A 51,597-nucleotide genomic window follows, 5' to 3' on the forward strand; every position below is an offset into this window, starting at 1 on the left:
CTGCTCCTTCCTGGGAGGGGACAGCATATACTTGCAGACTTTCTGGGAAGCAAATACTTACTCTCTGGGGATACTTGCTGGGAAGCAGCAGTGAAGAGCAGCTGCTCAGAAAAGCTGCTCCCTGGCTTTGAAGGCATTTCCAGCAGTGGCTGGGTGTCTGGCGGGGTGGGGGGACCCCTTCCTCGCCTTCCCGTGGCAGGTGGCAGTGGGTGACGGCGGGCAGGCCTGCGTGACTTTGCACATTGGCTGGTGCCCGTAGTGCGCAGACGCGAAACACTTCCTGGCCAAAAGTCAGTGGGATGGGACAGAAACGTCTAAACATTTCCTAGGGCAGCGAGCTTGCGGCTCTGCTGCTCAGCGGAGAAGGAGGAGGAAGCTACGCAGCCCCCGCCTTCCCCTCCCCAGGCTTCCGCCTTCCGCCTTGATGAGAGTGAGGAATTTGAGCCCCACCATGCCCAGGGGATGCTGTGCTGCTTTTCCAGCCAGGAAAGTAACATTTTCTTTTTTTTCATATGTGGCAAAAGGCATGTAAGTTACTGCAAGGAAATTAAATGCATCTAAATCAATGAAATAGGGTATTCATTTCTTGTTGGGCAGGGGGAGAAAATGGTCCTTGGCTTTCCTTAAGGTAAATTCATGTGTATTTATAATTTGGCTTTATACCTTAAGACTTCTCTGTCCCTTTTCTGACTTAATTAGATAATTTATTTCCAGTTCAGCTTGTCACATGGTGAGTCCTGAAAGCACTGGTCACTTGAATCAGCCTTTGCAGTCAGGAAAATGGGTATTGGAGTTCCAGCTTTTCTAGATACTAGATAGATATAGATGGATCAGGTCCTACCTGATTAACCTCTTAATGTTGTGAAAAGCTTAGGAAAGGCTTCTGGTCAGGTAGGGTCTCCTAATTGCCTATGGCAGGGGTTCTCAACCTTTCCTTCACCACGGACCCCCTTTAAATACCTTTTGTGTCCACGGACCACCAAGACTTAATTCAAGATTTAAAGCACTAGACTGCATCAAATATTCATTTCAATTTTCTCATGAAGGGTCTTCAAATTTGGACAGAAGAGCAAATAAGTTAATCTGTTGATGCACACACTCTTATTGTAATATCTTTATTGCAATGATTCCAGATGAATTTGAAATAATAGCATCAACACTCTTCTTGCTCAAATGGCCCATTTCATGCTATTTTAATGTGCTAATTCTGAATTTGATGCCAATTTTTACATTAAAATTTGATGAAAAGTGTTTATAATTCTCACCTCCCCCGTTGTTTCTCTGTGTCCAGTCACCATATATTGCTGTTTACAGGTCCAGGGCCACCACTTGGAGGAACAGACTTCAGGTCTGTTGTGGCCCTATCGAGGGCTGTTGGGTGGAGAAAATGTCTTTAAGAAAAAAACCACCTAGTTAAAGTGGGTCCCACCAACTATACCAGCACCAAATATACCAGTGTGTCAGGGCAGGCAGCGGCGGGGGGCTTGAGTATGAGGGGAGCATTGAGGGGAGGGGGATGTGGGAAAAGGAGGTGCAGTGCTTGCCACGGGCCAGACCAAATGTTTCTGGGCTGGACATTCCCCATCCCTGCTTTAAGCCTTCGTGGACCCCCTGTGACTACATCACGTCCCCCCAGGGGTCGGCAGACCACAGGTTGAGAACCACTGGCTTTCTGTCTCATTCCAGGTATCCGATCAGGGACTTTCCAGGACTCTGTGTGTGGCTGACATCCAAAACTGAAGGGGAATGCCCATCTCTGCCTGCCTGCTGAGTTCTCCAGCGGAAAACGTCACTGGGGCCTGGCTTATTAGGTAACATGTAATAAGTCTGAGATAACATTTACAGCAAGAACACCCTGGGTTCTCCCTCGTCCCCTCACCCAGGCACCCCAGGGGGATACCTGCCTGGGCTGCGATTAGTGCTATGCCCAGGCAAGCAAACATGAGATGTACATATGTCTGGGTACATGCTAAAGCTGTGCTTCTGGCCAGGCCTTAGCTCTCTCAGCTGGCACTGGCACTGCTGTCCTTAGTCGCCCCTCACATAGGCCTGCAGGACATCAAATGTAAACGGCGAGGTTTCACAGTCAAATAAAACAAGATTTTTTGTTTATTAACTAGGTGAAGACCATGAAGGCCTTAAAATAGCAGCTTATCATACCTAGCGTGTTTCCTCAGCCAAACCCAGAGCATCCCCCACAACAAAGGCACTGAGTATTGCACCTCTCCCATCCTCTGGTGGGATCCCTGGGCTCAGGTGAGGAACATCGGAGGTACGGAGCCCTCCCTCTGGCCATCATGGAGCCCACAGCTCACAGCCAGCAGAAGGCATCTACCCCTTCCAGCATGGAGACAGCAGAAGACCTTGCCTTCAAGTTAAATGCTGCTGTGAGGGACAATAGTATAACAGGTGTGCTGGAGCTGCTGGAGAGAGGGGCAGATGTGAACTCCAAAGCAGGAGGTGGCTGGACACCATTGCAGAGCGCCGTGCAAGCTAATAATGAGGACCTGGTCTGGCTTCTGCTGGACAAGGGTGCTTGTCCATATGCCAGGAAGGACAATGGTGGCACTGCGTTTACTGAGGCAGCGATAGTGGGAAATGTGAATATGCTGGAGCTCCTCCTTGATCGTGGGTTAAATATTAATGACCATGACAACAACGGCTTCACAGCTTTCATGGAGGCTGCATGGTACGGGAGGGAGGAAGCCTTGAAATTCCTGTATGGCAAAGGAGCAGATGTGAATTTGAGGAGGGAAGTTAGTGAGGAGAGAGCAAAACTGCATAAAGGAGGTGCAACAGCACTGATGGATGCTTGTAGGGAGGGCCACTTCTCGGCTGTAAAAACTCTTGTCCAAGAGATGGGGGCTGACGTGAACATTTGTGACAACCGAGGTAGAAATGCCTTGATCCATGCCCTCAAGAAGGGCTGTGCCAAGGAAAGCTATGACTCAGCTGTCTCCATAGGCCATTTCCTGCTGGACTGTGGTGTTGATGTGAACTGTAAAGATGAGTGTGGGAAAACTGCCCTCATCCTAGCTGTTGAAATGCAGAGCCCAGATTTGGTGGAAGCTTTATTGGAGAAGGGTGAAATAGATATTGATGATGCAGATGAGGAGGGCAACACAGCACTGATGGTGGCTGTAGAGAAAAATGACTGCAACATAGCAAAGTTGTTGTGTGAAAAAGGAGCAAGGACTGATGATGGGAACCTTATTGCTGTTGCGAATAGGAAACGTGCTCATAACATGGCATGTCTTCTTCGCCATTATAATGCCAAGTTTGTTCCAGAAAACCCCGAAGGCTGGGAGCCAAAGAGCAAACGCTGGAGGGACCAGCTGAAAAACCTTTATAAAATATATCGCCTTATGATTGGCAATCTGAAGATATTTCAGTGCATCGAGCAGAGAATTCAGAACACTTCCCAGGGTGGCATCTACCTGGGTCTCCACAGTGGGACGGAGGTAGCAGTAAGAATAAGCCTCAGTACAGAGGGTGACAAAGAGAAAAGGTTCTTTGAACAATGTGGTAGCTGTGAACATTTAATGAAGCTCTTTTCGTTTGAGAAGGCAAGAGGCTACATGTACTTGTGCTTCCCCCTCTGGGAGAAAAGCCTTGAAGAACATCTGCAGGAACCAGAAGACCAAATGGATTACAAAGATGCTCTGAGGATGATCTTCCAGGCACTGAGAGAGCTGCACTCCCTCGGATTTGCTCACCAGGATCTGCATCCCAGCAACTTTTTCATAGGTCATCTTTTGCTTTTTCAGTGTTTTCATTTTGCTTTCCTGTTGCCTGTAGCTTAGAGAAGATGCTTCATATATGTCTGTAAAAAAAACAGACATGAAACAGCAGTGCAGATGTCTTTATGCAGAATGAGGTGTCTGTGGCATTAGCTCTCCTCTGAATAAGTATAGATACGTTCACAGACAGCCACAGAGAAATGAACAGAACAACTTTATGTGTGTCATTAGATCTGCCCTCCTTTCCAGGGCTTTGCAGACAGATCAACCCACAGCAGATCTCTTCAGAGATTTGTTGTCTAAAGAAGGGGCCATCCAGAAGTCAGTGACAGACTGAATAATGGTTTACCACCATTATTTGTTAACAATTTCTCTTATTTCCTCAGATTTAGGTGGCAAAATTTACTTGGCGGACTTTGATAATAAAAGGACGTTGATTGAAGGCAAAAAAGAACTTGTAAACTCAGATTTAGAGGTAACTTCCCTGCAAATCAATGTATGGTTTAAAATTTCAGGCCCTTTCTGATATTTTCTGTTGCTGTGAATCCTAGGGGAAGCCTTTCTGCATCCTCAGCTAGAAAACACCCTGATTTTTGAGAAAGCCCATATAACAATAGAAGCTGCATAAGAATAATAGTGATTAGGATGCAAGGCTGTGGCTGGTACTGCGATATCCACAGATACCTTGCAAGCATGATTATGGTGCCGGTCTCCTCTGTCCTTGTGCACACAGCTTCAAAGTTTGTGTTTGTGTGTTTTTGTATACTTCTGCACATCTATAGGTCCATGTGTGTGTCCACATACACAGTCTGCTCATTTAGGAATACTAGTCCTCTTCCATTTGGTGAACAGTTTCATGCATCTGGCATGTGAGCAGTGATGTGTTTCTTTGCAGGCCCTCGGCAGGCTCATGCTGTATGTTTTAACACGGGGTAAGAAACCCCTTCAGCAAGTCAGTGTCGAGGATTTGGCAGCTGATTCCCCAGATTACAATGAGGCTCTGGACCTTGTAAATAGCCTGGTCTCTCATGATGAACGAGGCTTGGAAGGTTTGAGCAAACACCCCTATTTCTGGAGCAAACAGATGTAAGTCCTGGGAGTACAGAGGAAAAGCTTTCAGTACAGGATTTGCCTGTAGTGCTGGGAACAGTGATGTCCTGTTGCAGCTAACAAAGTCCTCATTCCACAGCAGGTTCAGGTTCCTGAAGGGCATATGGAATAAAATCAAAGTTCTCCGCAATGAAAAAGATGTCTTTCAAGCTCCTAATGTTGCTGAAAGTTTTCCTTATCCATGGTGGACCAAGGAGGTAATCCTCTTCTCTTTGGATTGATAGGAGGTTTGAGCTAGATGTTTAGGCGGAAGCTTTTCCTGAGTGTTTCACAGGTCCTGTTTAAAATCATAGCTGGAAAAAGTAGCCCCACACAAATACAGGTGACTGGGGGAAACAAATCTAAGCCACGCAGCCAAAATATACCAGACTAAAGACATTGATGCTAAAGGGAGCTCTGTTGACTGGGGTGGTAGTAGGGGATGGTCATTATAGAATTAGCTGGCAAACCTTCAGGGGTTAGTTGGTGACCCCTTAAGACAAGGATCTCTGGCCCTTGCTACCAGCAAATTTCTGGCACGTTTTGTTAGGTTGACTCAAAAACAGTGAGACCAGGCCTGCCTTTGCAGGTGGCATCCTGCAAAGATGTGCTGCATTGTTTGAGATCTGACAGTCTCGGTTCAGTACGGCAGCCCATGTGGTCCTCTCAGCAATGGCACAGTTGGATCAAGATTCCCCCAGTTCCTCCTGACCTCCAGGCATGCATGAAAATCTCCTGCGCCATGCTCACAGTCCTGATAGGAATGGCATGCCTTGGCAAGGCAGGAGAGGAAACACTTAGCACAATCAGAGGGTCTGTATGGTGCATGCCCTGCAAAGCGAACTTAATGCTCATGTTGGGAAATACACTTTTAAGGGTCACAAGACTTTATACATGCAAGATGATTGTCCCCACAGAAAGGCAGTGGCTGTGGTGAGTGGAGGTAGATGTGCTACATTCATAGTGTGTGAAAAGCAGAGAATAATCTACGTGGTTTTTTTCAGATTGACAAAATGGTTCTGCATATTATGCAAAAACATAGGAAAGCAAAGACATATACCAATGATGTCACTGACCTACTGAGGCTCATCAGAAACCTGGATGAACACCCAAATATCAGGTACACGTTCACATCCTTGCCCTGCCACAGTTGCATTGCAGGAAGCATCTGGGTATCTGCAAGTGTTAGTGAGTTTGAGAGCAAAATCTTCTTCAGATGGTTTTCCAGAAGGGCAAACACAACCAGGATGTGGGAGAAAGTCTGTTAAAGCTCATCTCATTAGAGGGGCTATCTCCTCTGGCAGCACAATACTGTGTGAAAGATTGTGTGTCATGGCAGCAAGCAGTTTGGAGTCAGACCTCAAAATCACCTTCCTGAGGGTAGAAAAAGGAACTTAGTTCACAGGATTAGACCTCAGATTTTGAAGTAAAGTCTGACTCTCAAATCAGCTCCTTCTGCACCTGTGCCTTTGCAGAGCCAGACTGTGAGGTGGAGAGGTGTCTGCAACAGCTACAGCAGGTCATGGCTCTGCAGCAGAGGACACCTTGAATGAACATGTGTTTCTGGGCGGTTATTTTTGCTGCAGGCTGGTGTTTGAGATAGGGATCAGGGAGCACCAGTCCTGTTAGAAGATCCTGTTAGGAGGTCTTGACTCCTAAGGAGCTGCCAGAGTCTCCAACCCTCTACAGTCATGGGCTACATGTGAGGTTAGAGGTGGTGTTAACTCCTAGGGATGGTTTTGCTGACACTGGTGCCCAGCACTGCTCTTTGGTGAAGATGCAGGTGGGATTAGGCAGATGAATGTGCTGGAGGAATAGCAAAAAAATGGATTGAGGATCTTAGGGAAAGTATAGAAAAGTTGCAGCTCAAGGATTTCTAGGAAACCTTCCTGTGTTATCAGAAACCCTCTGGAATGGCTTTTCTCTGCAAGGGAGGAACCAGGGCATCTTGAACACTTGACTTCTTGGGCAAGCTTTAAAAATAGATTTTGGTTTTGTTTTCTTTCAGGATCAGCAACAGAATAGGAGACCATGCTGAGTATTTCTTGAAGCTTTTTCCAGCACTTACCATTTATGTCTACAACAGTTTACGCCAGAATCCCAAATACAGTCACCTTGCAGACATTCAGGACCCTTCTCTGTAGGATGTCATTGCCTCCTGTCCCATGTCCGATCCCACCATCACCACCTCCTTTTACTCGCTATTTCTTCATCTGCAAAAGAGTTGAAGAAAGTGGGTAAGGAGATGGGAGCGAGCACATGCAGGGACAGAGCACGGAGGACTTAGACTAAAATGAAAGACGCTTTGGAAGTGTTTGATGTAACAACCATGGGCTTTGGAGAGGAACCAAGTTGAGTGCCAGCGCAGGTCCCCCTTTGACTACCTCTGTCCCTCTGGCTTTACCTGCCTCTGTGAGGTGGAGATCAAGGTCCTGATCCTTATGGAAAGCAGGGAGATGTGGGACAGCCCCCATATACCAAACGCAACTGGGAGGCAGGAGAAAAGCTCAGGCATTGACAGACAACACGGGATTCTCTGATGAAGGAGTCTGAGCTCCTTGCTAGGGCCAATATTTCCTACAGCTCGCACTGATGAGCTGCTCATCTACCCCTCGAAAGACATGGATTCTCTCTTCAATCTTTTTGAAACACAGCAGCCAGAAAATGAGATGCCTAGGCAATGGTCTGTCTGCAGAATTGCCCTTGGCGCGTTATCCCTCTGATCTGGTAGAGGCACACTGAGGCCAGCCTGTTGGGACCTGAAGGACTTCTTTTGGGGGACACAGGAGATGTTTCCACAAGGAATGGACATAAGGAGCACGATCCCACAAAACTCCGCTACCGTGAATAGTCCTGACTCACCTGAAAAAGGTCACTGACGTCAAAGGGACTGCAGGGACCAGTTTCTCCCAGGAAGGACAAGCTCTGCTGTGGCAGGCTGCATCTGCAAGGCAGGACTATGCACAAGCACTCCTGTCTCCAAAACGGTGCCACTGTTGGTGCATCACCATCCTCCTGCCTGACTTGGCTCCCTTGCACAGAGACAGTGCCCATACAGTTGTAGCACGCAGCCAGCTCAGAGCTTCGATACTGAAGGCTGGGTGTCACAAACCCATTTCTGAAATCCTGCAGCATGTAATGTGTGTCTGATTGTCCAAGGGCTTGCTTGTTTCTCAGCTAACGCTCTGATTTGCACCACGATTATATGTTGCTTATGGAAATATTTTGCAGCTGTTGAAAGGATTTTTATTTTTTTTCAAACTGAGATTGTTATTCTTTCAATTAGCCTATGGAGAACTAAACTTGCAATAAACTTGCCCGGAAAACTGACTCTACACTCATTTATGCATGAGGTTCCCCCCATCCCCTCTGAACAGAAAGAGATAGTGTGCAGCTCTATAAAATGTTCAAAAGGCTGGGATTTTTGGTCTCCTTGTGGAGGTGCCTCTTGGTTGTTTAGGTAAGGTGGTGGATGGTTTTGTCACTGTCCAGATGAATTGCTTCTGGCCCATATGGGTAATCTGATGGGAAAAGATGTTGGGAAGTACTGAAGGCTTCCTGTCCTTGGAAGCAAGCTGTCTCTTGTGAAATAATGGGCTGGATGGTGGGGTTTTTTGCATTGTTTTTGTGGAGTGAGAGTGAAGATTTTGTGGATGAGTTGCAGTGCAAAGATGAGCATCAATACTTGCATGTGTGCTTTTGCGTACATGTAAAACTCTGGGAATAGATGTGTTTGACCCATCTCCTCTACAAATGAAGGGTTGGACCAGATGATCCTTGAGGTCCCTTCCAACCTGGTATCCTATGATTTTATGAAATAGGTGGCTGCCAGAATGCATCATTGCACATCTGGTTAGCTGTGTGTGCTTATAGAGGTATGTACCTGCAAACCAACAGGCATTGCTGTACATGAGTTTGATTGCAGACTGCCATGCTTGTGCTCATGGCTCGTGATGTCCATCTGCCAGCCTGCATCAGTGGTCCTGGCTCAGAGCAAAGGTCCTTCTGATGGCCTTGGGAACCTTCAGAAATGCATAAATGTAACAACAAGAAAGCTTGACTATGCAACTGTTGGTGAGGTGCCATTAGAGAAAATGCAACCAGGAGAATGTTGACAACTCTTGTGTCAATATTTTTAATTTTTCTTTTCCTCCCTGCTCATTTTTTTCTTGCTTGTCGTGTCTTCCTCATGCCCAGAAAGCAGGAGGACACTCAGAGATGCGTGTCCAGGTCTCAGCAGTGTGGGGAGCAGGGGTGCTATGGGGAGCATGGTGGCTCCATGCCACAGCAGCACATTTCTGCTCTTGCACAAGGAGAGGTGAGTCCATGGGCTGGGCTCCTTGTAAAACACCATGTTTCCAGCTTGCTTTGACCTTTGTGTTCCCTTGCATTGCTCTGGTGTTTTGCTAAAGGGCTGTGACTTGGCAGACTTAAAAGGCTGTGGAAAGGCCTTTCTGGAAGCAGAGCGCACTCAAGGATGTCCAAACCAGAGCAATGATTAAACCTGTGGAGGCTGTGATTTGTCTCTCTGGGGCAATCAGGCTGCTGGGAAGAATTTCTAGGGAAGGCTTGTGTGGTCTGCAGGGCCATGTCCTGCTTTCCGAGAAGCCAGAGGTGCCAGCAGGCTGGTGTTAGAGGAGGAACTTGATCCGTGCACGGCATCTGCAAAAGTTATTATTCACAGAGCATCAGGCCACGGGAAGAGGGGGGGATGCAGGACTGGGACCAACAGTGGGAAAAACACCAGGCTTCCCCTCCTCCTCACACAGTCGGGGAGGATGGGTGAGCACTTAGCGAGAGGCCAGGCAGGATGGAAAACCAGTGGCAGAGACAGCTGGACAGTATTGCAACTGGGTAGTATGGTGGTGCCCGATGTCACAGCCTGGGAATAAAGGTGTCCTGGGGAGCCAGGGGCAGAGCCAGCTGCCATAGTTAGTACAGCTTGATGTGCTGATGGCTCCCAGCATCAGTGCAGACCATGCACGGTGCCCAAGGACATGCTGATTTGGCCCTACATGCTTCATTCCCCTGCTGTCATGCCTGTATATTGTGTATGTGCTGTGCCTCTGCCTTTTTCCCCTGATCCTGCGGGGTGACCCCAGCGGCAACTGGCTCAACCCACTGTGATGGGATCAGGTGCTCCCCATCCTGTCACTTGAGTGCTGAGGACATGCTGGTGTGCACAGGGATGGCACCAGGTCAACATGTCTTGTCTGCTGCACTGGAGAAAAAAGAAGTCTGCAGAAGCAGTGGAGTGAAGATCGCAATTAGCTGCAGTTTTGCTGTGTGGAGCTTCAGGAACATCCAGGGACTGGGTCAGCTGGGCTTAGGCTGCAGAGCCTGAAGTGTTAGTGCAAAGCACACAAAAACGCAGCTAGCTTTTGGGGCTGAAAGCTTTTGGGGCAAAATCAAGTGACAGCACAAGGGCAACTTTGAGGAGCCGGTCACAGTTCAGGTTGTAGGAGTGGCATCAGCTTCTTAAGTTCTTCATTTATAGAAATGTTCTTGGACTTCAGCTTTGTTTGGTTTTTTGATCCTCCAGAAGCAAAGTGTTGATAATCATAACTGACAAATATGAAACATATTGTCATCTGCCTTAAATGCACCTGTGTTATTCCCAGGATGCAGTCTTCCAGGATCTGAGGGTTAAAAAGTAGCTAAAAACAGCTCAAAATTACAAAGCTGAGAGCTTGCGAGGGAGCTGTCAGAGGCAAGGTGTGTCAAAGGCCATGGTCTTTTCTTCATGAGGTCCAAAGAACGTTTTGGATTTCTGCAGCTTCCTGGTGAGTCAGCAAAGCCAGTCTGACTCAGTTTCACCTGGGGAAAATGAAGGTCTTTGGTGATATGATTTGGTTAGTTCTTTGTAAACATATTGGCTTTTAAAAAAACATGCCAAGGCCCCCAGGTCAGGCATGAGCTGCTTTTGATTGGAAAATCAGAGAGGCTCTGGAAAGACAGGCACCATCTCACCACCTGGGGACAGCTGAGTAGTAAACCAGGTGGGCCCTCTTAGCCTGGCCACCCACAGAAGGTATTTAATTTGTGTGGAAAGCGTGGAGGAGGAGCTGAGACAAGGCTGTAGGCTATGCTGAGCAGAGAAAAGCAATCCCAGTTCTTGGTGAGAAGCATGGTTCCCTGTGCGGTGGGGCTGGAGCAGCTTCTAGGGTTGGGTGGTCTTCGAGGAGTCCCTTCCTAAGGCAAAGTATTTACTGTGACTGCTTTCTGGCTTTAAGCACCTTTCAAATTTCTTGGGAAAGACCTCAAAGGTGATGTTGTGCTGTGCACCCAGTGTGATTTATTTACACTATGGCTGGGTCCCAGCTGTGGGCAATGAAGTCTTTTACAGATACATGTGAGGAAGGAGCCTGTTGTGTTCAGGGGTGTCTCCTTGGGTGGAAACATGTGTTGTGACATGTCCCTGAAGTAGCTGCAGAGGTGCAAGCTGCTGTGCTATGTTACCAGGCAAGCTGGAGGATGCTGCGAGGTGCTTTATTTTTAGGTCTTACTGCTGATTAAGTGCAAGTGTGTCTGGGCTGTTCAGCTTCCTTGGAGCACACCCCTGTCCTGCTCAGTGTGGATGGTGTGTTGGGAGGTCTGGTCTTCCTTGGAGGTCTGTCATTCCCTAGGTGCCTGCAGGCAAGGGAGAGATGTTGCCTCAGTGACTGCTGCTGATGGAGACAGAGTGCAGGAGATTGGGGACAAACACCGTAGCTGCATGCTCCTGGGGTGGTGTTCAGGGCATGGACAGGTGCAGCAACTGGGGATTTTCTGTGTACTGGAGATGGTGGGGGTTACCAGCATCCTGCACAGACCCACCCACCTGGCCTTTGGGTTTTAAGGGGAGTCATAGCTCTGCTGCTCCAGGTGCTTGTGTTGGTGTGGGCTGGGGGGAGGTAGACTGCCTCTGTGACCACCTACCTGCTCTGCAGGACAGGAGGCAGACTTCCCAATTGAGAGCCTTTTCTCACAACTTTTGTATGAATCTGAGAAAAAGAACATGCACAAGCTTCCTATCATGGACTGATGCAGGGACCCCTAAAGCCCAGCTCCCATCCCAGCAGCTGGAGCTCCCCTTGAGAGCAGGAATGCTCTTTTCAGCACTGGCTCACCTTTTTGCTCCTCCAGTGGCTTTGTTTTCTTCTGGGGCTTTGGCAGCAGGATCTGGATGCCTTTCAGGAGTGTGAAGACAATGATGGTGTGATTGCCTGGTGAGGGAGAAGAGATGAAGCAGTATGGTGTGGCAAATGAGGGAGGACAGCAGGATGTGTTGTCCCCTTTGAATCCCAATGGGCTTGTACGGAGGTCAAGCAAGGGTGGTTGAGCAAGGACATGAGTTACCCACATCTCCTTGCCTGCAAAGCTGTTTGGGGGCTGCAGGGCAGGGGTGACATGTGCTGTCCTGGATAGTGGACAGGAGTGTTGCGAGAAAATGTCATTTTGAGAGATGGGGACAGGCGTGTGAACAGCTGCCCCCACGCATAGATGTGGCATGGGTGGCTTCTCCAGGAGGAGCACGGTGTTTGTGCGCATGAAGTGGGGTGCAGGCAATGTGTCCAGCCTCGGCAGGACCGGCCCCTCTGCTCGGTGTAAAGGCACAGACAGTGCCACAGTGACGCCTGGTGATGGGAGATGGATTCATGCCTCCCACCCTCCCGGCCGTGCGCGCACCGCGTCTGCGCAAAGCAGCAACCCTCAAAGAACAGAGAAGCAAGACGTGGGCAATAGGAGGTTTTCTCTGGAATTACAGGTATTTTTGCTAGCAATTTTAGTGCCTTTTAAAGACAACATAACCAATTTTTCCCAGCTGAAAAGCGAGTTTTTTATCTAGAGGTCAGAAAAGCAAGATCCTTAAATAAAGGCCATTGGTGAAAGTGTGATAAGGTACAGAAAAATGTCCTGATCAAAAGATGGCATGGCCATTAGTCAGAAACAGCAGCTATTTTGGGGTTTTACGCTGATTTGGTTTGCTCCTCTCTGATGGTCAGGGCTGCCTGCGGGCTGGCAGGCGATGTCGAGCAGGAGCCAGCCTGTGCTGCGCCCCGTGGGTAAGCTCTGCCCTGCCAAGGCATGATGGCATCTACCCTTCCTACTCAATCAGGCTGGGTATGCCAGCCACACAGGCTAGGGCAGGAGAAATGAGACAGGTCTGAGAGATCACACATCTCCTCCCAAGACATATCACCCCTGAGCTGAGGGATTTTATCTGTCCAGCTCTAGTTATTTGTCCCTGTGAGGTGCTACACGTTGCTGTGGCTTAGGGACAGTTGTCCCAGGGATGATCACTGCAGGATTAATGTCCATATGAGAAAGATCACAGTCTTTTCTACATGTCCCCAACCTTATCTCCAGAGCAGTATCTCAGTGTACTCACTCTCTGAGAGTCTGTGTAGTTAAATAGGGGCTGTGATGCTTGGGCAGTGGTGGGACTGTCCTAACCCTTGCAGCAGTTTGCACTGATTAAATGTCTCTCCCTTCCCACTGGTTTCCTTAAGACCTTGGCAAACATGTGTCTTTGTCCCAGGTAACACAGCAGGTAGCTCCTGTGTAACAGGATGCTTCTGGCTTGTTGCTAGCTGGGAATACGTGTGTATTGGGTTAGATTTTGTCTGTTTTTTCTGGTGGCAATAGGCTTGTGCATTAAAACCACTATGTTTGAGAAGGCTCTAGGTGTGCAGCGAGGTTCTGTGACAAGGTGGAGACTCAAGCTGAATTTTGTATGTTATCCAGGGGAATACCCAAGGTGTGGGGTGCTTTGACAGTTGTGGAGCACACAAGATGTGGCTTGGTAGTTGTGGAGCACACCAGCGCGGGGGGCTGTTACCCCAGATCATCTGCGGAGCAGTAGCTCAAGCAACTGCCTGTAGGTATCAAAATCCTGTAACTCTGCTGATTTTTAACCAGAGCTTGACAGTGATAAATGACAGGGAGCAGAACACTGGCTTACTGACACCCACTCAACCGTCAAAGCAAGTTTAGGATGTGCCTATTTTGGTTTCCCCTCTAATCAAAAATCAATTAGACAATTTCCAAATGCATATTCAGTCAAGGAGCTGGGTTGTCAGGCAGACTGACAGCACTTAGCACCACTTTCTTTGTGTTTTTCAGTTTAGAGTTATTCAGTGTATTGAAACTAAACAAGTGGATGAGGAAGGAAAAATATCTTTCTCTTTCCCCAGAGATGTCCCAGTGAGTGTCACCTCAAATACTGATGAAGCTTATTCTCCTTTTCAGATGTTCAAAACATCCTCCATGTAATGCCACTGAGCCTGATGTTTGGCTGCATGGTTCTTCTCTTTTTCCTGCTCCATCTGACTTGCAACCCAAAAGATTACTTGCTTTATTCCTGTTTTAGGGTGTGTGCGAGAGTATTTTTAACTTGGTTATTGAAGTAAACAAGAGTTATGCAACAGCTCTTTGCTCATGAAGTCTTTGCACCCACTTCCCTATTCCTCAAAGATATTTCTAAAAACCCACTGGGCAATTTTGACTGAATTTGACAGAAAGGAATGATTTCAGAGTTACTTCATTTTCCAACAGGCCTGTGCCACATACATCCTCAAAGCTGTGTGAAGTGGCTGTGTGAAGGAAGGAGTTTGGCTCTTTTAAGGGGAACTCTGTGGGGCACCAAAAACCCAGGACTGGATATCTCTGCATCGGAAGAACAAGCATGAGGTGAGGACAAATGTGGAGCAGGGGGACAGGCACTCAGCTTACTTGGACTGTAGACATCAGGTAATTCAGAGGAGGTTTTTGTACTGGGCAAAGAGATTGGCACTATGTCCTTTGTGGAGACCTGAAAGCTCCTCATCACTTTCCAGGTGCAGAACTTGTGTGAGAAATAAACTTAAGACAGCAAACCTCCAAGCAGACATCTACAGCTGAGCTCCTGGGGATTGTCTCATCTGCATTTTTCATCATGTCAGAGGAACAGGTGGCTGGGGAAAAAGGCTGGCATCCACAGAGCCTCCCCCACCTTGGGAGAGAAGGGATAGGTACCTTCTCCAGAAATGCATCAGGATAGGGAAGATGATGACCTTGGCTCTGTGGTAGAGGATACGGGTCAGTAGCCCCTTGGAAGATAAACTCCAGATTAAATCTTTCTCTTCTTCAGAGATGTTTACCTGGCCACAGAAGAGACCTTGCTTAACCAACGCAGTTTGTGGTACTCTTGATGGGCCCTAGAGGCATGTTTCCCTCCCTGACCCCACCTTGCATTTCAGCAATCTCTAAGAAGAGATACTAGCTACATCTTGGCTGACTGTCCCAGATACAAGGGCAGGATCCCCTCCGGATTTCTGTGGAAAGCACTGTGCTGTGCTTTCCAAAGGGAAGATAGGCAGAGCCATGTTTACTGCAAGGGAAAGAGGCAGGTGCAGTGGGGAGGGGATGATGGTGACATTGACCTCTGGAGAGTGAAAGGACAGAATTGGTAGCATGCAGCACCCATCCTGACACTTATCCAGCAGGTTCTCCACCATTTCCTTGTCCATCCACTTGTTCTCAGTCTATCTAGGCCAAGTGCTAGCCTGAGTCTGGTGGTGGATCACTTCCCATCCCATGGAGCCCAAGTGGAGGTCCCAAGCTCCAGATTATGCTCTGAAGCTTCACAGAATGCTTTGCTGGAGCAGATCCAGATCTCTGCCTGGTTCCCTTTTCCCCACTGCTTGCAGCTGTGATGCAATGGTCTTGAGCAATGAGCAGACAGCCCTTCCTGGGTGGGTCCCAGAATCTTACCCACAATTTGGGGGGAATATCAGAGTTCAGGAAGAGTTTGCTGATGATGGCAGCTTTCCTTTTGAGAAACTCAACTTCCTTTTCTGACTGCATGTTGCAGGCTGCCAGAGCTTCAACAGAGTCAGCCAGCCTGGAAAACCTGCAAAGACATGCGAGGTCTTGCTCCGAGACAAGTGCTCTTGATTGCTAGGCTAGACAGTTGTGTTCCTGCTTAGCTTTGTATTTACTGAGCCAGAAAAAGCAATCCACAAGGTGTGGAACAGTGAAAAAGGAGGGATGAAAGCCCACTTCCCTCTTCTACCACCCTTGTGGTCATGGCATTCACCTGGGCAATGTGATGTTTGCCCTTCTTCAGGAAAAGAGGGGAATTGAAACCTGGTCTTGCACATGCTGGGGTGTGCTGACTGCAGGGCTGTTGGGCATTTGCCATGGCTTGCTCTTACAGGTTTGTCAGGGAACTGGACAAAGTCAATGGAGAAGTGGCACAACTGGCATGGCTGATAGTTCATAAGGAAATATGTTTGTAGTGGTTTGCTGTCTGTCACCTTGGGGTTCCCATGGGAAGGATGTGTGTGTAACCACTGGGCTTAGGAACCAGCTCAACCCAGGTCCTCACCATTGTTTTTCCATTGCATTCTGGACAACAACTTGTGCTGTCATCAACATGAAGGGGCGGACTACTTTGGCCTCATTTATTTCTTTGATTGAAGTGTGGCAGTCCAGCTGCTCCTCTGGAAGAGAAATGAGGTCATTACCTGCCCCTGCCAGCCCACCCTTGAGCCACCATGACATCTCTTCCTACCCCAAATCTGCAAGTGGCACCCTGTTCCATCTCTGCCCCGTTTGCTGAATTTGGTTGTCTCATCCCTTTTCTATACTGTGCTGATTGCATACTTTGGGATTGAAGATGTGACTCTAAGAGCATCTAAAGGAGACAAGATAGGGAGGAGCTATTTGTGCCACTGCAGGAATTGCATGTTCAAAGTCTCGGTCAAGTAGATCCCGCCAAAGAAGTAGTCCACCTTCCTATAAATACAAGTGGCAGCAAATACATGCTCCACTGGCCAGGAAAGGATAATTGGCAGGTCCCTGCAAGAGGATATAAAATCTGCAACCAGCATCCAGCTCAGGAAAAGAGGCTTTCATCATGAATGGAGTAAACTGCAGGGTGGGAGGGCACCTACCAGCTGGGATTTGGGTATGGAAATAATTTCTGACAATTCTGTTAATGAGGAATTTCTTCGTCCTGGGGTTGGTCTCTGTGACTAGCTTCTCCACAGCCATCCAGAAACACAGTGGTTCAGCTGCATTGCGCTCCCCGAGGAACTGATTGAAGAACTGCAGGTGGGTGGGGTTGTGCAGTACTTTTATGAAGTGCCTGTAGAGGAGAAGACACCAGGAGATGTGATCTCTGTGCCATCAGTGACCTGGAAAATAGCCAGGACCTCTATCCTTGCTTATCCAACAAGGGAGACACCTGAAGATCTAGAAACATGTGGGTGAGTGGTGTGTGGGATCTGTGAAGCAGATAGGCCAGTAAAGTACAGGTGGCATGCCAGGGAGTTGATGAAGTCCATGACACATGCACAAGATGTGAGGAGTAAACCTGAACTATGGGGTTGGGGGTGCATTAAAACATTTTTCTCCTTTCCCTGGTAACTCTACAGTTCAGACCCACAGGCCACTCATGCCTACACCTAAGAAGGCCCAGTGATGAAGCAGGAAGCAGTGGCACTACAGGAAAGCACTGGGAAAAATCTGCTGCCTGAAAGAGTGGAAGTAGCAATAAACAGCAAGGTCCTGTGCTGCAGGATGCCAGACCTGGGTCTTCTAGATAGCTTTGCTACTGCACCAGTGGTGGACTTTGTCATGTTTGATCTGGTTTTTTTTCACAGGAACAGCCTTCTTTCTGTTCTCAGGTTCAGTGGCTGTGGGGACAAAGCAGGGTTGACACCTTCCTCAGGTGACATCCAGAGCCTGCTCACAGCTGTCTGCAGGGCAAAGGACCCCAGAGCCACCATGCTGATGTCTGTGTGGTGATCCTGGCTCAGGGTGCTGATGGAATTCTTCAATTCTGCATGGTTTGACCTCCTCAGCATCTGCTTCAGAGAAGCCCTCCCACTCCCACCCTCTGGGGCTGGATTAACACCCCAAAACATGTGCCTTTCAAAGGTGGCTAGGCCTCTCTCTCCTTCTGGAGATGTTCTAACAGTTGATGGTATACAAGCAGGGAAGACTCCTGCTTGTCCAGTCCTCTAAGGGTATGCTGGAGTACCTTCAAGGGCATGGAGGGTGGGGGTCCACCCTGCTTCTAGCCTGCTCAGGCTGGACTTACCAAGTGATGGGCTTTTGAGACACAGAAGCTCATTTTCCTTGCTTGGGCTATCCACAGCCAGTGAGGGTTTCTGAACAGCCAGCACATTTGACATATTCTGGGAGTCTGCATCAGATAGAGAAGTCAGGACAGATCCAATGTTCATTCCTCCTGGCTATGGCAGCCCTTCAGCACTTGCTCTGGGTGCTATATTGTGATTGCTATTCATCTTTTCTTTCCCCTTCTCTGGCCTGTTCCCATGATCTACCCATGACGCTGCATTTCTCAGGTATGACCAAGGCCCCACGAGATAACTAAGAGTTGCTACAAGTGACTGCTGCTGCTCTCAGTGCACTGGCAGGTGCCCAGAAACTTGATGTCATTCTCAAAAGATGATGTGGGAAGACAAAGCTCAAGTGTTACACCAGCATGGTCAGACCCAGCATCCACAGGAGAAGGTCAAGATGTGGAAGTGGGGTGACAGTGGCTGTTGCTGGTTTTGGGTTTCAGTCACTTTTTTGCAGCCTCCACTTGAACTGGTGACCCAGGCCAGCGCAGGGATGTAGCATTTGGTGCCTCTGGCACGGGCAGGAGGGAATTTGGCCCATAGGTCACTGCCAAAGCTTAGATTACAGCTGATGGCTTCCAGACACTTTGTCCCAACCCACTCCATGATGTTCATGCCCTGTCAATAATACAGGAATGTGTCTGTGTGCTAGGGGCATTGGTCACCATGGGTGCACAAAATAGGCTTTACCAGCCTGAGCCAACATAAGCCACAGCAGAAATTCAAAGCTTCTGCTTATCAGTGCTGCACAGGAGAGGTTCTACCCCTGCCTGGATGGAGCCCCCTTTCTGGAGGTCCCAAGTGGCAATTAATCACCAGTGCTCAGAGGAGAGACCTTCCAGGTTCCTTGTGCCATGCAAGGCCTGGCTCAGCTTCAAGGACTCGTTTATCTGCTGGGACAGGAGGAAGCATTCCTCTTCCCCAACAGCATGGCCTTGCATCTTGGGCATCGGGACATCACTCTGCAGAGACTACAGTGAGAAGAGCAGAGGGTGATTGCACAGAACACGTACCCCATCTCAGGAGCTGCTCCTGCACTGTGCCTGATGGGCTAGCTGCATGTTTTACTGTGCCTTAGAGTACAAACCTACCCAAGTCAGATCTCTGCTTTAGCTTTAAACCATCCTGAATAAATGTGCATGAGCACGAAGCTCAGCATAGACCTTAAACCTACCCATGCAGCTGCTTAAAGCTGGCTCAGATCTGCCTGCAGCTGGGATTTACCAGGGATGTGCAGCAGGTCCCCCAGGTAGTGCAGACAATGGCCTGCCAGCAAAGGCAGCAGCTTTCCTGAAGATGTCAACATCCACCCAGGAGGCCTGAAAACAACCCTTAAGGTGTCCCTGGCAGACGGGTAACCTTGTGTGTCTTTTTGGTTGGCTGCTATCCCTGGGACCAGCTCTGGCCGGTGCCCTGGGAGTGCCTCCCTTGCCTCCACTGAGACCCTTCTGCAGGTTTTGGCCCTCCCCACCGGCAAGCAGTTTGCACTACTCGCCAAGAAGCAGGGTCAGCGTGGCTGGTTTCTGATGGAGATACACGCTGCTGAGAGCAAGCACCAAAAATAACCCTGCTAAGCCGCTGAGCAGGTCCCCTGACATCAGTGCAGCAGGACCCAGGAGGAGTTTGGCTTAGGGGATGGTGCCCGTGGAGAGCATGGCCTTGACACCTGCTGAAGTGCTAATTGCACTCCCAGACCAGGTCTCTGCTCTGAGGGGTAATTTCCTTGACAAGAGATGCTAATTAACTTACAACCAAGAGCATTTAATGAAGCAGGGTCAGGAGCTGCCAGCTGACTTCCAATATGCTCAGCTCTTGCTGACTGAGATGTTGGCATGTCTGTGAGCCAGGTCTTTGGGGGCACTACCCCTGACAGCCTCTCCTTCCTATTTCAAGGATCAGCTGCTGATTTTACATTGCAGTTTGGGGAAAGGCCTAACGGTTGGCTTGAAGAACACCATCTGCAGTGAGTAAAATTGCCTGCACAGGTTGTGCAGGGACCTGAGCAGGTGGGATGCTTGGGGATTCCTGTCTGCAAGGAGGTTTCCGGGTGTGAGTCTAGCATTTAGGGTGTTAATAAACACGAGGTATTAGTGGGATTTCTGCTGCCAGGAAGGATAACAGTTTGGGAAGATGAGTGCTTGTGTGACTCTGCTTTCTTAAATCATCCCTTTACACAGTGGAAAAAATATGTGGAAAACTTGAGTGTGGTTGAATCATAGGCTAAAAGGCTGCATGTCCTCTTTCCCCAGCGTGTTGGCCAGGCGCTCGTGCTGGGACAGGGACATACGCCTGTGTGTCTGCACATGAGTCATGTTAATAGCAGTGTTCGCTGTGGGCAAGGAAAAAAAGGGGGAGTTAATTCCCAGAAGTGTTTTTCCCATGAGGCAGTTACCCAGTGCACTGCTTGCTGCTGGTCTCACCCCTGCCTACCCTGGCAGACTGCTTTTAAATCTCTCCCTGTTTTTGGGCCAGGCTGTGGCCTGTCTCGGGTGAGTTCTGGCAGGGCATGCCTGCTGCACTGCTGGCTTATGGGATGCTGTGGTGGAGGAGCTGAGGAGTGTTGCTCCAGGCAGCTGGAGCAGGGCAGGCTGTGTCATACCTCCCTGTGGCAGCATTGGCTAGGGGATACAGTGGGATACTGGACCACTGTGGCTAATGCTGGGCTTCCCCTCCCTCCCTCTCTCCAGCTATTCACATCCCCACTGTCACCTGTGTGCCCCACAAGGATGCCCATGTCCCCTTTACCATAAACTGGAGGAATGTCCTGTCATCATCAGCCAGAAATTCCTCGTAGAGGCAGCAGAGCACCTGAAGAGGAGCAAAGATGGTTGTCCTCAGTCAGTGCTCCAGCAGAAACCGCCACCCCCCAGCCCTGCCGTACCCTGAGGTCACAGTGGTGATGCCATGGGCAAGTCACACCTCGTTGAGGCACCCAGGAGAGCTCTGCCAGAAGCTGTACACCCAGGTCGGACCATTGGGCTGCTCAGAGACTGCCCAGAAGGACTTGGGTTGTAAATGTGTCTTACTCATGCTGTACTAGAACCAGCGACTCAGATGTGAAAGGATGGCTGCTGTCCTGCCATCCCCTGGCCCTTGGCATGTGCATCTAACAACCAAGGTCACCAACTGCTAAATGACTCCTCACCTCTATTTCACTGCCCAGCAAACCAGTGAGGATGCTCCTCTTCACTGGGCTGGTGCATCTTGGTCACTGCTTCCAGTGCAAGGTGGCTTGCCATTGTAAGATTTTTCCCTTCGTAATCTCTTTTCATCTTCATTTTCCAAATACCTCTCTTTTTAAACATGACTACAGCCCTCACACCAGCCCAGGGGTGCCAGTGCCAGCTGTATCTCCCAGCCTGACCACTTCCAGCATCACTCTGTACCTTGCAAATCTCCTTCTGGGCTCTGAATATCCAGGGAGAGAATTCTCCAGACATCAGATGGTTCCACAAGCTCCTGAGAGTCCTGGTCTCCAATGGAAGCTGCTGAATGGTGCCTTCGTCCGGAAAGGTCTTGCATATCTGCTCCCCAATCACGTGATGCAGGAAGAAACTGTTTTCTCTGCTGTGGTCCAGCACCACGGGCAGAAATTCTTCTAGGTCATGCCACAGGTCCAGGAGATGAGTCTCCACAGACCGGTCCTGGCGCTTCAAGAAGTCCCTGAAGGGCCGTCCCCCACAGGTCTCGGCGCTAAGGGCCCAGGGAAGGAAACTCAAGGTCTTGACTGGCTTTTTCAAGGATGGCAGGTGGACAAGGGGTGCAGAGGAATGGAAGTTAGAGAGGACTTTCACTTCACAGATGTCTTCCAGATGAAGGACCTGCTCTGCGTTGGGTCTAGGTCTTTTGGGAGAGGTTGCTCCTCCTTTGCCTCCAAAGGCAGCGTTTGCAGGATGCTCTGACTGCTGAGGAATCGATCCCAAAGCATTCTTATCCAGATGCGACTCCTTTGTGCTCCTGGCTGGCCCTGGCTCTCTTTCTGGTTGTACCTGAAAATGGGACATCTTCATTTCTTGGGTGTCTCTTTCCTCCTTGACCAGAGTCCAGATCTCCACTTTGGCCTTCTTGCTGCAGTAGGGCCCTGACAAGCCCTGGCTCCTTTTAATATGCATTTTGAAAAGATTCTCCGAAAAGCCTGAGGGTTCCTGTGAGTTGGCCTGTAATAATTGCTCCTGATATTCCTGCAGCAGAGGCTGGCACAATTTCTCCTCCTCCATGCCCATCTTGCAGTGGATGAAGAATTTAGGGAGCCAGTAGCTCTGAATCATATAAAGGGCTCATTCCTACATCTTGCTTAGGATCTCCCTCCTGGTGCTGATGGGCTTAAAGTGCTTGGCTTTCGGCAGCGACCCTGAAATGGACGCAGGGGATTACAGCGGGGCGGGGGGCTGGCTCCATCCAGACCTTTTGTTCCAGGGGATTTCCCCAGCCAAGCAAAGCTGGTGATGGTATCCCATCTTCCTGGGAGCATCCAGGAAAGTCCACTTTGCTGTCAGGGCTCTGCCCATCCCTGGCTCCCATGTTTCTTACCAAGGACGGTCCTGCAGAGAGTGACAATGCTGGAGCCTTCCCGCAGGTGAGTGGCTTTCAGCTTGTGGAGCAAGGACAGGTAGAGGTCCCTCTGCTTTGCATCTGACTCGTCAAGCCCCAGGAGCCTTTCGGTGGTGAGCCAGAAGTTGGTCAGTTCTTCCCCTATGGATTAGACAAGGGATGGGAGTTGGAGGGAGTCCCTGAAGGCCCGCTGATGAGTGAAGCAGCCTGTGTTTTTTAAAAAAGAAAGAAGATTGCATGGATGAATCAAGGGAACAGTGTAGAGAAGAGCCAGGGCTATGCATCCCCCCAGGGTTTTATCCAGGATTATGTTGGGGCTCTACTGCTGGCTCATCTTCCAAACCCATGTCCAGGATCGCAGCGTCTCCTCTCCCACTGGTGCGTATCTGTGCCCTCAGCTCCGTGCTGGTGTCCCGCTGGGCAGCTGGACCACGTCTGGCTGAGCAGGGGCTGTGAGCACCCCATGCCCACCTGCCTTTCCTTGGACAAAGGCCCAAAAGTGCCACATGCCCTGGCTCCCACTGATGCACTTCTCCAGCAGCCACTGGTCAGCGCTTTGCCAGTTCAGCAGTTTTGCTGTCAGAGAAAGAATGCAGAGCATGGCATCAGAGGTTGCATACAGGAGCGGTCCCCAAGAAAGCCCTCTAGACCCCACCAGCATCCCCCAGCCTCCCTGACAAAGGCTGCCAGAGGGCAGGAGTGCTGTGAGACAGGAGACCAGCAAATCGCAGCCAGATGGGAGTTTTGGACAGGCTGTGGGATGCACGTGTGGTGTTTGCAAGGATGCAGTACAATCCACTCGTGTCAGTGACATTCTGCCCAGCTATCGAGCCTTGCAAACATCCATCTTTTTTGCTTGAATTTGGGACTTGCCCCCAACCTCTTTCAGCTTGAGGTTCAACCCAACTAGAGAAGCAGCAGCAATGCATCCAGAAACAGCACTGGAGCAAGCCTCAATGAATTGCTTAGTTTTCTGAACTGAAAACCTGCATCCTCACTGCCATAGCTTTCTTTCCAGTGGCCTTCCCTTGTGTTGACACGCAGGTTGACAAGGCAGTTGGCTGGGCTGAGATGGCTCATTTTAGGGGTAGACTGAGCACATTTCAGTCTTGCTGCTGGTAGGACAGACCACAGCATAGGCCTGGCCTGTTTTCCCAGCATAGGATGCATCAGACGAGGAGCATATCACAATACAGTGGGAGAGCTCTCAACACTCCACAGAGCAGCAAATCTGAAATGCCAGGACCCCAGTTTCCCGTGCCCAAGGATGCTCTCCAGCCTGGCTCAACCCATGAACTGTGTGCTACACCCTGCTAGGTAGCTATTTCAGCTCAACTCCATGGAGGCAGCGAGCCTGTACTAAGAGGGCTGTGGCGTAAAGCCCCGCTCATCCCATAGAAACCCTGAGGTTTGCTGCGTCCCTAAAATGGGATGTACAATGCCTTTTTAACCCAGAGCAGAGGCATGACCCGCTGGGCAGGCACCGGGCGGTGACAGCCCCAGTGAGAGGAAGCCCTGATGCGGTGGCGAAGCTGCTCTGATTTCCTCCGTGCTGCGATGACTCACCTGCTTCCCCCGACCGAATGAAACCCAGGAGCTTCTGGCAGAGGACGAGGTGGAGGCACAAGCTGGATTTGCAGAAGTGAGGCAGGCGGTGCTTTTCCAGCCAAGCCAGTAAAGCCGGGGGGCTGGGATCCTGCATTGCAACCCCCGCGCCCAAGGAGAGGATTAGACTGTGAGCAAGGAGCCATCTCTTGCCTGGGGATTAGGGTGAGTAATGGACCCCTGCTACAGGGAAAAGAGGCAGGGGAAGGCGCCCTGTTGCTAGACAGTGATGCAAGCCATCCCCATGCTGAGAAAGAAGGGGGTTACTCGAGCTATAGCCCTTGCCTGCATCCCCATAAACTCTGCCTGTAAACCTGGGAGACCCGGTGCTGCGTGGCTGCCTGCAAGGCTGCTTCTCCTTGCAGTCTGCTTGCTTTCCCAGAGCCCAGGTAGGAGGGCACAGCAGCTTTCTGGCAGCACTGAGAGGAGCAGGTTCCCTTTTGTTACGGGATCTGAGTGCTGTAAACAGTGCTTGTGGCTGTGGGGAAGAGGGATGTCCGTGGGGAGGGCTGAGCCAGTTTGAGGATCAACAGGACTTCACTCCTGGTGAATTCAGGAGGAATACAGGACATAAGGGGCTGACGTTTGTGTCCTCCCTCCCTGTCACCATACATGCTCTCCTTAAATTCAGCTATTGATGTTTACTGAGGTCTGGATGGACCCCATAAGGGGGGGAATTTAAATGGCTAGGACTTTAAATGGCTTGTGCTCCTCCCAGGGCTTAAAAGCAAAATGATGCCTGGGTTTGAAATAATCCCCTGGCTGCATGAACAGGAGAGCCAGAGAGTGGCCTTGGCAATGAGAAACTATCTTCTTCCCTCCCCTGCTCTGTGCCCTTCCTCCCTCCTCCTCACCCTCCTCCCTGCTTGCAAAGGGCATTTTCTCATCGGCCAGCTCTGGCCAGAGGTCCCACTGGCCTGTGCTGCTGATGTAAATGGGTGTCTGGCCAAAAACCTGTATTGAAAGGAAAGGGGAGAGCTGGAAGAGATGGAGGGTGGCAGGGGAGCCCAGAGCCCAGCTGTTCTAGTTAGTCCTCATACGGAGAAGGGCATTGTGTTCCCTTTCAGACCTTTATCTCCAAGCTGAGTTCCTCAGGTTTCCCTCATTTTCCAGCCTGAGTGTGGTGTATTCCCAATTTTCCTGGACCCTCTAACACCACAGAAGCTGAAAGTTCACCTAAGAAGAGCTCAGAAAGGTCCCCAGCTTTATAGTGCAGAGTGGACTTACAGGAAGATTCAGAAATGTGTTGAAAAAGTCGACAAAAATGTCATCTCTCAGAAGCCCCATGTTTGTGGAGGCTATGGTTGCTACAAGGGGGAGAAGAGAAAGTTACCTGGGCTTTGTGTTGCCAAGTGTGATGTGAATGTGAACCAAAGGATGAATTTTGAGAGGGACAGCTCTAGGGGATGTATGGTATAGGCTTGTCCTGTGCACACACAGGAGGATTTTAACCTGGGACAGTCCATGAAATTTGGATCCTAGTGCACCCATGTGCTTTGGGCAGGTGGCACAGGGTGTTTGGAAAGCATCAGGTTCAGCTGCACGCAGGAGCTGGAAAGTTCAAATGACAGCTTCTTAAATAGTAAAGGTATGTGGTTCATGGAGGGTGGGCACAAATGCGGTGGCATCCGTAGGGCAGGAGAAGGGAGGAGGTGGCTGGAAGGGACAAGCTGTGCTCCTCCACCTTATCCAGACACCAGGCGTAACCCTGCTATCATGGAGAGGAACCATGTGCTGTGCTCTGGTGCTGCTGCTCCAGCCCCACTGCCTTAGTGCCCTCTGGGTCCTCTTGCTCAGGTTCTGGTAGCAAATTCCCCCAAATTAGCAGGCACCTTCAGGCTGGGAGCAGGTTGTGGCTCTGAGTTAAGTGACAGTCGGTGCAGACACCCACCCCATCCACCCAGGACACCAAGGCAGTGTGTCAGCAGTGCCACCCCCACACGAGGGGGTGGACTGGCATCAGCCTACTTGCGGGAAGGCACAGCTGTGTCACAAGGAGGACCCACATTTCAGAGGCCTAATGCTGTCTTTTCTCTGCTGTCCCCTTTGGGGTGTGCTTACAGGGGCTGAAGCCTCCAGGAAAAAAGTAACTCACCAATGGTTGACATGCTGCTGTATCCCAGGGATGTGTTCTGCAGTGCCACACGGCTTGTGACACGCTTGTCTCCAGGAGGCTGTTGGGCTCTCAGGGACCACAGGGCTCTCGGTACCTTCCTCTTTTCTGTCCTTTAGGGAAATGTCACTTTTCTCATCACCAGCCCCGTAAATGCACTTGGGCAGTCCTGAAATTAAACCTTTCCCTTCTCCCCACTTGGGCAAACTTCTTACCTTCAAACCAGGTTCTTGGCAGCACCTTGGCACTGGGTGTGGTTGCTGTCAGCACATCTGCTCAGGTGGTGATGGAAATTTCACAGGAGACTCTGCTATGTCTGCCCGGACAGACTGGGCAGATTTGGGGTTGAAGCTGTCCTGCTTCATCAGATCTGGGGCTGAGACCCAACCCTGGAGAGCCTGCGGGGGGAGGAGGAGAAAGAAGGAAGAAACCACATCTCTCTTGCAGCAGCAGTGACCCATTTTCCTGGCAGGAGGAGGAATCTGCTCCCCAGGTGGGTATTTGATCCCCTTGTCCGTAATGCCATGGTGTCAGGGCTGCTAGTGCCCTCCAGGTTTTGGGCACCATTGTGCCTGGGGTCTCTGATGTGCCTTGTAGCAGAGAACTGGGTCTGCTTGTCTGTGGCTCTGTGCTGTTGGTGGGAGTGGGAAGGGTTTCGTGTCTTGTGGAGAGTGTGGAGCAGAGGTTTTGTGGCCTCTGCTGCACTGAACATCTCTTCTGTGCTTGCCTAAGTGGAAGCTGCAGGATAGACTCTGCCAACCTTGCGTTTCCAAGAAGCCCTGAGCTTTCTCGTTCTGGCCATTTACAAAATGCAGTTGCGTTACGTTGAGCATCGTGTCCCCTTCTGTCGCTGTGGCTGCAGCCCGTGTTACTGTCACCTGCGTGGGCACGGGCAGGTTAAAACACACCTAACGGTGTGCAGCCACCTCTGTGCAGAGCGTGGGTGCAGGCAGCTGCCTGCACCCCACAGGGTCCCCAGGAGCGAGGCCACCTCACGAGGTGGCGCTGTCAAATCAGGAATGTGAAGCTGTCCCCAGCGGCAACGGGGCTCCGCGTCTCAGCAATGGGCTTGGGATCCACAGCTGCAATTAGTACGGGGACGACGCCTAATTAATTGTGGGGCTGGTGCTGGGGATCCCAGGGTGACAGTCACCCTGAGCTGGTGAGCTCTTTTCTTTGTGCATCGCTGTGCTGCCCTGGTAACTGGTGCTACACTGGGCCAGGAGGGACACGACAGAGACTCCTGAAAGCGTGTTAGAGATCACGCCTGAACTGTCTGTGCACACCCGTGTGCCCTGGGGGGGGGGGTCACCTCCTGCCACGCTGCATTACTTCAGATGGTTGAAGCTGCTGGGTTTAACAACAGTGGGTGGTGTGCACGTCCTCGTGGTGACAACGGAGGGATGTTGTCCTTTGGGTGATGCTTTACTTTTGGGAGGTGGGGGCGAGGACTGGCTTGTGCCCTTTGGCCACAGCCCGGGCATATCAGCTGGTTACTATGCCAAAACCCAAACTGAGATGGGGAAGGGACAGCCATGAGCCACAAAACATCTGCTTGTCCTTGCGGTGCCAGGCAGAGCTGCGGGAAGAAGTTATGGGAGACCCTGTGGAGGAGTAGCTCTGATCACAATCATAAAGATTTGTGCTGCTAAGCCCAAGAGATGAGGGGTTAGGGATGAACTGGCATGGTGGCGCTCTCACACGTAAAAGTCTCAAAAGTCCTCGGGGAAAGGTTGCAACTGTCAAAAAGCCAGATTTTTCAGTTGGCAACTGAGCAGATGTCCAGTGAGATCCTCAGAGGCTGGTGTAGCTCTGCTGAGTGCCTGTCCAGCTCTGGACTGACCTCAGTGGGACTGTGCCGGTTTCTGCTGGGAAAGGACCAAGGTTGTGATCAGGAACAGGCTGACACAGTTATGTGGGAGTGCACAGGGCCATTTCCATGGAGTCTCACCCCAAGAGATCTGGCAGGATGAAGCTCTGTTCAGCCCAGCTGCAGCTTCACGGGGTTTTTCTTGGTCCGTGCATGGGCACATCTGTCTTGTTCGTCTTGCCGCAATGGCTCCTCGCAAAAGAAGCTCACATCAGCTGTGTGGCTATTAAGAAAAAAAAAAATGCTTAAAAAAAGGAGGCTTAAAAAATAGGTGGACACGTGAGTACAGCCCAGATTTAGAAGGGGGTTCAGAGAGGAGCGCAGTGTGTCTGGACTCTTTGAACAACGATAAGGGCAGGGTTGCAACACCGAATACGTCAGAAGGGCTTCGCTCCCCCAATGTGTGAGCCCGAATTACCCACGTCCTCCTTCCCCCCAGCATGGGGAGCAGCCCATCCTCAGCACACCCCAGGCCGCCTGTGCCAGCAGCAGAGCCTCGCGCTCCTGGGCTGGCAGAGGGGACGGGGCTAGGTTTCTTATCCTTGCCCAACATAAACTGGCACAGCTCACCATGGTGGCAAAGTCCAAGGCTGCCCGACCGTGGGGTCAGCCTCACCACCTGCGGTCACTGGCTGCTCGCAGCCTCCCCAGGCAGCCCAACTGGCCCCTTTCTGTGCCTTGGGGAGGGTGGAGGTTGTTTCCCCCTGCCCTGCTGCAGTCGGTACCCACTGACCCACAGCAATCCCAAACACCATTACCTGAGGTAATGGTCTACAGCCCCTGCAAGCTGGGAAACTCCAGCACGAGGAAGCAGTGCAAGCACCTTGCTGCACAAATCTGCTCGCCCTCTAGCATAAATATGTCCAGAGTGAGCTTTTGGGGTAAGATTGGGGTTCCCCCCCCATACAGCCCCAGCCTGTTCTCATATAAATAGTTTAGGACACTTTCAAAGACTGTCAGCAATGGGCATGATCCTTTTGGGCCCATAGCACCTTAACACTGGAATTGTCTGAGGTCTCAGGTATGGCAGTTCAGCTTTAAATATTAATTCCTTTCTGGAACATAGCAGGATTATTTTTTTGTATGTGATTTTCATGCTTGGTCTCCTGGGTGTGTAAGACTTGTTTGCTCAATGAGGACATCTCTGGTATTTCCTTACATTAATTAGAAGTATTTTTGAGCCTATTGCTATCTGTCTGTAGTTTCCTTGCTTGGGAATGACCATGAAGGCTGGGCTCTGACCCATTACACCTGACAGCCCCTGAGGCAAGCTCTGTATTTGCTTGTCTCTTCTCCAGCTGAAGCGAAATCGCTTGTGTAACCTTATACGAGTGCCTGGGTCTGTTGACTTCATCAGTCCAGGTTAAGCACGTGTTGTGGCAGGACAGGGACCTAATTCAGCTGTAAGGGAGGGACACGGACAACAGCACTTTGCAGTTACCTTTTATAATTTACAATGTCGGGCCAGGATTGTAGCATTGAATCCACTTGGGCAGCTCATTGAGGATTTCTGCACTCTCACTTATGGAGCTGTGAAGTGTATTAGGCTGAAATTAATCTGCCAGCCACAGCTAATATGGCCCTGACCTAGCTAGGAGTGTATTTAGCAGCATGAACAGCGCTAGTAAAAAAAGACAAAAAAAAAAAACCAACAAAAACAACCCTGCCAATGCACACTGTGACCAATTTCCAACTGCAGGGAAAGGCATGTGCTGAGCGCTCCCTGGGATATTCTCCACCCTTGTACAGAGCGAATCGAGCCAAGCAATTTCTAGGTCTCAAATCCCGCCTGCCCCTGACGTTCTCATCTTCCAGCTTCCCCTGGTCGCTTTTGAAGGCGAGCACGTGCTCCTCAGCGGCGGCCCCTGCTCGCTGAAGACGCTCGGCCTCTGCGCAAGGTCTGCATGTGTGCAGGGCAGAGCCGGTGAGAGGTAGGTGCTGCCTGCCAGGGTTGCTGCCAGACCGGCCCAGAGCTGGCAGCGGTGATGCCCCTGCCACAAAGAGCCCTCCCCGGGGGGAGCCGGGGAAGGGGGCTGCTGGGGGACGAAGCAATGCCGTGGTTTCCTGTGAGGGGTGGCAAGGTGGGCATCGGGCACAGTGACCAGCACCAAAGTGGTTGTGAAAGGGGTGGAGAGGGAGGTGCAAGCAACCAGGGGGGTTTGCACAAGGCTCTCCTGGCTGCTGTGTTCCCGAGGCCCCTCTTCCCCTAAATGCATCACGGGTGCATATTGCAGCTGAGCTGCACAGGGAGGGAGCTTTTTTTTTTTTTTTCTTTGAGTGTGCCTCTGCACGGTTTTATTTATCAATTTGCTTTCCTAAATTGCCCTTCTGTGCAGCCCAGGTAATCTACTCTGCCTCCAAAAGTCCTCTGGTCACCAGCCCTTGGTTACCCTTGACCCTGGCAGCATCTTCAAAGGGAACATGGGCCTGCTGCGGAGCGTGCAATGTTTGCTCACTTATCGGGCGAGCAGCTACCGCCTCCCTGCCTTGGGGGGTTTCGTCAGCCTCCTGCCACACTCCAGGGGAGACCGGTCGGCCACCGCTGCTTGCACAAGGTCAGTCCCCCCCCGGTGCAGATGTTTCCCCCACCCCACAGTGAGCTGCCTGTCCTCTGTCGGTGACTGCTGTTTGAGTCTTATTGGGGGCAACTTGTTAATTAAGTGCTTGCTCGTCTCTCTGAGGATTAAGGTTCATTTTTCCAGCCCTTGCTAATCATGGGTAAAAGGGGCTACAACTCCAGTTCCTCCAGCCCTGTGAGTCCCTCTGAAGCCCTGGTCCCGGCGGCAGTGGGCACACTGTGGTGGGTCCAAGCAGAGGCAGCTATGCACAATGGGGGGCAGAGAGAGAGGCAATGCAGAATCAGGACATCCAGCCCATGTCTGGTCTCACTTGGGTGCGTTTCAGTTCCTTATGTGGTACCTTGCAGCCCAGCACTCTTTCCTAGATGGGTCTGAAAATGGTGTATCTGAATTTGGGAATGTCTTAGCTGTTGGGCACAGGGAGAGGAGAGATGCTCAAGATGTCCCTGCTTATTTCAGGGGGTGTTGGACTAGATGACCTTTAAAAGGTCCCTTCCAACCCAAACTATTCTACGACTCTATGCTCATCCCTCCTCCCTCCCAGCTGTGCCATTGCTAGAGTCTGGGGCATTTTGGGTGCATCAGGCTTCCTCCTAGGACACAACAAAATGGACAGTTCCTCCTTCCTGTGTGGTATCTCTGTTTAAAAAAAAGAAATAATGAATTTCTGTTGAAAATTTTTAGTGCTGGTGAAAGGCAAATGGGTAGCAGAGCAGGTCTGCAATCTGTTGGGGTTGAGATCCCAGGGGTGGCCAGCTCTCCAGCTGCAGGGTCTGCAGTGAGGGGCCACCCTTTGAGATGGCCCCAGGGAGCCGGGAAAGAGTCATAGCACTGCAGGAGGAAAGCCAGTGGCCACCTGCCCCAGGGCCTGAGCCACAGGGAAGTTTTATATCCTGCCTTTTACACCCTCGAATTCCACTCCCTCCCCCCCTTTTTTTCTTCCCTGTGGTGTGACATTTCCACATTTTAAGGCATTCCCAAATTCAGGAGGCTGCACTTTCAGGGGGTCTCAGCAGCCAGGCAGGGATGTGGAGTTGCAGGGCAGCTGGGGGGGACATGGGGACAGGGATGGGCAGGGACACGTGGATAGGGATGGGTCACAGCAGCCCCAGCAAGGCTGGGGAAGAGAGGGAAGCCATGACCCCTTGCTGCTTGGCTCCTGAAAATGAGATGCCAGGGTGGTATCGGAGTGGGCAGGTCTCATGCCAAGTGTGAGAGACTCAACCGTCCTGATCCCCAGACCTCTCCCGGACAGACCAGAGACCTCGGTGTGTGCTGTCCCTGCCGGGTTTGTGTTGCTGCCTTGGAGGCAGACGGCTGCAAAGTCCAGCCCTGACCAACCCTCCCAGCTCACCAGGCGCTTTCCAACCCTGGCAATTCTCTCAGGATATAAACCGCGCCGGAGGGAAGTGCCGGGGCAGGCGAATAAAGGTGTTCCCACGAATTAATAGGAGGAAGAAAGAAAAACATGTGCCAGTTGGGACTCGCCCCTGGAGCGGTGCATTGTCTCTGGCCGGCTCGCTGCGCATTTAGAGCGGGGCCCTTTGAAGGCTGATTTAAATCCACTCCTGGGAGGTGTCACCTGTTGGCATCGTGCCTTCCCCAGCTCCCCGATGAGGTTTTTGTCTCGTTGAATGCTGGTGACAATAAGGGTCACTGGAGCACGCAGCTGGGCGAAGGCACAGGCTGAGCCGTGTTTCCCAAAAAAAACCCGGCAGCCTGGAAGGGGAGGAGGGGAAGGCAGGCGGTAAACAAGCTGCCCTGAGCCGTGCGAGCCGGGAAGGGGCCGCTTCTTTCCCCGCTGGCTTCCCGGGAGAGGGCGCTGGCCCCGCAGCGGCAGCGCTCGCCTCTTCTCCGCTGGCTCGTAAACATGTTGTGCAGGGCGAGGGTAGAGGCATGGGCACGGGCATGGGCCTGCCACCAAACCTGCCCGGCGCAGGGAGCGACATGTCCCAGCCCAGCCGTGGAAGCCTTGCCCACGCTGGGGGTCTCTCCCAGGCAGGGGTTTCCTGGCAGCATGTATTTATCGGATGGAGAGGAGGTGTTTACATTGCAAGCTGCCTTTGCTCCCCGCTTCCCTTCGGGGGTGTTTGGAGCTCTGCGGGTGACAAGGGGAGCTGCTGAGATGGGGTGAGGAGGGTCACCCCACGCCACAGGGACTTCCACCCATAAATGCCCTGGGCTTGTTTGCAGCCAAGCTCTGGTGGCCAAAGTTTCTGGGAAATTTGCGGGTAGCAAGCACAGTTCCAAGAATTTGGAGCTATCAGAGATGAGAGTGTCCTGATTAAGCAAACCCCCTCTGCAAACTTAGGGAAAAGGGCTGGGCACGGCTTTACGTTGCCTGTGGCTTGACAGCTCCTCTTTATGGGAGCTATTTTGGTCTCTCCTGGCCTGACTGGGTCTCAACACCAGCTCCTGCCTCCTTTTGCTTCAGCTGAGCCATTAGATTCAGGTGACCACAGCTGAACTTGGTCTGAATATGAGATCCTGAGCTAATTTCACGGGTAAAACACAGCATTTGCTTCTGTGCTGAAAGCTTTGCTCTATACATAGGGTACAGGAACTGGGGTATTGGGGAAGGCAGTTCCTGTTGTAACGCTTGGTGGCTCTGCCTTGCTCAAGCACCTGAATTTCACCTCCATTCTGAACAGCCTCAGGGGATTAACACACACTTAGGGCTGCTGCAAGGTGGTGGTAAAGAATGAGCAGGGTTGTCCCCGGAGGGAGGGTGGGGACCTGGCTCTGGAGATGGGCAATAAATCAAGGCAAGGCCTTAGCCAGCACTTCCACCTCCTCCTGGCTGAGGATCCAGCTCTCCCTGGCCACTGTTGCCCCAGGCTCTGGCTGTGCAGAGGCTGTGTCTTCAGTAGGGTGGCTGTGATGGTCAGGAGGGTCCAGCTTCTGGAGAGAGCGCAGTTTTGGCGTCACACCCCCCTCCCCGAGGCTGGCGTGGGGCAGCCCAGGATCCCATCACCCCAAGGCAGGCATGGGGGTGGTGTGTGCTTGGCCTGGCACATACATGTGTGTGCAGGCAAGTGTGCAGGGGCTGCAGCTCCTTCTGCTAGTGCTGGCATTGCCCTCCTGCCCCTTGGGTCCGGGCTGAGCAGGAGCGGGGCTGGGACAGCCAGTGAGCTGCTGGGGTGGAAAAATACTGAGCAGTGCCTGCAGTTTGCTGGGTGCCCCTTGCCACCTGGGTGTCTCTGAAGTGGGTGCTCCCACACCCACAGCGGGGCTGGGGGGATTTCTCCTCCCTTATGTGGCAGTGACCAGGCGTCACTGGAGTGAGGGGCTTGGCTGCAAATCCGGGTGCTGGAGCCCGTTATCTGCACCAAGGGGCAAAGCGGGACACTGCGCACCAGTGGCTTGTTCCCCCACCCCCAGAGGGGGGATGTGTACCGAGCCAGAGCCTGGGCCCAGGGCTGGGGGGGAGCTCTCGTTCCTCCCTCTCTTCCCCGCTGCCCTGTTTACCAGGGCGGCTGATTTCCATCCCTCGGAGTTATGCAAAGGCAGACGCTAATGTAAACGCCGCGGAAAGCCCTGGATCTGCTCCCGCTGCCGCTTTCCCAGAACTAAGCGAGATGAAGAGTTATTTTTTCGGGCCGGGATGGTTGCAAAAAAGACTCACCCACCCTCCTCCGTCCCCCCTTTCCCTCTGCTTTCTGCCCCCCCCCGCGCCGTCTCGGTGAGGGGCGAAGCGGGGGACTTCCCTCCCATTCCCGGGGGGGGGGGGCAGGGTCAGATGCCGTCGCTGGTGCCTCCGCTGGAGGAGGAGGAGGAGGGAGGCCCCTTGCCCCCCGTCCTGCCCCCGGCCCGGCCGCCGCTGCCCAATCAGTGCGGCGGGGCCGGCGCTGCGGCGCCATAAAGCGGCGGCGGGCGCGGCCCCGGGAGCCGAGCGTGGGAGCCCCGCGCCCGCCGCCGTCGTCCCCGGCCCCAGGTAACGGCCCCGGGGGGGTGGGGGGAGCCCGTGCCCCGTCGCACCCCCTCGGGAAGGCGGCGGGGGGGGGTGGTGGGGGCAGCTCCGGCAGGATCGGGGCTCCCCGGGGGCTGTTCGTCACCCGGCGGAAAGACCTTCTAGGGGAAAATTCCTGCTTTGCTCTTTTTTTTTTTTTTCTTCGGGGCGGGGGGAGGGGGGAGAGGCAGCTCGAGTTTTCTCTTGAAAGCAGATGCTTTTTGCAGTTTTTCCTTCACGAGGCTCTTTAGCTGCTTGCTTCAATACGGGTGCCTTCCTCCCTGCCAGATGTACGCGTGGGAGAGGCTTCTCCTAGTGGAGTGGGGCTGGTGGGGAGCGCCCCCCCCCCCCGCCCCGGGGCGAGCAGAGGAGCCCCGCCGTAGCAGGGTAGGCTGGGGAGAGCTGGGCTGGGCAGGTCGAGCCTCCTTGCAGAGGGTTAAAATGTTGGAGTGACTTTCCGAATCACTTCAGATCTTGAAATAATTTTGCATTTCTGAGCTCCTTGCAGACACGCGTGGGGCCCGGCCGCCGTGGTGCTGCCACACGTGGGCTGGCTGTCCCTGGGAGCCCAGCTCCGGGCTGCGCTGGGGATGCTGCAGGTCCCACGGGCTGGGACCAGAGCCTCTTCGGCCTCCCCAGCGCTGCCGGGGTTGCTCAGGGGTTGCTTGTGCTGCCTGTTGCTCCCCTTTGTGCTCCCCCCTGCCCTAGACGAGGCTTGTATAACTTCAGAAGGCAGCTGAGGCTGGCAAGCCCTCCTCGCTGAAGCAAATATATTAAGAAAGCCCCAGCTAAGTTTTCCTTATACATTATTAGCCTTGCTCGGGAGCGATGGTGAGCATGGAGGGGCTGAGGAGCACTTCTGAAGGCCGTTGCTTGGTGGGTAAGACCTAGTTTATCGGTAGGACGTTGTCAGGGTATTAACAGGACGCTTTGAAGGCATCACTTCTGGAGCAGGGCTTTCCTAGCTGCCTGCGTCGGCCCGAGCTGCTGTGCTTTCCGTCTGCAAACCTGCATGGCACTGCTGGAGATGGCAGCCAGCGCCGTGGCCAAGCTGTCTCCTGCTCCTCCCTGGCTGGGGGAGCGAAAAACGCGGGAGCGCAGGGAACGGCTCATGGTTGGGGTTGGTTTTTGTGTCGTCCCTGCAGGAACCCCCTTGTCCGGTCTGCAGCCATGGCCACTTCAGCGAGCTCCCACCTGAGCAAAGCCATCAAGCACATGTACATGAAGCTGCCGCAGGGGGAGAAGGTCCAAGCCATGTACATCTGGATCGATGGGACGGGGGAGCACCTCCGCTGCAAAACCCGCACGCTGGACCACGAGCCCAAGAGCCTTGAAGGTGAGAGGGCAGGTGCAGAATTCACAGCCCCTCGCGAGAAAGGATGCCGTTTCTCTCTCTTTCATGGCAGAAGGATGGTATTTGGGGAAGACATTGCTCCTCACCCCCTTCCACTTGCCTCTTTCCCCAAATACCCCAGGGGAATGTTCCCAGCTCTCCAGATGTGGAGTTTCAGTGTGATGCCTGGCGTTGGGAGCCCGGCTCTGGCACTGTCCCTGCTGCGGAGGGGGCTGTTGGCAGGGGCTGGGGGCTGTTGGCAGGGGCTCGGCAGCCCATTGACTCTCGAGTACTCATTTTGGCCGGAAGTAGTTTGGCAGAAGAAAGTGCAGGGGAAAGAATGGAGCTATCCGGTGTAATTAAGAGCTTGTGTCCCTCAGAACAAACAGTCCCAGCTTACACAATAATAGCATTAGGATTTTCCCCAGGTTGCCATGGTGCTGGCTGGAGACAGTTATGAAATGAAAATACTGTGTGTGACTGAGCAGAATTTTTTTTTTTTTCTTTTTCCCCCTCTCCTTTCCTCTTTTCCCTCTAAGGGAGTGGTTGGCACAACTCCTTTGAAATCTTTGTGCTTCCCATCCTCCCACTTTCCCCCCAGGATATGAAGGAGATAACATTCCCTGGGTGGAGTTCACTGCTGCTCCCACTGTGCTTTGACCTGGAGGGCAGTGGGCAGCCAGGAGGGGTGGGTGAGGGGGCCAAGGTGGCCATACTCCTCCTCCTCCATATGAGACTCCACCTATGTGTGATTTTGCTTTCCCACGTTCTCCAGGCCGTGCAACATGGATAAGGGTATTTCATGGCTCCCCTCGTTCCTACAGCTTGAAGATGTCCTGTGCTCTGTCCTCCCCTAGCTTTCCCAGCCACCTCTGCAGGGAGACTGGGTGCTCTGCTCATCCCTGTGATGGTTGTGACATGGGAAACATCCTCAGTGCTGCTCAGTTCACTTGGGCTTGGCCAGCAGCCCAGCTCCTTGTGTTTCCCAGGGTGGCTGGGGAGTTGCACTCCCTTGTTTTTTGCTTGTTTCGTTTTGGTTTTTTTTTTTCTTTGCCCATTTGGAACAAAATCAGCTGAGCTGGGATTAGACCTATTGTAGGCCTGTTCTCTATAAGCATCTTCACCTCTGTAATACTGGAGGATGGCAGGGAGCCCATCCTCCTGGTGACCAGGGACCCTGGGTCACAGTGACTCATTTCTCTCTCTCCTCCAGATCTCCCCGAGTGGAATTTTGATGGCTCCAGCACTTTCCAGTCTGAAGGCTCCAACAGTGACATGTACCTGCGACCTGCTGCTATGTTTCGGGACCCTTTTCGCAAGGATCCCAATAAACTAGTTCTTTGTGAGGTCTTCAAATACAACCGCCAGTCTGCAGGTGAATGGACCTTCTCCCCTCTCCTGGTGGAAGTGGTGTTTTTGGGGAGGGGAAAGGGAGACCTATCCAAATGCTGTTCATGCCCTTAGCATCATGCATGATGGAAGTAATCCCTGCCCTGAAAGTAAAAGGCAAACAAAGTGCTGGTGGTGGAGAAAGAGCTGATCCTGGGATTCTTCACCAAGGCTGCTGGGACTCAAACTGTAAATAAAGTGGAAATGGGGAGTGGAGGGGAAGATGGAGATGATAACGAGCCTTGTGTTGCTTTTCCATTCTAGAGACAAATCTCCGATACACCTGCAGGCGGATTATGGATATGGTGTCCAACCAGCACCCCTGGTTTGGGATGGAACAAGAGTACACTCTCCTGGGGACAGATGGACATCCATTTGGCTGGCCTTCCAATGGCTTCCCTGGACCCCAAGGTAACCTCTCGGGAGTCTACGCTGGACCAAGTCAGGATTCCTTAACACCGTGTTTGAACCGTAATCCGTGTGACGCAGTTTAAGTGCTACAGGCGAGCTGAAAGATTCGAGGTGTTTCTAGAACTGAAGGAGGACAATAGCAAGCAGGATATTGGCGAAAACTAATCCATAAGATTAAGATTGTTACAGAAAGGCTAAGATGGTGATTGGCCACATCCTAATTTGCTGCTTGGTTTGTTAGTCTGCAGGTGACTTAAACTCTTGCCCAGCATGACAGATTACGAGCTCAGACTGTCAGAGGGATTCGTTCTCCATCAGTGCTTCCATGAAAAATGGATTTGGGGGCTGTTCCACACATCCCAAGCCTCTGGAGAGTTCTTCCCTGTGTGTGCTTGGTCTTCACTGAATTTAAGCCTTTTTCTTTCTGGAAACTCATGTTCCTCTTGCTGTTCACCTGTGCTGTTGCAGGTCCGTACTACTGCGGTGTAGGGGCAGACAAAGCCTATGGCAGAGACATTGTGGAGGCCCACTACCGAGCGTGCCTTTATGCTGGCGTGAAAATCGGAGGAACCAATGCAGAAGTGATGCCAGCCCAGGTAAATTGTTTTAGGCGCCTCGTGGAATGAGATGATACAGAAAAATCCCAGGCAGTGGGAGCTTTTGCTGCCTGCTCTGAGTCGTGTAGTTTAGATCGGAGCATGAGGGGGTGGGAAGTGCCTTACAGCAAGTGACTCTGCACCACTGAGCCAGTGACTCCTCCTCCTGCAGTGGGAGTTCCAGGTGGGACCATGCGAAGGGATTGAGATGGGGGATCACCTCTGGATTGCACGCTTCATCCTCCATCGGGTGTGTGAAGACTTCGGTGTCATTGTGTCCTTCGATCCCAAGCCCATCCCTGGGAACTGGAATGGTGCTGGCTGTCACACCAACTTCAGCACCAAGAACATGAGGGAAGACGGAGGTCTCAAGTAAGTTTTTTGAGATGAGTGAGTAGCGTCCATTTGCTAGGCTGGACTTGGTAGCAGTGAGCATTTGCAGACCTTTTGCCCACATGGGAGACATCACTCTGGTGCTTGGCGTTATGTTTGAACCTTTCTTCTGGATTTTTTTTTTTTTTTTTTGTATTTTGTACGATGATATAATCCCATCTTGGTGTTGGGTGGGAAATTCAGCCAGCAGTACAGCTCCATCAGTGTTGATGGACGCATGGGTGGCCAAGATGCAGCTATTCATAACAGGCTGTCCAGCTCTTGATTTGCAAACAAACTCAGCATAGGCCTTTTTTTGTATAACCATGAAAGACCATTTGCTTCTGTCTAGACCAGGCTGTGGAAGTGAATGCCTTGTTTTCTTAAATGACAAGATCCTGGAAATGTCAAACACTAGTTGCCTTACGGGACTGATGTGCTGAGTGCAGGTAGAGGGGGACCTGACAGCATTGGGCTGCAGTGGAGCTCTATGCTGGCATTCCTCCTGGCAGCTGTATTTTCTTGCCTTAATCTTAGTGATGCCCTGAGATAATGAGCCAACCCGTGACTCTGTGAGCTTCCTGAATAGAAACTTCTGTGTTGAGAAACATCCCCTGTGAGAGCAGGTTCCCCGGTGGCAATGCCCCTGTGGGATTGGGCCATGGGGATCTTTTTCCAAGCAGCAGCTGGGGTCAGCAGTAGGAGTGCAGATAAGCCCTGTGTTGAGATGACCAGAGAAGTGGGTTGTAGGGCATAAGGCTTCATCATGAAGCGACTTGGAGACAGCAATAAATCTGTTTTTGCTTTGACGCAACGGTCAAGAGCAGCTCAGCTCGTACCATCCATCGGATGCTCACTGTGTCTTCCCCTCCTCCTCGCTCCCTTCGCAGGCACATTGAAGAGGCCATTGAGAAGCTGAGCAAGCGTCACCAGTACCACATCCGTGCCTACGACCCCAAAGGGGGGCTGGACAATGCCAGGCGCCTGACAGGTTTCCATGAGACGTCCAACATCCACGAGTTCTCTGCTGGCGTGGCCAACCGCGGCGCCAGCATCCGCATCCCCAGGAACGTGGGCCATGAGAAGAAGGGCTACTTCGAGGACCGCCGGCCCTCCGCCAACTGTGATCCTTACGCTGTGACAGAGGCCCTCGTCCGCACGTGTCTCCTCAATGAAACTGGAGACGAGCCTTTTGAGTACAAGAACTAAGCAGACTGCGCCCACAGATACTGCCTTCCCCCCGCACTTCCCGCACCCCTAAACTTCCCTTCTAGATGTAATCCTGAGGGTACAAGATAACACGTTTTGTGTCTCAGTAACTCTTGTTGTCTTGAGGTGGGGAGGAGGGCAGATTTAGTTTTATCCATGTCTGTTTGTCATTGACTCTTCAGAAGACAAGAGGAAGAGAGGGAGTTAGAGAACTTTTAACCACTGTTTTATTTTTTGTCTAATTCATGTGTACATCTGATGGGATCCAGTGGCTTCCAGGGACAGACTGCACACACAGAAGGCCAGTAGGCGAGTGGAAAGCTTAAAACTCTAGTTGTCTTCCCCAAGAGTCAAATTTGGGGTGTTAGCCCTACCGCTGGCTCTCTGCAGACTAATGGTTCTCTAAGGTTGGCGCCCTTCTGGGGAGAAGGGGAGACGGGAGCTGTGATAGAGCCCTGTGTGCTCCTGCCTGTATGGTGTGATGGGGAGATCTTCACCCTCCGGCCCCTTGAGGTTTCTAGGAACCTTCTGGCATTGAGCTCAGTGTAGGAGCATTGAGGAGAACTCCTGGTTCTGTCACTGGAAGCCAACTGGTCTCTGGCTCATAACACAGAGTGAAGTAGTATTTTTCTATTTAAATATAAAAACAACAAAAAAAATTATATATGAAAGTGTTTTTTTTTTTTTTAAAAAAAAAGAGAGATGACGTTCCAATGACTCACCCAGCTAGAGCAGGCAGAGCTCCTGAGGATGCTGTTGGAGGGCGTCTGGGTGGGACTGAGGGTGAGCTTGGAGGGCTTGGTGGAAGAGACTCAGATGACATTTGTTTCAGCGTGGAGTTTGCAGGAGGTGGTTCCCAGACCCGGGAAGCCCACAGAAGCGTTTATCGTGTAACTCAAGCAGCCACGACGTGCTCACGAGCGTACAGATCAACAGGGAGAGGGTGTCCTGAACTAAGAGTTGACTGGTCAACTTAACCGTGTTCTGGACAGAGCTGTGGGTGTTTTACCTTTCCAGTGGGGCTAGCATGTCACTAAAACAGGGCTTTTGATAAAGGAAAAAAAAAGTTTTAGATTTTTTTTTTGCATAATATTCTTAGCTTCTGAAACTATGGTTTTACAGAGACCACTGATGCCACTGTGGTGTCCTGGCTCTTGGGCTGCCTGCCATCCAGCTGTGATGGGGGCTAGGAGAAGGGAGAGGCTACCTGTCCCTCCCAGCCAGCCCTGGCACCTCCTGCTCGTGCTGGCGAGTTCAAACGTTCTGGGATTTTACACTTGGTATCTTAGATGGTGCCGGTTATATTCCATTGCATTTGGACTTCTTCTGAATAGTTGGTTTTTTTATAATAAAAAAAGAAAAAAAAGAACAAAACCTTAATTCCGACTTCTGCCTCCTTTCTGTGTTTCATCCTGGCAGCTGCTTTTGTATGTGTGTTGCCTTCACCATTTGAAGGGAATTTGACACTGGTACGGGGTAGGCTTTGGCTTTCCATTTGTAGGGTGGGTTTTTTTGGGGCAGGGGTTTTGCAATCCATATGTGCTCTCTAGAAAATGGGGTTTTGTAGGTGGCGATTGATTCCCTGGTGAGTGATGGTCCAGCTGGGCTTGGAGGGGGGTTCTCTTGGTATGGGGAAAGGGACTAGCCTTGTGAGTGTCCATGGGGAGGGTTATGGGGTAAGTACAGGTGTTTGTGCATCTCCCCAGCTGCCTCCACACACGTTCTACAGGATGCAGAAATCCCACAAAAAATAAAATTCCAGTAAACTTAATGAAAAAAGGGGCTTTGTGGAAGAGGACCTTTTCCCACTCTCCCTATGGAGAAAGTGCTGCTCACTCACCTTTGGAATAAAACCAGGTACTTAGAAAAGTAAGCAACATAGTGGAAATGTGTCAACACTGCTCCCACAGTCTTGTGGTGCTATTTCCCAGCTTCCCCCAGAGGTGCTTTCTTCAGGGGTGGATGCTTTAATCATTCCCATCTTTAAATCTGGATTTACCACGCATGAGCATCCTGCTGGGTTGTTGAGGCTGATCCTGCCATTGCATTTTTGTGGACCAAGTGGTCTTTTGCATCTCCCTTCTGCAGAACATTAAAGGCAGCACCTTCCTCACCACAGTCCCAAAGCTACCCTATCTCTCTGCGCCCCTGTGGGGTGGAGTGTCACCAGAGCAGAAGCAAAGCAGACACCATGTCCTTTCCTCTGATTGTGACATGACCATGAGGACTTCAGCCTCTGTCTGGACCGAAGCAGGGGTTCTGCAGCCAGAAGAAACCACACTGCTCTGGAATAACTCATGAGCCCTGAAGTGTTGGGGTTTTCAGCTGATTTGGGTGCAGGGGGGTGGGGGCAGCTACTGTTCTCTCCGCCTTCCAAGAAAATGTTAGAGGAAAAAAATGGATGACACCTGAATTAAGGAAGCTTCTATAAGGACATTTGCACAGAAGGAAGGACAAGACATGGTAATGCTTTTTTTGTGATTCCTGTACCTCCAACCACTCTGCATCCTCAAGACTGGAGCCCTGTCCCTCCAGAGACCCTTTCGTCCAGGGGAATGAAGGAATTGGGAAAAGGGGGCATGGCTTAGTTTTGGCCACCAAGCACCACCAGCAGTCAAGGCAGCAGCTGATGGCCAGCCAGGTGTTGTCTTGGGGCTAAATAGTATCTCCCTGGGCCTCAGAGCCTCATCAATGCAGAGATGTGGAGTACCTACCATCTGTGTGTCCCTGCAGAGGATGCCCTCTCCAGGCTGGCCATCAGGGTGATAAGGGGAGCAGGTGTCAGTCCTTTGCTTCTCCAGCTGCCTTGAACATAAATTTAGGACAGGAGCTTGATGCTTAATGGCTCTTCTTGTTCTCAGCTGAGAAAGCATTTATCCATTCACTTCACAATTACCCAACTGAAAATAAGGTCAAAACAACACTGTGCTGCAAAATGGCTTTTCAAATGATTATTAAAAATATATGTGAAAAAAGATTATAATGAATTAGAAGGAAGAAAATCCCTCCTTTCCTCTAGACAGTATTTACTGACTTTTTGCCTAAAGCTTCCTTGCTGAGCCTGCTTTGCAGTTACCTGAACACCATTTCCCAACTATGTAGAGCGGAAAGGCCTCCTCTTAAGGCTGTGGAGCTCTTGCAAATTGAGCCTGAAAGCTTCAGAAGCTGATTTTACTGCTTATGTATTTATATAAAACATTTTGACTTTTAATCTTAGCCTCTCAGGAGGAAGCCAAGGCCTTTTTTCTGTGTTGTGGTTTGAGCCTGGAGGGCAACTGAGTGCCATGCAGCTGTTCACTCACCCCTTCCCCCACCTCCCAGTGCTGGGAAGGAGAAGAATGAACCAAAAGGCTCAGAAATTGAGATAAGGATAGGGAGGGGCAGCTCACCCATTACAGTCACAAGCAAAAGACAGGCTTGTTAGGGGAAGAAAAAAAAAAAAAGAACATCCCTTTAATTTAAACACTAACAAAAACACTAACTTAACAGACAGAATGGGACAGTGAAGAATTACCATATCTTAAAAACACTTCCCCCCACCCCTCCCTTCTTCCCAGGCTCAGTTTTGTTCCTGATATCTCTACCTCCTTCCCGCAGCAATGCAGGGGCAGGGGATGGGGAGTGCAGTCAGTCCACTGCTTCTTCCTGCAAGGGACGGGAGGAGGAAGCACTCTTCTTTCTTCTTCCCCCTGCTCCACGAGGCATCCCTCTCACGGGACACAGTCCTCCACAAACTTTCTCACCCATAAGTTCTCCCCACAGATGCATTCTTTTCAAGATGCTCTGGCGTGGATCACCCCCGCATGCCACAGTCCTCCCAGTACTGAACTGCAAGAGCAGAGGCTTCTTCTTTCCTAGTCCCAGCCTAGCACAGCCACCTGCTCCGGTGTGGGGTCTTCCACAGACCACAGGCAAACCTCTGTTCCTCCAGTGATCTCCATGGGTGGCAGCCCTGCCATCTCACCATGGGGTACAGGGAGGATCTCTGCTCTAGCGCGCACGCACGCTCGCTCGCTCGCTCCCTCCCTCCTACTGACCTCAGTGTTTGCATAAGTGTCCTTATAACACCTCCTCACAAGTGCCCCAACCCCTGTCTCAGGTTCCCCTTCTTAAATACATTATCACAGAGGCACGGCCACCGTCACTAATTGGCTCAGCCTTGGCTAGAGGTGGGTCCCACTTGGAGCTGGAGGAGCTTCAAGATTCTCACAGGGGGCCACTGCTGTAGTCCCTCCCCCGCTACTAAAACCCCACCACACACACAAACCCAGCACACTCTGTTTACTCACACATCCTTAAAATGTAAACAACAGTATAGCAATGTTCACTGAATACAAGAAAATGCAGGTATTAGTCCCAAAAGGTTTGCTAGGCACATCAGAGCATCAGGTACTGCTCCAAATGAAGCAGTCAAAAATAGCACCAGCTTTTTAAAGTGCCTGTTGGTTATGTTCCCTTTTAATCAAACACCGGCTTAGGAGACAAGGCTGCTCCAAAACGATTAATATATCTACTCACACACGAGGCCATAACTGAATTTTAAGGCAATCAAAATAAGATTAGCCACAGCTCCCTTCAAATACAGCCTGCAGCAGATGAGCTAATCAAGATCACACTTGCAGCATCTTTCAACACTGGGCTGTGCCAGCCCAATTACAGTGAGGACATGAGGGCTCTTCTCTTCCTGAAGAGCCTGAGGAATCAGGTGTGTCTGGTTGGCTTTCTTCTACCCTTTCACACTTCCAGAGTGCTACTGCTTTAGTATCCACATACCACTTCCACTTTTTTGTGTGTGTTTTTTAGTGCTATTTGATCTTCTTAGATTATTCTTTTTGGTAGATCAGCCTTTGCATCCTTACACAGCTTCTGGCTGTGACCACCTATCCCTTCCTGAACACAGCTTCTGGAGGAGAAATCAGCTACTCTTAGGTAGGTAATGTTTTGTTGAGCTGTCTTTTGGATGCTGTTACCTGGCGGGGGAGAGAGGCACTTCTTGTCACTAGGCAAAATTTGTTTTATTTCTCTGAGTCTGCATTTTTCCCTTTTTCTGGGATGTTGATCTTGGCCCATGTGACTGTCCTGCATCTCTTTCTGCCTGTGGAGGATGGGAAGAGATGGTCCCAAGAAGGGACCCAGACACAGACTGTTGAGGGGGTGATTTGCAGAGCTCTGCAAGAGCCTGTTTGTTCTTAAACCTCATATTATCAGAGTAGCCCTGCTTTGCTCTCTTGAAATGTCTCCTGGAGGTCCAGCATCCTCTGATGTGGTGTTCAGAGAAGTCCTGGCTGTGATCTCTGCTTGCTGTTCATTGGCTACATTGTGAGCTGGTGTAGAGCCACAGAAGAGCGACTGGAGGTCCTTTGGCCTCTTGAAGGAGGCCAGGGCATGCTTTGGGAACAGGTCAAGTTGGTAGTTTCTTGTGTGACCTAGATGAGAAAGGTGGTGGAGCCGGGAGGCGAATCCTGCCATCACGGACGTCAGTAATTCAGCTTCAGCTGAGCCGGGATTTCATCCCACTTGTTCAGTTACTGATTAAACTGAGAATAGCTGCTTAGGAAACAAGCAGGAGCTCTCAAAAGGGAAGATCTCCTTAGGTCTGCCTGGCTTCCCTGGCCAGCTGGATGCAGGTCCAGATCTGGGGTGGTTCTTGAGTGGGTCCTCCACCCATGAGTGGTTCTCCTGGCTCTTCAGCTGGCACTGACCACTTATGTGCAGTGCTTAGTTTCACCATGCTGGATCTTACAGCTTTTAAATTGAGTCCTGGCTCTCTTTGCTTGCTCGTAAAGGGGGCAGTCCATCTGTAGGATCTGCAGTATGGAGAGACAAATAGCTTTTCCTGATGTTATGTAGATTATGGGGGATATCAGTCACTGAGTAATGACCCATCTGGATGCCTAAAGGTGACAATGTTAATTGTGTGGTTCATGAAGAAATGGTGATCTCGGTTTGCTCCTTGTAACTGCTCTGAGCCAGTGCTGGGTGTTTTGGAACTGTCCCCCTCTCCTGTGCAGTGACCTTTGATGAGAACATGCAGAGAAGGGCTCTGGGCAGACCCAACCCTGCTGTTCTTCACACTGAAGCATCAGGGTCTCCACCCCCAGTGAAAGATGCTGTGGAGCAGAGCCTCTCCCAGCTGCTCCTGGACATGTCTGACCTGTGTTTGGAAGGAATGAGATCTGGGGCTGGGCGCTTCTTGCAGGTTAGCCCCCAAAATCTGGAGTGGCCTCGCACACAGAGCATGTGTGGGTTGACCTCAATGGGAACCTGCCTGCCTGGGGAGAAATGCAGTGTCAGAGGGGGAAATTAGGGGGGAAATCCATATTCTGTGACTCCAGAATGAGCACCAGGGCTGCAGCTCTTCACAGTCTTGTAGGAGGACTGGGGCCTTTGCCTCTCCTAAACCTTATCTCTCACTGCTCCTTTCCTCCCTTACCTGGTGAGATGGTGCAAGACTAGTGGGGTAGTGGTACAGGGGGGCAGCTAGGCTTTACTTCAGCCAAAAAATTTGGTTTTTTCCTTTTTTTCCTCTCCACCCTGGCCTGCCCACAGGCTGGCATGGCTGGGCTATTTTGCTTTCATAAGTTGCATTATGTAAGCCATGTCTTGAGTGGGGATGCGGTGCCAACTTGGACTCTGCAGCGGGAAGGAGCTGCATTCCTCTGCTGGGTTTAATCCCTGCCTCCAGCCACAGTTGGTTTGCTGGGAGGAACTGGAGGGCTGTGCCGAGGTTTCTAATCCATTGCCCCAGGTGGAACCAGCTTGTTTCAGTGGAAGCCCTGCTTTCTTTTGTCAACAGGTTGTGCCCATGACTCCTCTTAGCAAGCCCCTTCCTTGGCTGCTAGGAGGGTTGGCCCAGGCATGCACACCACGCCTCGGGACCTTCCTCTCCTCCCCTTGTTTGTTGAACTCTCCGTGATCCGTGTCTTAGATTGTGCTTGCTCGGAAAGGCTGATGGGGAGAAAAATGGAGGTGGAGACTTCCACAATTCTAGCCCAAAAACCAGCGGCAAAGGTGGGTTGCTAGGCTGGCATGGAAAGCAGGCAGGCTGCAGAGCCTGGGGAAGACCACGTAGGTGCTGACAGCTTCTCCATCTGTCCCACTACTAACTGTTCTCCCAGGGTCCCACATCTGTAGGACATGACTTTTGTCCCACCAAGAATCTGGGGGAGCCCTGGGGATCCTGCACCCAGGGATTCTGTGGCACCAGCCTGGCTGGGTGTAGGGTGCAGGACAGCAATGGGTGCCTGGCAGAGTGTTTGTTGGCTCCCCAGCATTCTGAGCCTGCTGCCTCAAGCTGCTGAGCTCGGGACTGGTGATCTTCAAGACCCCATTTGGCTGGGCACGGGCCATGCGGGTTCAGAAGGAAAGGTCCTGTTCCTCCACTCAGGTTTTAGATTAAGCTGACAGCAGCAATGCCTTGCTGTGTGTTTTCACATCCTGTGGGTGGATGAGGCACTAGACTCCACAGTTTTTGCTGGCAGCTTTCCCCAGTGCCAAACATGTTGTTAAAATGAGAATTATTAATCAGATCCAGGTTTGGGCTGTTTTTTCTCATCACAAAGTTGGGTGGCTCAGGCCCATCTGTGTGGCTCAAGCCCAACCGTATGGCTCATGGAGATGCTAAGCAGCTGGCTGAATTGCCCAGCTGCTTCTGTCCTGAGCCAGAGCTTGGCCAAAATGCCTAAAATACTGGGAAAGCAAGTGAATAGGATCCTCCTCCCCTACTGAGCTGAACCTGTAGGATTCTGGAAAGCACACCGGGCAGCAGGTATTTGGTAAAATGCTAGGATCAACATTTGCTTCAACCACAGAAGGCAATATCTGCTCAATGCCTCTCTGTGTTTAGGGGATCCTGAGCAAGCCACCAAGTTTGAGGTGGGAATAGCTGTGCCCAGGGCTATGTTGTCCGGATGCTGCTTCCATTTAGAAAGCTGCCCGGGAACAGCTGGGCTTAGAGATGGGCTTAGCCTGTCTCTGAAACTTGGAGGCCAGGGCTTCAGCTGGCTGAATCACTGAAAACTATGTGCTTGCTCTGAAATACAAGATATTTTCAGACTATTTTCCACACAGACAGATAACACATGCTGGCTGACTAACTGGCTCCATTTTTTCCACCTCTCCTTGTGGCTGGCTCTCCTGGCAAGATCTCCATCCGCTCTTGAAAAATGCTTTCACTGTAACATGGATGCCTTCCCTTCTGGCAAATAACTGTGCCAGTGATTAGCGGGTGACACTGTCACTGTGGGCTGTGGACCTATGAGGAAGCATTTCATTAAGAGAAGAGATTGCTTTGGCGTGGAAGTTTTACATCTGTAATCTCTCTAGTATGAATAAAGCTGCTCATGAAGCTGGCTGGGGAAGGAGGTGCTCTCTGGCAGGGCTGTCCTCTGCACCATTTTGGGGCTGTGCACAGAGCTGGGTGTGTGCTCTGGATACCAGGAGCCAAGGACAGTCCATGGATGGTGGTTTGGCACCAAACAGCATCCTAAAGATGTGTGGCACATTGGCAGTCTGTGCCATGGGAACATCCTGGTCAGAGTGAGGTGTTTCATCTGGGTCCTTGGGTCTCTGTTTTCATGGGGAGGGACAAGGGAGTTGGCAACAGTGCTATCTTGCTCTCAAAGCTTGAGTTGTAGAGCTCATGCATGGCAAACCATACCCACGCCTCTCTGTGCAGGGTAGACTAGCTTAGAAACATTACAGGACAAAGGACAGTATGCAGGACCCTACAGAAGGTGTCTGCTTGGCTTATACAGACAACAGAGAGCAGTAGGGGTTGAATACAGCCCAAATGATGGTACTGCAACACCCCTGTGTACAGGAAGCCAGGCTTTGGCATGGCAGGAGCAGAAGAGCTCTGAGTCACTCCTGTGAGCCACCCACGGCAGCTCCAAAGCCCCTGGGAGGGAGTTGCCCATGCAGTTTGAGCCTGCACGTGGGTAGGCACGAGTCTACCTGGTTCCTCTTGAAACAAAAGACAGCCCTTCTCCATGTCGTGTCTTGCAAAGAGGCAGCTTGGGCTTGCTGGGGACCTCATGCTGGAGAAGCTCATGAAGCTTCTAAGATGGGAGCTTCTGCTGCTCTGGTCTCAGTAAAACAGAAATTTCTATGCAAAGGTTGGGGTGGGGGGAAGGCAGTGATGCTACGTGGGCTCTGCAGAGCACCTGCAAGACCAGGGTGAATGGGCTTCTAACAGGCCATAGCTGAGCTGGATCACTCCCAAGGTGCCTATGAAAACAGTGTGTGACCCCAGTGTCTTGGGTGGGAGATAGTGACAGCTTAGCCCAAAGAGCTCTCTGACTCCCAGTGCCTTCCCCCCTGCTCGCCTTCCCCCCTGCTCGCCTTCCCCCCTGCTCGCCTTCCCCCCTGCTCGCCTTCCCCCCTGCTCGCCTTCCCCCCTGCTCGCCTTCCCCCCTGCTCGCCTTCCCCCCTGCTCGCCTTCCCCCCTGCTCGCCTTCCCCCCTGCTCGCCTTCCCCCCTGCTCGCCTTCCCCCCTGCTCGCCTTCCCCCCTGCTCGCCTTCCCCCCTGCTCGCCTTCCCCCCTGCTCGCCTTCCCCCCTGCTCGCCTCCCCCTCCTATCCGGTCAGTGGAAACTGCTCACATGAAATCCAAAGCGAAGGCTGCAATACTTGTCTTTTTGTTGTGAATAATGTCAGGCTTTTTTTCTGCGTGCACTATTGAAGCAGCAGCTGTATTTCAACCAGCTGGCAGCGCTTTGGGAGGAGATCAAGTGTTCTTAGCAAAGTCGGGCCAGATCTATGGCTGGTGGAAATTGGTGTAATTCTGGTTGACCTCGGTGCTGAGCTGCTTGATACCAACTTTCAACTAGGCTCCCAGACTGAGGGTTTGGGGGATTTTTGAGGGGAGGAGAAGGGCTCTTTGTAGAGGTGAAATAGTCATGCATGCTGTTAGTGGTGTCTGTTGGAGCAGGAGAGTGAGGAGCTCGGCAGCGGCTGCTGCTGGACAGGATTTTGGTTGTGCGGAGAGCTCTCTGAGAACTTGCTGTTGGATAGTCTTCTTCTGAAGCATGCAAAAAGAGTATGAGACTCTTCTGTGTCCGGGGCACCTAGAACTGTGTGTGTGTTTATTGCCACACTCTGCCTGTGCATGCTGCAAGACCAGAGCACCAGCTCTGCCAAAATATCCAGCCCTTCTGGGAAACGTCTGCAGCGCCGTGTGCTCATCCCGCAGGATACGCTGTGCCTCCCTATTCCAGGTATCACGGGGCAGGCGCCAGCCCTTCCTCTGGGCTCAGGAACAGCTTGTTTTGAATGTCAGTAGCATGGAAAGCAGAGAAAGCAGGAGCAGATGTGCCAGTGGGCACCTCTGGCCCCATCCCTCTGGCACTGCTGCCTGTGCAGGCACCTGCCCCTGTGCTGCAGGACCCCTGGTACGTGCTGGACCCCCGCCATGCTCTCAGCTAGACCCCTGTCCTTTGCACAGAAGGTCTTGAGCAGCAAAGCTGCTCTGTGTGCTGGATTAACTAAAATAGTGTCTCCTCTCGACGCTCAGCTCAACCCTCCCATCCTTCTGCTCTGTCTGTCCACTAATGGGTAGCTCAGCACAGGAGTGGGATGAGGAAGATGTGTCAGACTGGAGAAGACTGGGAGGAGTTGGATGGGAAGGAACATGCTCAGATGAGAGGTTTTCTGTTTTCTCTCTTTTTTTTTTTTTTTTCCTTTGGGCCATTTATTATATTCTAGTCATAAGGAAACATGTAACCTAACCTTAAGAAAACCCAGATATACCCCCCCACTCCCCCACATTTCATTCTTAGTCCTGAGGAACTGAGGGGACCTTTGCTGTCAGAGGCACTGTGTCCATCATCCTGTTACTATCAGAAATTCTCCTCTGCTTTGCACCTCCCTCTGCCCCTCATTGAATAAACAAATGCCTCTGTCATAGCTGTGCTATTCCCAGTACCTGTGCTGGCTGGTTTCAGCTTGCCATGTCCGCAGGGACCGAGGTGGCTCCTCCAGAGAAACGTGGATGTGCCCTCAACACAGCGGCAAGTGGAAACAGCAGTGACGGGAGCAAGGGGGGTGAGAGGAAGGCATGGAATAAATCACGCCATGGATGGCTTTTTCTGCCTGACTTGGCTTCTCTTTACTAGGAGCTGCACATTTCTGCTCTGTCCCTAGGTTCGGTTGGGTGTGCTGGGCTCATGACTCATTTGCATGGGTGAGCTTTTTGCAGTGCTGTTGACATCTGCTGATCTCAGATTGCTTTCCAACCATTAAACCCTGTGTGGCAAGAGAGAATTGAAGGAGGGGAAAACACCTCATTAATTTTTACTCCACCCTGCATCCTTCCCATCTTTTTCTTCTTTCAGAGACAGGGAGGAATATTGTTTTTCTTGCCTGAGGGGGAAATGAGATGCTATTTAATTGCCTACCACCATGTAGCAAGGCTGTTGGAGTCAGGGGCTAAAGGATGCTGTGCTTGGCTGTCACTGAATTGCACTTCAGGCAGGACAGTGCTTCCTGAACTGCATCCTTGCTTGTGTTAAGGCTGCTGCTCTGATTGAAGCAGAGTGGGATTTGGACAAGGTGCATTCCTCTATGCTACCTGGATTACCGCCCTGAGCAGCCAAGACCCTGATGTTGGTCACAGTGAGCCCTGGCTCCTGTTTCTGCCTTTGCTAGGGCAGGGCCACCAGACTAATCTAACCAGCCT

General features: G+C 51.4%; 3 protein-coding genes and 1 long non-coding RNA gene across 6 annotated transcripts; 3 read left to right on the top strand and 1 right to left on the bottom strand.

Annotated features, from left to right (window-relative positions):
• Window positions 1–308: 308 nt before the first annotated feature.
• On the top strand, window positions 309–8,159 carry RNASEL (ribonuclease L). Of its 3 annotated transcripts, none has more exons than XM_074832926.1 (8): window positions 309–628; window positions 1,687–1,811; window positions 2,121–3,747; window positions 4,127–4,215; window positions 4,636–4,826; window positions 4,930–5,047; window positions 5,834–5,949; window positions 6,838–8,159. In XM_074832926.1, exons 3-8 carry the CDS (start codon window positions 2,298–2,300, stop codon window positions 6,971–6,973), a joined length of 2,100 nt encoding a protein of 699 aa, XP_074689027.1. In that variant the 5' UTR covers window positions 309–628; window positions 1,687–1,811; window positions 2,121–2,297; the 3' UTR covers window positions 6,974–8,159. The 3 variants fall into 3 exon arrangements, with proteins under 3 accessions (XP_074689027.1, XP_074689028.1, XP_074689030.1); XM_074832927.1 differs by having other exon boundaries at window positions 309–528; XM_074832929.1 differs by having other exon boundaries at window positions 309–1,811; window positions 4,933–5,047.
• Window positions 8,160–14,658: 6,499 nt separating this feature from the next.
• On the bottom strand, window positions 14,659–28,838 carry RGSL1 (regulator of G protein signaling like 1). The gene is given in 26 exon segments (XM_074833203.1): window positions 14,659–14,950; window positions 15,564–15,739; window positions 15,852–15,912; window positions 16,179–16,294; window positions 16,748–16,941; window positions 17,385–17,452; window positions 17,454–17,491; window positions 17,899–18,012; window positions 18,687–18,915; window positions 20,690–20,752; window positions 21,331–22,295; window positions 22,475–22,636; window positions 22,967–23,071; window positions 24,062–24,191; window positions 24,971–25,054; window positions 25,328–25,407; window positions 25,537–25,651; window positions 26,069–26,084; window positions 26,196–26,382; window positions 26,429–26,485; window positions 26,974–27,091; window positions 27,643–27,792; window positions 27,895–27,952; window positions 28,057–28,115; window positions 28,216–28,306; window positions 28,654–28,838. Coding segments are annotated over 26 exon segments (3,828 nt in total). The 3' UTR covers window positions 14,659–14,743.
• A 5,572-nt stretch (window positions 28,839–34,410) lies between these two features.
• On the top strand, window positions 34,411–41,301 carry GLUL (glutamate-ammonia ligase). The gene is made up of 7 exons (XM_074832930.1): window positions 34,411–34,596; window positions 35,757–35,947; window positions 37,158–37,319; window positions 37,598–37,744; window positions 38,213–38,340; window positions 38,513–38,712; window positions 39,603–41,301. The coding sequence occupies exons 2-7, from the start codon at window positions 35,782–35,784 to the stop codon at window positions 39,919–39,921; spliced, it is 1,122 nt and encodes a 373-aa protein (XP_074689031.1). The 5' UTR covers window positions 34,411–34,596; window positions 35,757–35,781; the 3' UTR covers window positions 39,922–41,301.
• An 8,845-nt stretch (window positions 41,302–50,146) lies between these two features.
• On the top strand, window positions 50,147–51,044 carry LOC141926250 (uncharacterized). Its single transcript, XR_012624077.1, has 3 exons — window positions 50,147–50,311; window positions 50,434–50,565; window positions 50,880–51,044. It is a non-coding gene; the product is annotated as an uncharacterized LOC141926250 (long non-coding RNA).
• The last annotated feature ends 553 nt before the right edge of the window (window positions 51,045–51,597 follow it).

Source organism: Strix aluco, chromosome 8 (assembly GCF_031877795.1).
Source record: "Strix aluco isolate bStrAlu1 chromosome 8, bStrAlu1.hap1, whole genome shotgun sequence".
Taxonomy (NCBI): Eukaryota; Metazoa; Chordata; class Aves; order Strigiformes; family Strigidae; genus Strix; species Strix aluco.

Excerpts from the sequence above, each read along its gene's own strand:
- RNASEL (XM_074832926.1), top strand. The coding sequence starts at position 2,298 with ATGGAGCCCACAGCTCACAGCCAGCAGAAGGCATCTACCCCTTCCAGC. Across the intron at positions 3,748-4,126 it reads TCCCAGCAACTTTTTCATAG|ATTTAGGTGGCAAAATTTAC; the intron begins GTCATCTTTTGC and ends TTATTTCCTCAG. Across the intron at positions 4,827-4,929 it reads TATTTCTGGAGCAAACAGAT|CAGGTTCAGGTTCCTGAAGG; the intron begins GTAAGTCCTGGG and ends CTCATTCCACAG.
- GLUL (XM_074832930.1), top strand. The coding sequence starts at position 35,782 with ATGGCCACTTCAGCGAGCTCCCACCTGAGCAAAGCCATCAAGCACATG. Across the intron at positions 37,745-38,212 it reads TGGCTTCCCTGGACCCCAAG|GTCCGTACTACTGCGGTGTA; the intron begins GTAACCTCTCGG and ends GTGCTGTTGCAG. Across the intron at positions 38,341-38,512 it reads CAGAAGTGATGCCAGCCCAG|TGGGAGTTCCAGGTGGGACC; the intron begins GTAAATTGTTTT and ends CTCCTCCTGCAG.